The sequence below is a fragment of the Aedes albopictus genome, chromosome 1, assembly GCF_035046485.1.
Source record: "Aedes albopictus strain Foshan chromosome 1, AalbF5, whole genome shotgun sequence".
Taxonomy (NCBI): Eukaryota; Metazoa; Arthropoda; class Insecta; order Diptera; family Culicidae; genus Aedes; species Aedes albopictus.
The window spans coordinates 74,173,782-74,231,614 of NC_085136.1; the positions used below are offsets into that span (position 1 = coordinate 74,173,782).

The 57,833-nt window shown below is 43.8% G+C and overlaps 1 protein-coding gene across 1 annotated transcript; it reads left to right on the forward strand.

The window, feature by feature from the left end:
* Window positions 1-1,171: 1,171 nt before the first annotated feature.
* Window positions 1,172-36,349, forward strand: LOC115254276 (chitinase-like protein 3; the record flags this gene model as incomplete). The annotated part of the gene is given in 3 exon segments (XM_062844842.1): window positions 1,172-1,296; window positions 21,976-22,869; window positions 35,094-36,349. Coding segments are annotated over 3 exon segments (1,591 nt in total), but the record flags the coding sequence as incomplete, so codon positions are not given.
* Between the last annotated feature and the right edge of the window lie 21,484 nt (window positions 36,350-57,833).

The following is a 57,833-nucleotide window of genomic DNA, read 5'->3' on the forward strand; positions in this document are numbered from 1 at the left end:
TACATGGAAGACCACGGCAACGGAGGAAACGGCTACGCCAGTGCAGCAGAAGGCGGAAATGATACCACCCCCACGCTGAGGGCAGCTAAGAATGTCATTCACCAGCTCAAAACCAACAAAGCAGCTGGTAAGGATGGTATCGCAGCTGAACTCATCAAGATGGGCCCAGAAAACTTGGCCAACTGTCTGCACCGGTTGATAGTATTAGTCAGGACCTGGAAAACCGAACAGGTACTGGAGAAGTAATCTGTCCCATTCACAAGATAAATGGGAATGTGAGAACTTCAGAGCGATCGCCATTTTAAATACTGCCTATAAAGTGGTATCCCAGATCATCTTCCGTCTGTCTTTCGTCTGTCACCTAAAACGAATGATTTCTTGAGAAGTTATTAAGCCGGTTTCATCGACGGCAGGTCGACAACAGACCAAATCTACACCATACGATAAATCCTCCAGAAAAGCCGTTTATACCAGGTCCCAACGCATCACTGTTCGTCGGCTTCAAGTCGGCATATAGACAGTATTGTCCGCACAGAGCTTTGGAAAATCATGGACGAAACCGGCTTTCTTGGGAAGCTGACCAGACTCATCAAAGTAGCAATGGAAGGTGTGCACAACTGCATACGCGTTTCGGGTGAACTATCCAGTTCATTCGGATCTTGCCAGGGACTGCGACAAGATGACGAACTCTCATGCCTACTCTTCAACATCGCTCTGGAAGGTGTAATGCAATGAGCAGAGGTACGATTTTCACGAAATCCGGCCAATTTGTATGCTTTGCGGACGATGTTCATTTATATTTATGACATGTTAGTTTACTATTCGCCTTATATTTTTGAACGATTTTGATAACACGTGCCTTGTAATCAATCGTCCATGCAGCCAATGTACATACGAATGGGAATTCCAATACAATAACAAACATCACTATAATAGCAAAGAAATGCCAATCACCCCAGTCCATACACTCCCAAGGTGAATAATCATGGTTGAAGCACTTGATGACCGTAGCAATAGATTATATGCCACGCCACTCCTCTACCAAATATCCGGTCACTCCACAGTCAAAACCCGCATAGACCATCGAATATATCACCACGAAAAAAAAAACCTTTATTATCGTCACCCAGCACTAACGTGATTTCGTTCTACTTTCTTTGTTTTCCCATAGGAAGAAACACACCTACATCCAGGGATGCCTCCTGTTGGCCCTGTGCGCCATGTCCAGCGTGGCCGTGTACGCGACCTGGACGATGATCTACCGCCAGAATCTAATCATTCCACCGACACTAATCGGTAAGTGCACTCCATTGTATTACATACTGGCTTATAGGCTGTTTTTTGGTTTCGGTTTCGGATTCCAATGGGGGTACGACGGGTCAAGCCTCGAGCCCTGAGCCCTGATAACTTAATCAGGATTTATTGCTGACGTTGGGTGCGGGTTTGGGCATGGCCTTTCGCTTTTTTGGTGGGGTGGCTTTTTCGTTTTGGTTGATTACGGTTGGACACGGAAACGGCCAACCAAAAATTCTTCTTTGTTGTGGAATTTTCGTTCGTTGTTTCAGAACGTCTAGCAATTCATTGTTTTCCACAAAATGAACTGCGCATATTTCCCAAACCCCAAAGTTTGCTTTCTCTGATAGCGTATAAACCGCCGTCACGACATGTGAATCACAAAGGAGGATTTACTCATGGTGGCAGTCGAGTCGGCATAAGGCTGGATGTCGTTGTGGCAATTGTTGTGTGCTAGTAATGGACGTGTAAATTGGAATTAATTAGACACGTTACACGTCGTATTTTGTTTCATGTGCAACGATAAGCAGGGCCGCTTTATCTTCAAGAGATTTTATTCATCACAGAAAAAAATATTCATGTAAAATTCAGCGAGAAATCATGCACATAAAGGGACACATAAAGGGAATGCTAGAGTTAGTGCATATTTACATGAGATATCATTGGGGGTGAAAGCTCAGGTAAAATATTATCTCCTGGGCGCCCATTAAAAACACCACCCCCGGCGAAGACTGGCGCTCGAGCCTAGCTATTTAGCACTGTAGTTGGAGGAAATGCCAATGCAGAACCCGTAGCTTCCGGGAAGGTAAGCCCAGCTCCCTGGGTTAGTGGGTTGGTGTCAGGCCCTGCGAGCCAGCCGTAAAAAAGACTAGCACCGGAAAATCAACAAGAGAAGAATGCGAACCGATACCAATGGCGACGACCACAGCGACGAAAAGGGACTTGCGATTGGAAGCTCGGTACGTGGAACTGCAGATCTCTCAACTTCATCGGGAGCACCCGTATACTCGCCGATCTAATGAAGGACCGCGGGTTCGGCATCGTAGCGCTGCAGGAGGTGTGTTGGACAGGATCCATGGTGCGAACGTTTAGAGGTAATCATACCATCTACCAGAGTTGCGGCAACAGCTTTTATAGTGATGGGCGACATGCAGAGGCGCGTGATCGGTTGGTGGCCGATCGACGAAAGAATGTGCAGGTTGAGGATCAAGGGCCGATTCTTCAACATTAGCATAATAAACGTGCACAGCCCTCACTCCGGAAGCACTGATGATGACAAAGACGCATTTTACGCGCAGCTCGAACGCGAGTACGACCGCTGCCCAAACCACGACGTCAAGATCATCATAGGGGATCTAAACGCTCAGGTAGGCCAGGAGGAGGAATTCAGACCGACGATTGGAAAGTTCAGCGCCCACCAGCTGACGAACGAAAATGGCCTACGCCTCATCGATTTCGCCGCCTCCAAGAACATGGCCATTCGTAGCACCTTCTTCCAGCACAGCCTCCCGTATCGTTACACCTGGAGATCACCACAACAAACGGAATCGCAAATCGACCACGTTCTGATTGATGGACGGCACTTCTCCGACATTATCGACGTCAGGACCTATCGTGGCGCTAATATCGACTCCGATCACTACCTGGTGATGGTTAAACTGCGCCCAAAACTCTCCGTTATTAACAACGTACATTACCGGCGGCCGCCCCGGTACGATCTAGAGCGACTGAAGCAACCGGATGTCGCCACCGCATACGCGCAGAATCTCGAGGCAGCGTTGCCGGACGAGGGTGTGCTCGATGTGGCCCCTCTAGAGGACTGCTGGAGTACAATGAAAGCAGCCATCAACAACGCAGCCGAGAGCACTATCGGGTACGTAGAACGGAGTCGACGAAACGATTGGTTCGACGAGGAGTGCAGAGCGGTTCTGGAGGAGAAGGATGCAGCGCGGGCGGTAATGCTGCAGCATGGAACCCGACAGAATGTGAAGCGATACAGACAGAAGCGGAAGCAGCAGACCCGTCTCTTCCGGGAGAAAAAGCGCCGCCTGGAAGAAGCGGAGTGCGAGGAAATGGAACTGCTGTGCCGTTCACAGGAAACACGCAAGTTCTACCAGAAGCTCAACGCATCCCGCAAAGGCTACGTGCCGCAAGCCGAAATATGCAGGGATAAGGAAGGGAGCCTCCTGACGGACAAACGTGAGGTGATCGAAAGGTGGAAGCAGCACTTCGACGAGCACCTGAATGGCGAAGAGAATGTAGGCACGGAGGACCAAGGCAGCGGAGGAAATGACTATGTTGGTGCAGCAGAGGACGGGAACGAACCAACTCCCACGCTGAGGGAAGTTAAGGATGCCATCCACCAGCTCAAAAACAACAAAGTGGCTGGTAAGGACGGTATCGCAGCAGAACTCATCAAGATGGGCCCGGAAAAGTTGGCCACCTGTCTGCACCAGTTAGTAGTCAAGATCTGGGAAACCGAACAGCTACCGGAGGAGTGGAAGGAAGGGATAATCTGTCCCATCCACAAGAAAGGCGACAAGTTAATGTGTGAGAACTTTCGAGCGATCACCGTTTTGAATGCCGCCTACAAAGTGCTATCCCAGATCATCTTCCGTCGTCTTTCACCTAAAGTAAATGAGTTCGTGGGAAGTTACCAAGCCGGTTTCATCGACGGCCGGTCGACAACGGACCAGATCTTCACCGTACGGCAAATCCTCCAGAAATGCCGTGAATACCAGGTCCCAACGCATCACCTGTTCATCGACTTCAAAGTGGCATACGACAGTATCGACCGCACAGAGCTATGGAAAATTATGGACGAGAACAGCTTTCCCGGGAAGCTGACTAGACTGATAAGAGCAACGATGGACGGTGTGCAGAACAGCGTAAGGATTTCGGGTGAACTATCCAGTTCATTTGAATCTCGACGGGGACTACGACAAGGTGATGGACTTTCCTGCCTACTATTCAACATCGCCCTGGAAGGTGTTATGCGACGAGCCGGGCTCAACAGCCGGGGTACGATCTTCACGAAATCCAGCCAATTTGTCTGTTTTGCGGATGACATGGATATTATTGCCAGAACATTTGGAACGGTGGCAGAACAGTACACCCGCCTGAAACGTGAAGCAGCAAAGGTCGGACTGGTGGTGAATGCGGCTAAGACAAAGTACATGCTGGTAGGTGGGACTGAGCGAGACAGGACAAGCCTTGGCAGCAATGTTACGATAGACGGGGATACTTTCGAGGTGGTAGAAGAATTCGTCTACCTCGGTTCCTTGCTAACGGCTGACAATAACGTGAGCCGTGAAATACGAAGGCGCATCATCAGTGGAAGTCGTGCCTACTATGGGCTCCAGAAGAAACTGCGGTCAAAAAAGATTCACCCCCGCACCAAATGTACCATGTACAAGACGTTAATAAGACCGGTGGTTCTCTACGGACACGAGACATGGACGATGCTCGAGGAGGACCTGCAAGCACTCGGAGTTTTCGAGCGACGGGTGCTAAGGACGATCTTCGGCGGTGTGCAGGAGAACGGTGTGTGGCGGAGAAGGATGAACCACGAGCTCGCTGCACTTTACGGCGAACACAGTATCCAGAAAGTGGCCAAAGCTGGAAGGATACGGTGGGCAGGGCATGTTGCAAGAATGCCGGACAACAACCCTGCAAAGTTGGTGTTTGCTAACCATCCGGTTGGTACAAGAAGGCGTGGAGCGCAGAGAGCACGATGGGCGGACCAGGTGGAGCGTGATCTGGCGAGTGTTGGGCGTGACCGAGGATGGAGAGCTGCAGCTGCAAATCGAGTATTATGGCGGCAAATTGTTGATTCAGTATTATCATGAATTTGATGTGAACTAAATAAATGAATGAATCATGTAAAATTACGTTACAATCGTGTAAATTTCCGCTAATAGTCACGTAACCGGTTGGAGTCCAAGATGGTTTACGCGATGGTTGGCGGAAATTTACACGATGGTAATGTATTTTTACATTATATCTCATGTAAAAGTGCACGAACTCTAGCATTCCCTTTATGTGCATGATTTCTCGCTGAATTTTAATTACATATTTTTTTCTGTGCATTCGTTGATAAAATATATTTTTTTCTCTGCTTCTATTTTTCATTTTTGCAAACTGGAACAGATAATGCATCTCGTAGGGTATCGCGCCACTTGGGCGGTGGCTTCTATATTCGTCTGTTTTCCACTATAACTCAGTCGATTTTGAATCAATTGACTTGAAATGTTGTACACGGGTAGATACTATACTTATCTCACCACATTCCAAAAGTTTTGTCAATTGGTTCAAATTTGACTGATTTATAGTGGAAAACAGACGAATATAGAAGCCACCGCCCAAGTAGCGCGATTCCCTATTAGTATTCAAGTACTTCCACTGCATAATAGTCACAGAGCTGTAGATAGCAAGATAAAAAGGTTCACACCTAAACTATTACTTCTAGCTTTATGATGTCCTTGTGAAGGTTTTTTCCAATATCGTAAAATAAGGATGGTCCAGATAGTTCTCAAGATCACATCAGCTTCCAAATTATGAAACAAGCAACGGATTATTGTATGAAGTTTAATGACCCTTTAGAACGATATCATTGGATGACGAATTCCTATTTATATCCTTTTCATTTGCTGCAATGTTTATTTTAGAGTTTTCAATTTCAAATGAAGCTTCTCTATAAATCAGTTTTCTTCCTTCATGGTTTTCTCCAGGAAAAATTTCTTCACTGATTCCGCAGGAGGAGTTCGTCCAGAGATAGACATAGATTTCTCCATAAATTATATGAGAAAGATTTTTCTCTGAAGTTTCTCCAGAAAGAATTCAGATATTGATCCAGGAGATACATGATTGGAATTGCTCCTGCAGATTCATGATATTTTTTTGAGCTCCTGCACCGATTTCTTTAAATGGTTTATCAGTGATTCCTCTTGAGGTTCAATTCTGGAAATACACCAAGAAGTTTTTCGTTTTTTTTTTCAAAAACTTTTCCAGAGTTTCCACAGGAGTTTCCTCAAGAAATTCACCAAAAGTCCAAATAGGAATTTCTACAATTGTTGCTGCCTGGGAGAGTTTTCCTAGGATCCCGGACATCTTTTTGAGCAACTTCCGGAGAAACTCATAGAGAAAATCTCGAATGGACTGCTGAAAGAACTACTGGAAAAATCCTGGAGCAACTCTGGGAAGAACTTCTGAAGAAACTTCTGGAGGCATTATTACAGGAAATATTTGAGAATTGTTTAAGGAACTTCTGAAGAAACTCCCAGATAAACTGAAAGAGGAACTCCTGAAAAGTTTCCACCTGAGGAAACTCTTGGAGGAATTTCTAAAGAAACTATTGTTGCAATTTCTGAAGAAGTTTCTGTAGAAACTGCTGGTGAAATTTCTGGAAGAATTTCTGTTGGAAATCTCCTGGGGAAGTTGTTGGTATAAACTCATAATAATAAATATTCTGGAAGAACCCCTGCAGTGCGGAAACGTTTTTGGTAAGGCAATACTGTTGTAATTAGTGAATGTGACCATACCCACACTAGATAGACGAAAAAAAGCTCTGGATTCAGTATGAGAGCTCGGTTGTCTCTTATTTTATTTCAAAGTATTCCGGGGAAGATTTCAGAATATCAAACGATCAGATTTTAATAGAAGATTCAATTTATGCTATCTAATGGGGAATTTGACCCTTTTACTCTGAAAGAGATCCAGAAATACAGCGTAACGGGACACCATCGTAAAAAAAATACCTATTTTGACTCAACGCCAAGAAAGTTGCTACTTTCTCCAAACAGTTTGCAAAGTTTCAAGTAGTATTAGAATAATATAAGTAATCATCCTTATTTCGATGCAAAAAGAATCAAAATCGACAGCAGGAGCCCGAATATTATTCAACGAAGTTCAAAAACCGCGGTGTAGAAGTACGTGGAATGTGTCCAGAGGATTTATCCAGGGATTTCTCGTGAAATTTCTCATGGGATTTCCTCCAGGAGCTCCTATTGGCCTTCCTTTGGGAATTCGAGAAACTATTGCTGCGATTTTCCAGCAATTTCTCCTAGAATTCTTTCAGAAACTCTAACTGTGATACCTTCAGGAATTCTACTCGGTATTGCTCGAGAGTTTTCTTCTAGCATTCCTGGTGAGAATCTTCCTGGCAATCTTCCTAGTATTTTTCCGGAAATCCTTTCGGTGATTCTTCCAGAGATTTCTTCCAGGATTTATCCAGAATATTCTACTAAGATTTCATCCAGGAGTTCTACCAGAAAATTCTGATGGGATTTCTCCAGGAACTCATTTTGGTCTTTCTCTATGTATTCCAGCTGGGACTCCTCAAGAAATTCCAACTGGGGCATTTCCAGAGGCTCCACCCCATTTGGCATAAAACTGTTTGGCATAATGCCATTTCACAGAAGGACCATTTAGCATAACGACCATTTTGCATAATGCTGTTTGGCATAATATGAGGAACAGCCTTCTTGGTAAGAATGTGCATAATCCTTGTTATACCAAATGACCATCATGCCAAATGGGGTAGACTAATTTCCAGACATACTTCAAAGGATTCATCTAGGGATTTCTCCTTGTATAATTGCAACAATACTCTCGCAAAATCTTACTGTTGTTCATCCAGAAATATCATCAGGGACTGTATCTATGGAGTCCTCCAGAATACCTTTACTGATTTTTTCCAATGAGAACTGTACTGCCGTTCTACGCCCGATTGTCCCATGTTATATGGGAATCTCATATCATATATAACGGCAGTGTAGGTATTCCTCCTGGTATTTATTCAAGGAACTTCTCATAGGATTCACGGATTCACCTGAAATTCCTGATGGGGTTTCTCCAATAATTCTTTTAGTGATTCTTCTAGCAAAATCGTACTAGGATTTCTCTCGAAATTTCGTCTGTGATACATTACAGAGTTCTACGAAATTCTCCAGAAAACCCTTCAAGAATTCTTGGTAGGATCATTCAAGACAATCTTCTTGGGATTATTCCAGAAGTTCCTCCAGAAATTCCAGCTGGGATCCCTCAGTCAATTGTAAATGTGGTTCTGAAGATTCTTAGAAAAAAAGCAATTCTTAGAAGCATTCTGGGATGTATCATTGTAAACCCCATCAGGAATTCCGGAGAAAATCCAAAGAGAAACTTCTGAAAGAACCGGTTGAAGCATTCTGGAGGAATCTCAGGAAGATTTTCCGGAGGAATTCCAACAAGAATGCAAGGATGAATTCTTATATAAATTACTACGAGAACTCCTGAAGGCATAATAGTTAGAATTTCTGGAGGAAGAATTGCTGGAAGAACCGCAGAAGAAGTTATTTAAGAAATCCTTGGAGGAAGGCCACGAGGAATTTCTGGAGGAATCTTTGAATAAAATCTCTGGAAGAATTCATAGATGAGTCCTTAGAGAAATCCCTGGAAGAACATCCGCATGTATTTCTGCTAGACTTTCAGGAAGATTGCCCGGAAGGTCCCAGCAAGAAAGCTGGAAAAAGTTCAAGAATTCCTCCCTGATTTTTCTCCCAGAATCCCATCAGGAATACATAGATCCCTCCAGATTTTTTTTTCAAGTTTCCATCCTGATTTATGTATCCAAGGGTTTCTCTATTTCTTGCAAGAATTTCTTCAGGTATTTCTTCGTGTGTTATTCTTAGAATTCTTAAAAGGGTTCCTGTAGGATTCCTTCCAAGTTTTCTCTAGGTCAGAAATGGTAGATTTCTTTGCTTTTTTCAGTTTATTCCAAGAAATGCTCAGGAAATTCCGCCAGGGAATTTCCCAAAATTCTCGAAAAATTCCTGATATTTTCAGGAACTCTTTCAAGGGTTCCTCCGGGAATTATCCTTTCTTAATTTTCTATTGCAAGCTTTCTAGAAGCTAGAATTCTTGCAATTAATCGTTTAAAATTTCTTTTTTTTATACATTTGTGCAGCTTTTTTTTGAAGCGTTATTTTATTAAGATTCCAGAAAGAATTTCTGGTAAAATTCTTGAAAAATGTTCCGTCGTAATTGTGGGAGTAGAATAAGGTGGGGAGAATGTTCGAAGAGCATTTTTTGAAAGTTTTTGAGGTATCTGGGAAATTAACATAAAAGTTGTAGCTTGTTACCTTCTGCACGAACAGCATTCCGGCTTTGTTTGCTTTCGAGCAGTTCCAGTGACGATGTCGAGCGTTCATAGGGTATGTGTTCCATCATTAATCTCACGCTCCCATATTCATCCTATTCGAAAACAAACGATTACGGCACCGATTGATTTCGTTCTTTTTGTTTTCATGGGTGCTCACTTCTAACAAAAAATACAAAAATAAGAAACAAAACAAACAGCGCATCAATCCTTTGTTTTTCGTAGGATGAAAATGGGAGCCACATGCTTAAGAAGGGAACCAATACCCTATCACCCACTATATGAAACGGTTCAGCGATCCTGGTCAAAGTAAAAATGTCGCGACGAAACTGTGTTCAGGCTGCCCTCCTTCTGGCTCCTGATAAGTAGACGGCAATGATGTGTACGTTGCCGTCGTCCGTGGTATTCGTAATGCCTACACTTTCGTTGATTTTGGTTGAGATGTTAAGCTCTGCAAACTTCATACCTTTACGAAGTTGGAAGTGCGTTCAAAATGAACGCAGTTCGTATAAAAAAGACTGATAGTCAGCTTTCTACATAAAAATAGTAAAAAAAATCGAAGGGTAACGTTTTTGAGAAATTGAAACTATGTGACATTTACCATTGATCCACGATGGCTATAACTCTCAGTGTATTTTTTTCTAAAAGTCCTTCATGTATCCTTAAATATCTTCGAAGACATCAATTTAATCCAACAAACCGTTTTCAAGTTATAGTTTTTTGAAGAAGATTTTAAGGTTTTTTCATACGTCCTTTTCAAAAGTTACTCACACTCACTCATGTATCTTGAGCACCACTACCCATGAGGCCAACGTAAAAGATCTCCATCCTGGATGGCTGCTTGCTTTAGCCTTGACATATGTATGTTGATGTTGCATGTTTGTGTTTTATGCATTTGCAATGTTCCGCTTTTTCGTATCCCATTAGTTCCCAAATATGGGGCTCGATGTGGAAAATAAAATGAGCATTTGCAGGGTTCTGCTAACAGTTGTCCGTATTGTGTCGCCCAACGTGGGTCACGATGCATTTGTAGTGTTCCGCAGAATTTTTAGTCGCAATACTGGCGCCCACTGTGGGGTGACACAATACGGACAACTGTTAGCAGAACCCTACAAATGTTCATTTCATTTTTCGCATCGAGCTCCGTATTTGGGAACTACCGTCTACCCCCGTTGGTTTGAACGACACTTGATGCAAACCAGCGGGGTTCATTTTTAATTTGAACTTCTAGCAACTCTGTTTGCAACGAAAAACACACTACTGGCAACCTGATTTGGTGTTTTGTTTTGATTCTGCGTTCCGTTTCACACTGTTCCATTGGCAGAATGAAGTTTGAACGATGTGCAGATTAGAGGGGGTCATACTAAAAAGTGTTCATATCACATGCGATCAAACTAACGGGGGTAGATGGTACTGGGATACGAAAAATTCCAATTCATGGAAAATTCTTCGATTGTTGCAAGGAGTGTGTTACGTTCGTAGATTGTTATGAACATTTTGTCAGTTTATTTTGTATGTTATACTGCGGCTTGTACATCTGTCCCTAAATATTGATGTGCATTTTGTAGCGCTCCAGTAATTTCGGGAAGCGATCCAGTACAAAACACGCAAGCCGTCCCCTAACACGGACACCAAACGACAGACGGTCTTGTGTTGTTGCCCAAGTCAGGATGCTCCCTTAGCATGAGAAACAACTATGCGAACGAAACGACAATCTGCCAGAAGAAATACGATTACGATTGACTGATGGACCAAGAACAATAATGAAACCTTGCCATCCTATTTAGATAACTGGGCAAAATTTATGTTAGGTGTTGCATGTTTGTGTTTGGTGCATTTGTAATGTTCTATTTTGCTTTACGTATCCCATTAGTTCCCAAATATGGGGCTCGATGCGGAACATAAAATCTGCATTTGTAGGGTTCGGCTAACAGTTATTGCCCGTATTGTGTCGCCCAAAGTGGGGCACAATGCATTTGTGGTGTTCCGCAAAGTTTTTAGTCGCTTCAATTGTTTTTACCTACCGTTGAACAGTTATGAACATCCAAACTTTTCAGCAGTAAGTAGATTAAAAAGTATATCCAAAAATATCCCCAAATGAAGCTCCAGTGTTACAACGGCCCTGGGCATATTGCGATAGTGCTCTCGAAAAGAACAAGAGTGCTAGCACGAGTGTTTGCGTGTTGAAACATTTCGCCTTGCATTAGCGAACGACATACGTGTGCGCGAGCAGACATGGTAATGAAAGTGATTTATTCGGCAGTAAATGGTTTGCTGGAAGTGATGACTCAAGATGTTCATAGTACAGTCATGATATTGCAGAAATTTGTGATTTAGATTAAGAAAAAAATATCCGAAAATTTCAGACAGCCTCAACTTATGTTTTACTTTGATATTGACGGAGCAAATGCACTGCAGTATGAAACAACCATCATGTTTGCTGAATGCTTAACTAACAAAATAGTAATTTCAATCATAATATATGTTGTTTCTAACCTAAAAATTTGGTTTGAAAAAAAAAATGTGGCTGTTAGTTTTTTATACAGGTTTTTACTAGCGAATGTATTCCCGGAACGACACAATATGCGGCCATTTAAACTTGGTTTTTGTTTTCTACAAAAGTGGCAGTTGATTTTACTAAACATTAAATTGTTGATTCACAGACAAACAGACGTAACACTCTTCAAAACGGCTTGGCACATGCATTTAACGATCAATTCAAATTTCATTTGATTTGCGCGATCGTTCCACCAGATGCGCTAGTGTTCGATCGCTTTGACGTTTGCTAGTGTACACGTTGCTGAATGATGCAAACGAAAATTACAGGCAATTTGTGTAGTAGTGCGCGTGTCAGCAAAACGTCAAATCGAAATCCGTCATGGCCGACAGTGTCAGGCGCGGTTCTACCAACAGGTGGCAGTGTGCTCATGAAAATGACACCGGGCAGAAGTTTTTGATGAAGTTCCTCTAAGAGTTACGTCTGTTTGTCTGTGGTTGATTGATTTGTCTTTATTTCAGAGACATTAGGTTGTTTTGGTCGGGGTGGAAGCTCAGGTAAAATATTATCTCCTGGGCGCCCATTAAAAACACCACCCCCGGCGAAGACTGGCCCTTGAGCCTAGCTGTTTAGCACTGTAGTTGGAGGATATGCCAATGCCGTAGAACCCGTAGCTTCCGGAAAGGTAAGCCCAGCTCCCTGGGTTAGTGGGTTGGTGTCAGGCCCTGCGAGCCAGCCGTAAAAAGACTAACACCGAAAAATCAACAAGAGAAGAATGCGAACCGATACCAATAATGGCGACGACCGCAGTGACGAAAAGGGACATGCGATTGGATGCTCGGTACGTGGAACTGCAGATCCCTCAAATTCATCGGGAGCACCCGCAAACCCGCCGATATAGGGGAGACTGGGTAGTGGGTAGACTTGATCGCTTTTTCTTAATTTAACTGTAACTTTAAGGAACACACAAAACTAGATCTGTTTTCCGTACAGAATGGCAGGGAAATATATATTGCAAATTTACACACAACAGAAGGTCTTTAAATTTTTGGTAATGTTGTCGAATCTGTGTTTTTATGGGGGCATGTCTTATGATGTATTTTTTTTCAAAAATGGGTGACACTTGATCCCCCTTTGAACACATGATTTATTGGAAGGGGAAATAACTCTAAAGGCTTCCTATTCGTTTACTTTTCAAGTGTTCTTTTATTTTCGATGAATATGGTGTTTTTGAAATTGTAAGATTTCCTTAATTTTTTAAGGATATGTCGTATGTATTTTCTAAATGGGGAGACTTGATCCCCCTTTCATGGTTTGAACTAAAATAATAATTATCCGACACATTTTATCGTTGAATATACTAGAATTCCAAGTTAATAGAGTCTTCCGAACAGAATTTTATTTTTCACATATATAATGTGGGTGTAATCCTCGAGGGATCAAGTCTCCCCATGTCACTGTTGTGTATACTAATCTGCATATATGTTTGTAACAGCTTTATTTCGATAAATAGGTTTGATAGTATTTTATTTAAACTTTATGCTGTGAAATTTTGACACGATTTGGTTCAATTTTCACAAAGTTATTGAGATCTTTCGAAATCGCCTAAAAGATTTCTGAAAGACTGAAAACAAACCATCAGCCGTTAAAAAATAATGCAATGTTCAATCGAAATCACTTGTAGCCAAAACATAGTCATTTGTCCAAGAGTAGTTTTGGAAAAAATATGCTAGAAGAATTTTTTTTTGATTCTGAGAAAATATGGGAGGAACAAGTCTCCTCAGTCTCCCCTACTGGAAAACCGCGGGTTCGCAATCGCAGCACTGCAGGAGGTATGTTGGACAGGATCTATGGCGCGTGATCGGTTGGTGGCCGATCGACGAAAGAATGCGCAGTAAGGTGGCCCACACTTATATGAAAAACAAAAATTTCGGAAAATGTCAAGTCTTACCTCATAAATCAGTTGTTTTGGACTCCCAGAAGCTACGTTCAAAACTTGAGCAAAATCAATTGAGCCTAAGGGAGCGCTCAAAACGCTTGAAGTTTGTATGGGAAAACTTGGCCCAATGTATGCAGAAATTTTAAGTTTTCGAATTTTGCCGCTAGGGGGCGCTGTAAGCGTTCAATCATCAAACCATATCTAATGACTATGAATATGAGGAAGTATTCGAATACCATAAAGCAAACTATGACAACATAAAGCATAAATTAAATGTGGTAGACTGGCAATCAATCTTGAAAAGTGAGGATAATATTGAAAATGCGGTTGGTACCTTCTATAAAATATTATATGAAATAATCGACAAAGAAGTTCCTACTAAAATGAAAAGGCGTCATGGAAATTTTAAACATCCTGTCTGGTTCAACAAAAATATCATAAATTTAAGAAACCGGAAGCAAAAAGCTCACAAAATGTATAAGAAGAATAACACTGATGAAAATCTACAAAAATATTTGGAAATATGTGACCAATTAAATAAAGCCATCAGTATAACACTCGAAGAGTATAATGCGAAAACGGAGAACGAAATCAAGTCTTGTCCAAAAAATTTCTTCAATTATGTTAAGACTAAATCAAAATCAAGTAATTTCCCCTCAAAAATGATATTAGATGAAAAAACGGCTGAAACCTCTAAGGAGATTTGCGATCTCTTCGCTATATTTTTCCAAGATATCTATACGACTTTCTCCGAGAATGATCGTGATCTAGAATATTTTTCATTCATGCCCTCATTTTCAAGAGATGTTCATGTAAGTCATATCAATGTGGAGGACGTTTTAACATGTTTAAAAAGTTTGGACGCTTCAAAAGGATCAGGACCGGACGGAATTCCCCCAGTATTTATGAAAACTCTTGCAATTGAGCTGACATCTCCTCTATTTTGGCTATTTAACATGTCCCTTGAATTATCTGCATTTCCCAGTATTTGGAAAAACTCATTTTTAATCCCTATATATAAATCGGGAAAAAAGTCCGACATACGAAATTACCGTGGAATTGAAATTATTTCTTGTATCCCAAAACTGTTTGAATCCATTGTTAATAAAAAAAATGTTTAATCAAGTGAAGAACAGAATAACGAATTCTCAACACGGGTTTTTCAAGGGCCGCTCAACTGCAACTAACCTGCTAGAGTTTGTAAATTTCACAGTAAATGCTATGGACCACGGCAATTATGTGGAGGCTCTATATACTGATTTTAGTAAAGCTTTTGACCGCATAGATATCCCTTTATTGCTGTAACTCTCGAAAATAGGAATTGATGATAAACTGCTTTCTTGGATTCAATCATATTTAACAAATAGACAACAAACAGTACGTTTCGAAGGTAGCAAATCTCAACCCGTTAATGTAACGTCTGGTGTCCCCCAGGGTTCACATTTAGGTCCTCTTCTTTTCATTTTATATGTGAACGACGCATATTATATATTCAAGCATTCAAAGATATTAATTTATGCAGATGATATGAAGATTTTCATGGAAATCAAAAGTGAAGAAGACACTAGTATATATCTAAACGAAATACGTTTGTTCAACATATGGTGTAATAAAAGTTTGCTTCAGTTAAACGTTAAAAAATGTAATTCTATCACCTTTAGTAGAAAAAGGAACCAGCATATAACTAGTGTGACCTTAGGGGATCAAATCGTTGAACGATGTGAAAGAGTTAGAGACTTAGGTGTGATCTTAGATACTAAAATGAGTTTTATCGATCATTATAATACAATAATTCATAAAGCTACCAACATGCTGGGGTTCATAAAGCGATTTAGTATCAACTTTAACGATCCATACACTATCAAAACATTGTACATTTCTTATGTGAGATCGATTCTTGAATATTGTAGTATTGTTTGGTCCCCATTTATGAAAACTCATGAAGAACGCATAGAATCAGTGCAGAAGAAATTTTTGCTATTTGCTCTACGTAAACTGAGATGGACAACTTTTCCACTTCCTTCTTATGAATCACGTTGTATGCTAATAAACATACAAACTTTAAAGGAACGTCGTGAATATGCTATGATAACATTTGTAAATGACATTGTTTCGCAACGTGTAGATTGCAGCAATCTGCTATTCTGTTTAAATTTTTATACTCCGACTCGACAATTAAGAAATCGAAACATATTTGCGGTCAGTCATCATCGTACAAATTATGCGAAATTCAGCCCAATCAATAGAATGATGTTAATTTACAATAAGCATTACGAATCTATCGACTTGACCATGTCTCGCGTAAAGTTAAAACAATATTTCAACTCTGTACGATACAATAGAATATAGAACAAATTATGTATGTATGTAGTCTACAAACGGTTGACGAAATAAATAAATAAATAAATTTGGTGTTATTGTAGGTGACTATATACCAAACAACTTTGTCGAAGACCGCAAAGTGATTCAACGTCTGGGAAAAAAGTTATGCCCTAGGTAAAATGAGGATAAACTTTATTATTATTTTTCCAATACATGTAAAGGAATAATATCAATAATGAAATCTCAATACTTTGCCTCACTTTGCCTAGGGTATAACTTTTTTCACAGCTGTCAGATTACTTCGCGGTCTTTGACAAAGTTCTTTGGCATATAGTCACCTACAATAATACAAAAGGGTTTATTTATTGAACGCTTACAGCGCCACCTAGCGGCAAAATTCGAAAACTTAAAATTTCTGCATACATTTGGCCAAGTTTTCCCTTACAAACTTCAAGCGTTTTGAGCGCCCCCTAAAGCTCAACCGATTTTGCTCAAATTTTGAACGTAGCTTCTGGGAGTCCAAGCAACTGATTTAGGAGGTAAGACTTGGCATTTTTCGAAATTTTTCTTTTTCATATAAGTGTGGGCCACCCTAATGCGCAGGTTGAGGTTGAAGGGCCGATTTTTGAACATCAGCATAATAAACGTACACAGCCCTCACTTCGGAAGCACTGATGATGACAAGGACGAATTTTACGCGCAGTTCGAACGCGAGTACGACCGCTGCCCAACCGACGTCGTCAAGATCAACATAGGAGACCTAAACGCTCAGGTAGACCAGGAGGAGGAATTCAGACCGGCGATTGGAAAATTCAGCAGACGAACGAAAATGGCCTACGCCTCATCGATTTCGCCGCCTCCAAGAACATGGCCATTCGTAGCACCTTCTTCCAGCACAGCCTGCCGTATCGTTGCACCTGGAGATCACCACAACAAACGGAATCGCAAATCGACCACGTTCTGATTGATGGACGGCACTTCTCCGACATTATCGATGTCAGGACCTATCGTGGCACTTATATCGACTCTGATCACTACCTAGTGATGGTTAAACTGCGCCCAAAACTCTCCGTTATTAACAATGTACAGTACTGGCGGCCGCCCCGGTACGATCTAGAGCGACTGAAGCAACCGGATGTCGCCTCAGTATACGCGCAGAACCTCGAGGCAGCGTTGCCGGACAAGGGTGTGCTCGATGTGGCCCCTCTGCAGGACTGCTAGAATACAGTGACAGCAGCCATCAACAACGCAGCCGAGAGCACCGTCGGGTACGTAGAACGGAGTCGACGAAACGATTGGTTCGACGAGGAGTGCAGAGCGGTTCTGGAGGAGAAGGACGCAGCGCGGGCGGTAATGCTGCAGCATGGAACCCGACACAATGTGGAGCGATACAGACAGAAACGGAAGCAGCAGACCCGTCTTTACCGGGAGAAAAAGCGCCGCCTGGAAGAAGCGGGCTCCGAGGAAATGGAACTGCTGTGCCGTTCTTGAAAAACACGTAAGTTCTACCAGAAACTCAACGCATCCCGTAAAGGCTACGTGCCGCCAGCCGAAATCTGCAGGGATAATGACGGGAGCCTCCTGACGGATAAACTTGAGATGATCGAAAGGTGGAAGCAGCACTTCGACGAGCACCTGAATGGCGAAGAGAATGTAGACACGGGGGATCAAGGCAGCTGAGGAAATGACTATGTTGGTGCAGCAGAGGACGGGAACGAACCAACTCCCACGCTGAGGGAAGTTAAGGATGCCATCCACCAGCTCAAAAACAACAAAGCGGCTGGTAAGGACGGTATCGCAGCAGAACTCATCAAGATGGGCCCGGAAAAGTTGGCCACCTGTCTGCACCAGTTAGTAGTCAAGATCTGGGAAACCGAACAGCTACCGGAGGAGTGGAAGGAAGGGATAATCTGTCCCATCCACAAGAAAGGCGACAAGTTAAGGAGTGAGAACTTTCGAGCGATCACCATTTTGAATGCCGCCTACAAAGTGCTATCCCAGATCATCTTCCGTCGTCTGTCACCTAAAGTAAATGAGTTCGTGGGAAGTTACCAAGCCGGCTTCATCGACGGCCGGTCGATAACGGACCAGATCTTCAACGATCGGCAAATCCTCCAGAAATGCCGTGAATACCAGGTCCCAACGCACCACCTGTTCATCGACTTCAAGACGGCATACGACAGTATCGACCGCACAGAGCTATGGAAAATCATGGACGAGAACAGCTTACCCGGGAAGCTTACCAGACTGATAAGAGCAACGATGCATAACAGCGTAAGGATTTCGGGTGAACTATCCAGTTCATTCGAATCTCGACGGGGACTACGACAAGGTGATGGACTTTCCTGCCTACTGCCCTGGAAGGTGTTATGCGACGAGCCGGGCTCAACAGCCGGGATACGATCTTCACGAAATCCGGCCAATTTGTCTATTTTGCGGATGATATGGATATTATTGCTAGAACATTTGGAACGGTGGCCTGAAACGTGAAGCAGCAAAGGTCGGACTGGTGGTGAATGCGGCCAAGACAAAGTACATGCTGGTAGGTGGGACTGAGCGAGACAGGACAAACCTTGGGGGCTGTCCGTAAACCACGTGGTCATGAGAGGGGGGGGGGTGCGTCCTATGAGCATTTTGTATGGACGAATAAAAAATTTCGTATGGACGAATGACCACGGGGGGGGGGGGGGGGGGGGTGAGAAGTCCCAAAAAAATGACCACGGTGTTTATGGACAGCCCCTTGGCAGCAATGTTACGATAGACGGGGATACTTTCGAGGTGGTAGAAGAATTCGTCTACCTCGGTTCTTTGCTAACGGCTGACAATAACGTGAGCCGTGAAATACGAAGGCGCATCATCAGTGGAAGTCGTGCCTACTACGTGCTCTAGAAGAAACTGCGATCAAAAAAGATTCACCCCCGCACCAAATGTACCATGTATACAAGACGCCAATAAGACCGGTGGTTCTCTACGGACACGAGACATGGACGATGCTCGAGGCAGAGAAGTTGTTTATAGAGAAACGCGGAGAGGATTTTGGTTATGTTTATTTACATCCCTCCCAATAACAATAAGTTTTCTAGGCAAACAAAAATATATTTTAGCGTATGTGTTAGTCTGAACTGTCCAAAAGACATCGAGCAAATAAGTGACGTCACGGTTTTCACTAACACACTCTCATGTTGAGTTTTGTTCACCATGTTGTTCTCTGTTGTTCTAAACCTTTGAATTTGCTCGATTGGAACCGCGTTTGACGGTTCAATTGGAACTTTTGGTTTCAGTCTTCGCATTTCTAAACAACTTCTCTGGCTCGAGGAGGACCTGCAAGCACTCGGAGTTTTCGAGCGACGGGTGCTAAGGACGATCTTTGGTGGTGTGCAGGAGAACGGTGCGTGGCGATGAAGGATGAACCACGAGCTCGCTGCACTTTACGGCGAACCCAACATCCTGAAAGTGGCTAAAGCTGGACGGATACGGTGGGCAGGGCATGTTGCAAGAATACCGGACAACAACCCTGCAAAGTTGGTGTTTGCTAACCATCCGGTTGGTACAAGAAGGCGTGGAGCGCAGAGAGCACGATGGGCGGACCAGGTGGAGCGTGATCTGGCGAGTGTTCAACGACCTCCAGCTGCAGCTGCAAATCGAGTATTATGGCGGCAAATTGTTGATTCAGTGCTATTATGAATTTGATGTTGAACTAAATAAATAAATGAAAAGAATAGGTTGTTTTGGTCATGATCCAAAGGAAAAAAACCAATATAATTGGTTCAATCAACTACCCCAACATTTTGCCCTCCCCTGGATATTCGATCTTGACGCGATGGGAGGGCTTAACCCATTAGCACTTTAGCGCCAGTTCATTCACCACCGCTGGACTTTGAGCTAGATATATCTAGTTTACGAGTTGAGCGCAAGTGAAGGAATCGCCGTAAGTGCTAATGGGAACCAAAGGAGTATCCGTCGTGCATTTATCACAAGTCAAAAACAAATTATAATTCAGCTTGCATAGACCTAATCTTTGCATTCTTTGAATTTTCTCAAATTTAACAATAATTGTTAAATTTAACGTAACGCAAGAGTGGGTAGAGGAGGTCTCTGCGTTACACTCATCATTCGTTACTTGAATTCGTTAGTACACAGGACAGGGGACGCTAGGATAAGTTGACTTACAGCCTTACAGATTAGATTCATTACAATTAGAAAATTATGGACTGATTAGGTAAAGATAAAACTGTTGATTATAGGAGTTTATATTTGTATTTCTTATTTTTATGGGTTTTGTGAATTTATAAAAATAATCATTATCATTTTTATTTTTGACAAAAATCAGTTGACTGAACTTTTTTGTTTTTATATCTTAGACGGTATTATTTCACTGATCAAAAAAGCAGGAATTTAGTTAGGACTTAGGACGGTTGACATTGTAAAGAGTTACGATGGATATAATATTACTTTGGACTGAGATGATCACAGATATGCAGAAGACGACTAGCGAAATAAGAAACACAATTTGATACATTATAGACTATATTTTGACAAATAGGGTTTGACAAATTTCTTTACAATGTCGAATGGAAGCTCAAAAAGTGTTATCTAACACTAATATGAGAGTTATTTGGGGATGATGCTGGTGCTGTCAATGACTAACATCGGTTATTGACACTATTGGTAATCAGCTTGAAATAATTTTCAGAATGTATTATAAAATAACTGAGGATATTATCTGATTATTGTTTGGGGAAGCTGTCAGAAAAACTAGTTGCCCATATCGGCTAAAAACGCTAGCTCTGGTAGCTGTCTTCGAATAATTTTCAGAAATATCAAATCTTTAAAAATTAGCTACGACACATTTTTTTTCTTTTTGCTCTTTGTATATTTCTTAAGAATAGTACTCTGAAGGCGCTAACATAGACATAGACACCTCTTTTATCTCTGAATGTTGTCCAGTGACCTCGGAGATTTTCGATTATTGAAATATTGTTCAATTATCAAATCATCTTTGGAGCTTCCATTCGATCAAAACATTAGTGCGATGGGAAAAGTTAAAAACAGTATTTTTAAAAACTACTACGACCCAATGCTAATTACTACACACTTTGCTCAAGTTGACGACATCGTCTAGTCCATCGTGAGTATTGGTCCTAGTAGGGGGAAAGTTGGGAAAGGGTCCAGGCTTTGCTATCAGCTGTCCTGCAGCTCCACCTGGTCACTTTTCAAAAAAAAAAAAAAAAAAAAAAAAAAAAAAAAAAAAAAAAAAAAAAAAAAAAAAAAAAAAAAAAATCAACTACCCCAACATTTTGATTCAAGTAATATTTAGTTTGTAAAAAAAAAGACAAAAATATTGATTCAAAATAAACTAAATTTACTATTCGTTTCAATTAAATCGGTATTCAAACAAAGATTAAGTGGAAACTCATATTAATTTCCTTTGCATTCATTGACATAGAACGAATCATATCAGCAATGCGATTTTCCTGCAAATCAATCAACTCGAAAACAAATGTTCACTTCTCACAAATGTATACCTGTCTACAGCCACCCCGAGCGAGCCCTTGACGAGAACAAAGAACTTCCCAGCCGGATTCTTAATTACCCGGCCGCCAGCAAACTGCTCCTCCAAATCCCAATTTGCATGCATAATTCACCATATTGGGCGCCCTCTCACTATTTATGTTTCGCGTGACTCCCCCAAACGGAAACCGACACGGCAGCAAAACTTGGGCGTTATTCGCTAAATGCTTAATCACACCCATCCACTAACCTGATGTTCTTTGTCCTCCGTTTTTTCAGACATTCCATCCCTTTGGCGGGAACGGCTTCGCCAGTATGCCGAGGTCTACAGCAGCACATTCCAGCCCGCGTCACCGTCGGACGCCTTGCCGACCGCCACGAGCAGCATCGGTCTGGTGTCGGAGGACACGCTAGCCCAAATCCTGAACACGCAAACGCCCGCCAACGACACGGAGCTGGAGCAGGATGCGGAACGGCGCATCAAGGAGCTGGAGAACGAACGGATCCTGCCGTCCAAGTTCGGCAATTTCATCTACTCCAAGGAGGCGTCCCGGGGTGGCAGGGCCATTCGGAAAATCGTATGCTACTATACGACCCCGTCGATGGGGGTGATTAGGGAGGAGCGGCGCGGGAGCAGCCGGCTGCGAAGTGATTTGTTTCCCCAGGATATCGATCCGCATCTGTGTACGCACCTGAACGTGGGAATCATTGGGATTGTGAATGGGACGTTGTACATCGATGAGGATCTGAAAGTGGTGTTCAATCGGACGAAGCAGCTCAAAAAAGCTAACAAGGAGCTGAAAGTGCTGCTCTGGGTGGGGGGAGGCGGGATCGGGGGGTTCTCGGAGATGGTGGTGAACCACGCCAGCCGGAAGTTGTTCATTCAATCGCTGAAGGCAACGCTGGAGCGCTACCAGTTGGATGGTGTGGACCTGGACTGGGAGTTTCCGGGTAGTTGCTGCAAGAACAGGATGCATTTTTCGCAGCTGCTGCATGAGATACGGAGGGAATACCAGCGGGAGCATCGGACGTATATTCTGAGTGTGGCGGTAGCGGCGCCGGCAATAATTGCGTACATGTCGTACGACGTGCGGGAGATCAACAGCTACGCGGACTACGTCAACATTATGACGTACGATTATCATTTCTACTCGCCGGATACGCCGCAAACGGGTGAGTTCTTTCACATTTTTTCTTGAAAGGTTTCTATAGAACTATAAACATTTTACAAACATGCCAATTTATTTTATTATTGTTGCCAAACATTTTTGAAGCAAATCACCTAAGTATGGGTGCCCACAAAAATTAATAACCGTAAACTAACTAAAATACATCCGTGTGGTCAATTATGATTTTCAAAATAACTCAGAGAACCCAACTAACATTTTCAGCGCTATAAGCTTCAGCCATTTGCTGGTAAACAAGCACCATACAACTACTCAACTCGTTTTTTTTTTCAAATCAATCACTTGTCACTGGGGCTGGCTTTACTGCGCTCTATTCCAATTCCAAGAGATTTTTCGTTAGATGTAAAAACTTGAACTAATCGAATAGTAGTCCCCAGTAATAAAACAGCTGCTCCGCCGTTCTGATTTAAACGCCATTTTTGGTATGTTTGGTGAAATAATAAAACTGTGGTATGTCTGCTACATTAGGATGCAAAATCTAGTGGTAATCTAGCATTTATGGAAGAAATCATTGAAAACGACCAAGAGTTTTATGCATAATAACCAAAAAGGGACCAAAATTGTCAATGTCGCTTACGTCACTTTGTAGAAGAACGGCAGTGCTACTATATCGCTTACGTTTGCGACATCTACGTTCAGCCCTTGGCCCAGCCTGAGCATAGATTCGAGCAGAACTTGTTGAGAAACAACTAATCGTGTATGCATTGCCCTACTCTATAAGACGCATGCCAGCCTAGAACAGAATAAATAATTCACTCTGTTATCACTAATGGCTCTGTTAATAGATTTTGAACCCAGATCATTTCAAGTCAATTTTCATTTTGGCAGTAGTACGTAAGAGATCTTCAAGATGGAAGATGAATAAAAATTCCTGCTGTTCGGACCCTTTAATCAAAATCACCTTTGACGACAAAATTTTGTTCACATCAACACAACTCCTATTTATTTGATACGTAAAAACTGGACATTTCATTTTTGAGGCGTATAGAGTAGCGGTGACCGACCAATTCAGTAGTTTATTGTATACCAAACTAGTAAACTGAGACGCGATACAAATAGTGCTACCCATTCCTATTTTCTCTCACATTAGAGAGATGAGATATCGGAGAATTTGAGAAATTATGCTGTAGCAAAGGGGTGTCCAAACTAAACTACTGTGGTTCCCAACATGCCGGCTACCTCAATTCTGAATGAAATTTACAAATTCTAAATATTATTATTATATTTTATTAAAGACACTTTACCAAAAAAAGTTGGCATTCGTGTCCAATCAAATTCTAAATAGGAATCCAAACTACATCTAGGAAATTTTTTCCCCAGTGTTGAACTAGCGTAAGTTAAAAAAAAACACTATAATAAAGAAAAAAAAAAATCTAGGAAATTTGCCAATTTCAGGCATTTTTTTAAACTTATTGAAGAATCTACGTTGCGCTGATTCATCCTTCTGTGGAGTCCTCTCGAAAGGTAGTAAACAAACTCGTGATGCCAATCGTCTGTAGATCGCACCGTTCGGAGAGGTTCGGAGTACGTACTTTCACCACCCTGATCACTCCGTCCGGGCCCGGGTGGACTTCAATAATACGGGCAAGAGGCCATTCGATGGCTGGACTCCCGTCTAACTTGAGAATCACCATTTGGTCAATTTGGAGTAACGTTGATCTTGGAAATCGTTGATTTTGGTTGTGAAGTTGAGACATGTATTTCCGCCTCCATCGCTTCCAATGGTGTTGGATGATTTGTTGCAATCCCTGGTAATGTTGTAAACGATTCGGAGGGATCTCACGATAGTTCGGATCGGAGAGGGCCAACAACGAAGAGCCAGTTAAAAAATGCCCTGGTGTAAGCACTGTAACTCGTATGGGTTCTCAGATAGTGGGGTGAGTGGCCGCGAATTCATCGCCGCCTCGATCTGGGTTAGGATAGTCGCCATGTCCTCGAATGATAATCTACGCTGTCCCAAAACACGGACGAGTGACGTCTTAACGGATTTTACAGCGGCCTCCCACAGGCCGCCGATGTTCGGCGCTCTAGGTGGAATAAATTTCCACACGATTCCTCGTTGCGACGTCTCGTTGGAGATTTGTGAATTGTGAATGCACGTGGGGATCGTGCAGTAGCTCGTACAGCTCCGGAGGATCATTGCTGACACCCTTAAGTTGAAAAATCAAGAAATCCCATTGCCATTTTGCGTACAAACTTTAGAGGCACAAATCTGACGAACGAAGCATGGAACTAAGCCGCACTTGTTTATCCTGGCTTTGCTCACTTGCAAAAAGAGGCAGCTTTTCCAAATCGAGCGCATTTGTTTACGATTTTTTAAGATTGGTGCTCTTGAAAACGTGAGTAGGGGTCCAAGCCGGCCATTGTGGCAGCCATATTTTTTAATTCTTAATCACTTAACCTAATTTACAGCTCTATTGTCCACTTGGGCACTACGTGAGCGATTACAATTGACAGTTGCACTTACACTTTGTACAGCGCTCAATTCTATTCTATTCTTCTACATCGAACTGGTTGCCCTCGTGCTTCTTTCACTGTTCTACTCTATTCATGGCAGAATGATGAGCACGAGGATGTTGATGTGTGGCTCTTGTTCCTTTTACAGTCCGATTGGGGGTCCATTATGAGTTGCAGTTCGCCGATTTCCAGGTATCCGGGTCCGTTTGAGCTGTACGCTCAGAAGAGGGTCAGTGTCAGCCGCTCTCGGGGAGATAAGCAACTGACGAAAAATTGCAAGTGCCGGGGCTGGGAATCAAACCCATGACCATCCGCATATGAAGTGAACGTGTGACCAACTACGCCACAGGCCCCGGCAGCCAGCCATATTTGTATTCTCTGAAGTTTCTCCTTAAAGTTAAAGCCATTATCAGATTGGATCTCAGACGGCAGACCACGGCGGGCCACAAAACGCCGTAACGTAGCAAGGAACGCAGATGCTGTGAGGTCTCCAACCAGCTCCAAATGGACGGCCTTCGTGCTAAAGCACACGAAGACGGCGATATAAGCCTTTTGTGCTGCTGCGCGACGGTGAACAGATTTGAGGAAAACTGGGCCACAGTAATTTACACCAGTGCAGTGACAGTGAATGCACGAGTAGGAGTTGTACGAGGTTTTGGTAATTGGCCAGGGGGTTGGCAGACAGGGACAGGGTTGATTCGAAAACAGCGTAAGCACACGCAGAAAAATGACGCTTGTTTGAAACAATAAAACGCTTGGTTGATTTTCAAACTGAGAAATTACTTATACCAAAGTTATATTTTTCTGTTCTTACTTAGAGTTTATCGATTAAAACAACCAATCACCATTATTTCATACAACGTTAGAAACTTCATTTGTTTCTACAAAATGGGGACCACACACATGGCCTGGAAGTACTCACACATCTTTGAAAAACTTACTCCAACTTCGCCACAACGAGGAAGGTGTATCAAATCCATCACTGTAACTTCCAAGTGCAGTTTTGGCCGTGATGAATAACGCGCAGGTACTAAAGACAGCGTTCGCAAAAAGTTGGTCGGTTACGCCTTTTTGTCTCTTTTTATTTGATCTCCTTTCCATCCGCTTGCCGAGCGTCTAAAAATAGATTTCCGAGCTGCCACAGGAGCTGCCGTCACTAACACAATCACATTCCGGCTTTGTTAATAGCAAAAGTGCAGTCGTTTGAAACAAACCGTTATTTTATATTGAATCTACCAAATCTCTGTTTGTTCTAACAAACTGTCAAAAATTTCGACAAATGAAAATATTTGTATTACCAAACCATGGAACAGTTCAGTTTGATTTGAAATTAGTTTGTCGCTATAGTAAACTGAACAATCGGTCGATTTGAACTAGATTTTAATTGTTCATTCATTCATTTATTTAGTATTACATCAAATTCAAGATAAAACTGAATCAACAATATTTCTCCATAATACACGGTTCGTGGCTGCCGCTCTCCATCGTCGGTCGCGCCCGATGCTCGCCAAGTCACGCTCCACCTGGTCCGCCCATCGTGCTCTCTGCGCTCCACGCCTTTTTGTGCCAACCGGATCAGTTGCAAACACCAGCTTTGCAGGGTTGTTGTCCGGCATTCTTGCAACATGCCCTGCCCACCGTATCCTTCCGGCTTTGGCCACCTTCTGGATGCTGGGTTCGCCGTAGAGTGCAGCGAGCTCGTGGTTCATCCTTCTCCGCCACACACCGTTCTCCTGCACACCGCCGAAGATCGTCCTTAACACGCGTCGCTCGAAAACTCCGAGTGCTTTCAGGTCCTCCTCGAGCATGGTCCATGTCTCGTGCCCGTAGAGGATCACCGGTCTTATTAGCGTTTTGTACATGGTGCATTTGGTGCGTGGGTGAATCTTTTTGGACCGAAGTTTCTTCTGGAGCCCGTAGTAGGTCCGACTTCCGCTGATGATGCGCCTCCGAATTTCTCGGCTCACGTTGTTGTCAGCCGTCAGTAAGGATCCGAGGTAGACGAATTCCTCCACCACCTCGAAAGTATCCCCGTCTATCGTAACATTACTACCCAGACGGATCCGGTCGTTTTCGGTTCCGCCTACCAGCATGTACTTTGTTTTTGAGGCATTCACCACCAGTCCGACCTTTGCTGCTTCGCGTTTCAGGCGGGTGTACAGTTCTGCCACCGTTCCAAATGTTCTAGCGATAATGTCCATGTCGTCCGCAAAGCACACAAATTGACCGGATTTTGTGAAAATCGTTCCCCGGCTGTTGAGCCCGGTTCGTCGCATCACACCTTCCAGCGCGATGTTGAAGAGTAGACATGAGAGTCCGTCACCTTGTCGCAGTCCCCGGCGAGATACGAATGAACTGGATAGTTCACCCGAAACCCTTACACAGTTTTGCACACCGTCTATCGTTGCTTTAATCAGTCTAGTCAGCTTCCCAGTAAAGCCGTTTTCGTCCATGATTCTCCATAGCTCTGCGCGGTCGATACTATCGTATGCCGCTTTGAAGTCGATGAACAGGTGGTGCGTTGGGACCTGGTATTCACGGCATTTCTGGAGGATTTACCGTACGGTAAAGATCTGGTCCATTGTCGACCGGCCGTCGATGAAGCCGGCTTGATAACTTCCCACGAACTCATTTGTTTTAGGTGACAGACGACGGAAGATGATCTGGGATAGCACTTTGTAGGCAGCATTCAAAATAGTGATCGCCCTGAAGTTCTCACATTCCAAATGGTCGCCTTTCTTGTGAATGGGGCAGATTACCCCTTCCTTCCACTCCTCCGGTAGCTGTTCGGTTTCCCAGATCCTGACTATCAGCAGATGCAGACAGGTGGCCAACTTTTCTGGGCCCATCTTGATGAGTTCAGCTGCGATACCATCCTTACCAGCTGCTTTGTTGGTTTTGAGCTGGTGAATGGCATCCTTGACTTCCCTCAGCGTGGGAGTTGGTTCATTTCCGTCCTCCGCTGCACTGGCGTCGTCGTTCCTTCCGTTGCCGTGGGCTCCCGTGCCTACGTTCTCCACGCCGTTCAGGTGCTGATCGAAGTGCTGCTTCCACCTTTCGATCACCTCACGTCCGTCCGTCAAGAGGCCTCCGTCTTTATCCCTGCATATTTCGGCTCGCGGCACGAAGCCGTTGCGGGATGCGTTGAGCTTCTGATAGAACTTCCGTGTTTCTTGGGAACGGCACAGCAGTTCCATTTCTTCACACTCCGCTTCTTCCAGGCGGCGCTTTTTTTCCCGAAAGAGGTGGGTCTGCTGTTTCCGCTGTGTCCCTTGCTGCAGCATTACCGCCCTCGCTGCGTTCTTCTCCTCCAAAACCGTTCTGCACTCTTCGTCGAACCATTCGTTCCGTCGATTCCGTTCCACGTACCCGATGGTGCTCTCGGCTGCGTCGTTGATGGCTGCTTTCACTGTACTCCAGCAGTCCTCTAGAGGGGCCTCATCGAGCTCGCCCTCGTCTGGCAACGCGGCTTCGAGATTCTGCGCGTATGCTGAGGCGACATCCGGTTGCTTCAGTCGCTCTAGGTTGTACCGTGGCGGTCGCCGGTACCGTACATTGTTGATGACGGAGAGTTTTGGGCGCAGTTTGACCATCACCAGATAGTGGTCGGAGTCGATGTTGGCGCCACGATAGGTCCTGACGTCGATAATGTCGGAGAAGTGCCGTCCGTCAATCAGAACGTGGTCGATTTGAGATTCCGTCTGCTGTGGTGATCTCCAGGTGTAACGATAAGGGAGGCTGTGTTGGGAAAAGGTGCTACGTATGGCCATATTTTTGGAGGCGGCGAAATAAATGAGTCGTAGGCCGTTTTCGTTCGTTTGCTGGTGGGCACTGAACTTACCAATCGTCGGTCTGAATTCCTCCTCCTGGCCTACCTGAGCGTTCAAATCTCCTATGATGATCTTGACGTCGTGGCTTGGGCAGCGATCGTACTCGCGTTCGAGCTGCGCGTAAAATGCGTCCTTGTCATCATCAGTACTTCCGGAGTGTGGGCTGTGCACGTTTATTATGCTGAAGTTGAAGAATCGGCCCTTAATCCTCAACCTGCACATTCTTTCGTCGATCGGCCACCAACCGATCACGCGCCTCTGCATATCACCCATCACGATGAAAGCTGTTCCCAGCTCGCGTGTGTTGCCGCAGCTCTGGTAGATGGTATGATTACCTCTAAACGTTCGCACCATGGATCCTGTCCAACACACCTCCTGCAGCGCTACGATGTCGAACCCGCGGTCCTTCAGTAGATCGGCGAGTATGCGGGTGCTCCCAATGAAGTTGAGAGATCGGCAGTTCCACGTACCGAGTTTCCAATCGCAAGTCCTTTTTGTTCGCTGGGGTGGTTGCCGTTGGTCTCGGTTCGTATTATTCTGTTGCTGATTTTCCGTTACAATGGTTTTTACGGCTGGCTCGTAGGGCCTGACACCAACCCCCTACTTTCCGGAGGACCATAGCACAGTGGTTCCGCCATAGGTCATTATTTCAAAAATTTGACCTCAATGAAACTGTGATATCATAGCGGAAACATCAAGTTTAATGCTTTAATAACTAGGGACAATCATTACTTTTATCAAATGTATGCCGAAACTTTTCCACAGAGCTCATGAAAGTAGATGTTCTTGAGTAGATATTTTATTTGATTTTTTTTTCTAATTTCAGTCCTATGCATTTATCACTCTATTAAAAAGTCTCATCCATTCGACATGTATTTGGTTGATTGTGTTCGATTCTTACATAGTTGAAATCGATGTTTATCACAAATTTAGATGCCATACTTTATCATTTTGTTTGAATAAGTGTAACTGAATTAGATGCTTTTTCCACAAAGTATAAAAAATGAAAATTTTCAACAAGCCGAAAAAAATGTTTCCCCTTTCGACCCCTTCGAACGTTCTTCTATAAAACTTCCCTATAATCTTAAACAATGATTTACTGGCGAATTTAGCTGCGACCGTTTGCGACCAGATTGGTGGTAGTCACTTAAGTGTCGTACTTTCAATTTACTCAAAAACTAACAAATACCTCTCGCATTGCATTGCACGAAACACTTGTTTCCAACTTTCACCCTCTTTATCCATTACATAATGTGTGTTTCACTATTCTGGAGCAGTTTTGACTACCATGTACCGCCTAAACTAATATTAGTATACCCAAATCAGTTGGTAACCAAACTTGCAAAATAATGAATTTCGGCTCCGTAAGGCCAAAAACTCGATTGAGCCCATTTTGATTAAATAATACAAAAACGCATTTGGAATGCAAATATGCATCAAATTCAGCGGTTTCATCATAAAACTCGATAAAATCATATTTATGACCGCCCTCATATGGGGCTGGAACCACTGTGCATAGTGCACAGTTGAGCTTAGAGTCCTTCCCTGGCACTCGGACGTAGATCAGCCGCCCCTAACATGGGGATCAGACGCTGTTGTGAGCCGCTCCTCCTGGAGAACAGACGCTCAGGTTTGCCGAAGCAAACCCCCCCTTCCCTGTCAGCCTACGACCAAAGTTCCCACCGGGGTTGGTTACCCGATCTTCCCTAAGGTTGCTCATAGTTGTTCTAGGAGCTACAAACTGTCCTATAGTAAAGTCCTTCAAATCTACAAGAATGATTCTATATGCTTTCGCCACAAATATTAGCATCACATAATCTATTGTGATCCGTGAAGCTCTTGAAATCTACGATGTCATTTATAGACATTATAGGGATATTCCAGGTCAGCCAAACTACCTTGGAGTTCAGAACTTCAGGCCTACACTCGTAACAGTAGCCATATATCTGCTATACTGAGTAACGTTGCATAATCAATCGCGGTTACTGGACCAATATGAAGTCTATTTGACAGTGTTATAAACCTTTGGGACATTCAGGATCTTTCAAACTGTTATATGATGAAGTTCTTCAAATCAACAAGAATAATTTTATGTGTTTTGACCACAAATAATAGCATTACATAATCTACTGAGATCCGTGAATCTACGATGTCATTTATAGACATTATAAGGATATCCCAGGTCAGTCAAACTATCTTGGATTTCAGAGCTTCAGGTCTACACTCGTAACAGCAGCCATAGCTGATATACGGAGTAACGTTGCATAATCAACCGCCTTTACTGGACCAAACCAGAAGTCTACTATACATTATTATGAACCTTTGGGATATCAAGGGTCGTCCAAACTGTCCAGAAGTTTAGCTCTTGACAGTAACAGTAGTTACTTGTTGGGTTTAATCACCGTTAACTAGTATATATCTATTTTATTGATATTTATCGGTGAACTCGTTCACCGATAAATATCAATAAAATAGATATATAGTAACAGTAGTTTTTCTCACAATGAACTGTAATCTGTAATCCTCCTGGCATTTCATGAGTCATTCCAAAATAGTTTTGAGATATTCCAGATCAACCAAACCACTCCAGAGATCCTAGCTTTAGGTCTAAACTTGTTATTATTATTATTATTATTATTATTATTATTATTATTATTATATTTTATTAAATACACTTTACCAAATAGGTTGACATTCGTGTCCAGTCTAAATATGTGATAATAGCTTTTGCCACTTCGTTAAGTAGTGTTACATAATCCACCGTATTCTACCAAAGTAGTACGAGGAACAACGTGCAGGGATAAGGACGGAAGCATCTTGATGGACGGACGTGAGGTGATCCAAAGGTGGAAGCAACACTACGATGAACACCTGAATGGTACGGGGAGCGCAGACAAGGGAACCAAGGCCGTGGTAGAACTGACTTCGTCAGTACAGCAGGGAGCAACAACGAGCTTACGCCCACGTTGAGGGAAAATAAGGAAGCTATCCAGCACCTCAAGAACAATAAGTCAGCTGGTAAGGATGGTATCGGAGCTGAACTGATTAAGATGGGCCCAGGAAAGTTTACCTGCCAGCACCGGCTAATATTTCGAATCAGGGAAACCGAATAGCTATCGGAAGAGTGGAAGAAGAGGTGTGATGGAGTGTGAGAACTTCCGAGCGATCATAATTCTGAATGCCGCCTAAAAAGTGATATCCCAGATCATCTGTTGTCGTCTTCCACCCAAAGTTTGCGTAAATGAGTTCGTGGGAAGCTATAAAGCCCCTGGACAACGAACCAGATTTTCACTGTGCGGCAAATTCTTCAGAAAGTCCGCGAATACCAGGTCCCACTGCCCCACCTGATCATAGACTTCATAGAATTGCATGGTGTTCAAAATCGCCCTAGAAGATTCGGGACCAACCAAATTTTCCAGGAGTTCCTCTGAAATTCTCGTGCAATTGTTCCAGAATTCCTGCAGTACTTCACCGAGAATCTCCGGAGGGATTCCTGGAGGAATTTCCCGGAGGAATCCCCGAAGGAATTTCTGGAGCAATCAGCATAGGATCTTCTTGAGCAAAGCTCCAGAATGTCCTTCTGAGATTTCTCCACAAATTCCTCCGGAGATTCCTCCGGATATTCCTCCAGGAATTCTTCCGGAGATTCATCCAGAAATTCCCCCGGAGATTCCTCCAGGAATTCCTCTGGAGATTCCTCCAGGAATTCCTGTGGAGATTCCTCCAGGAATTCCTGTGAAGATTCCTCCAGGGATTCCTGTGGAGATTCCTCCAGGAATCCCTGCGGAGATTCCTCCAGGAATTCCTGCGGAGATTCCTCCGGAGATTCCTCCAAGAATTCCGCCGGAGATTCCTCCAGGAATTCCGGCGGAGATTCCTCCAGGAATTCCGGCGGAGATTCCTCCAGGAATTCCGGCGGAGATTCCTCCAGGAATTCCCCCGGAGATTCCTCCAGGAATTCCTCTGGGGATTCCTCCAGGAATTCCGGCGGAGATTCCTCCAGGAATTCCGGCGGAGATTCCTCCAGGAATTCCGGCGGAGATTCCTCCAGGAATTCCGGCGGAGATTCCTCCAGGAATTCCGGCGGAGATTCCTCCAGGAATTCCGGCGGAGATTCCTCCAGGAATTCCGGCGGAGATTCCTCCAGGAATTCCGGCGGAGATTCCTCCAGGAATTCCGGCGGAGATTCCTCCAGGAATTCCGGCGGAGATTCCTCCAGGAATTCCGGCGGAGATTCCTCCAGGAATTCCGGCGGAGTTTCCTCCAGGAATTCCGGCGGAGATTCCTCCAGGAATTCCGGCGGAGATTCCTCCAGGAATTCCGGCGGAGATTCCTCCAGGAATTCCGGCGGAGATTCCTCCAGGAATTCCGGCGGAGATTCCTCCAGGAATTCCGGCGGAGATTCCTCCAGGAATTCCGGCGGAGATTCCTCCAGGAATTCCGGCGGAGATTCCTCCAGGAATTCCGGCGGAGATTCCTCCAGGAATTCTTCCGGAGATTTCTCCAGTAATTCCTCCGGAGATTTCTCCAGGAATTCCTCCGGAGATTTTTCCAGTAATTCCTCCGGAGATTTCTCCAGGAATTCCTGCGGAGATTTCTCCAGTAATTCCTCCGGAGATTTCTCCAGGAATTCCTGCGGAGATTCCTCCAGGAATTCCGGCGGAGATTCCTCCAGGAATTCCTCCGGAGATTTCTCCAGTAATTCCTCCGGAGATTTCTCCAGGAATTCCTGCGGAGATTTCTCCAGTAATTCCTCCGGAGATTTCTCCAGGAATTCCGGCGGAGATTCCTCCAGGAATTCCGGCGGAGATTCCTCCAGGAATTCCGGCGGAGATTCCTCCAGGAATTCCTCCGGAGATTTCTCCAGTAATTCCTCCGGAGATTTCTCCAGTAATTCCTCCGGAGATTTCTCCAGGAATTCCTGCGGAGATTCCTCCAGGAATTCCGGCGGAGATTCCTCCAGGAATTCCGGCGGAGATTCCTCCAGGAATTCCGGCGGAGATTCCTCCAGGAATTCCGGCGGAGATTCCTCCAGGAATTCCGGCGGAGATTCCTCGAGGAATTCCGGCGGAGATTCCTCCAGGAACTCCTCCGGAGATTCCTCCAGGAACTCCTCCGGAGATTCCTCCAGGAACTCCTCCGGAGATTCCTCCAGGAACTCCTCCGGAGATTCCTCCAGGAACTCCTCCGGAGATTCCTCCAGGAACTCCTCCGGAGATTCCTCCAGGAACTCCTCCGGAGATTCCTCCAGGAACTCCTCCGGAGATTCCTCCAGGAACTCCTCCGGAGATTCCTCCAGGAACTCCTCCGGAGATTCCTCCGGAGATTCCTCCAGGAATTCCTCCGGAGATTCCTCCAGGAATTCCTCCGGAGATTCCTCCAGGAATTCCTCCGGAGATTCCTCCAGGAATTCCTCCAGGAATTCCTCCGGAGATTCCTCCAGGAATTCCTCCGGAGATTCCTCCAGGAATTCCTCCGGAGATTCCTCCAGGAATTCCTCCGGAGATTCCTCCAGGAATTCCTCCGGAGATTCCTCCAGGAATTCCTCCAGGAATTCCTCCGGAGATTCCTCCAGGAATTCCTCCGGAGATTCCTCCAGGAATTCCTCCGGAGATTCCTCCAGGAATTCCGGCGGAGATTCCTCCAGGAATTCCTCCGGAGATTCCTCCAGGAATTCCTCCGGAGATTCCTCCAGGAATTCCTCCGGAGATTCCTCCAGGAATTCCTCCGGAGATTCCTCCAAGAATTCCTCCGGAGATTCCTCCAGGAATTCCTCCGGAGATTCCTCCAGGAATTCCTCCGGAGAATCCTACTGGAATCCCCTATCTTCACCACCGTTTCGCTCTTTCAGGTTCTCTTTAGCCACTTTCTATGTATTTTGCAGTGATATCCTACTAACATTGTGCTATCTTATCCCTTGCAGGTCTCAATGCGCCGCTCTTCCGGCGGCAGGGCGAGCTCTCGCTCTTCGGCACCCTGAACATCAACGCTTCCGTCCACTACTGGATGTCTCAGGGGCTGGAGAAGAGCAAGATCGTCATCGGGCTGCCCACGTACGGGCACAGCTACCAGCTGGTGAACTCGTTCAACACTCGGATCGGGGCACCCGCTTCCAGCTACGGCCGCACCGGCATGATTGGGTACGCGTCCTACTCGGAGATCTGCTGGTTCCGGCGGCACAACATCTACGTCCATCAGGTGTACGACGTGGAAAGCTGTTCGCCGTATCTGTACGCCGGAACGGAGTGGATCTCGTACGAGGACGAGCGCAGTTTGGAGTGCAAGGCCAACTGGATCAAGGAGAACGGGTTCGGCGGGGCGATGATATTCTCGCTCAATACGGACGATTTCGGGCAGTACTGTGCCGACAGTGCCATATACAGTGACGAGGACGGGGCTGGGTTGATGGGAGCGAACGCTCCGCGGGAGTCCAGCAGTTTTCCACTGCTGAGGAAGATTCATTCCATACTGGCGGATAAGCAGGGGGTTGATTAGGGGCGGCGGGAATCAGGTTGGGAGGGGTCGGTAGAATTATGACGGCACTAATTATGAAACAATAACTGAAAATACGACTTATAATGTGTAAGAGTAATATTTATGAATTTGTATTAGCGATTGAAATAGGGAGGGAAGGCGGCAAGTGAGATTTTTAAAGTTATCTAAGGAAATGTGTTGTATGATCTGCGGATAAAATGAAATTTAGGACATGTAACCATTCGGTCATAATGGCAAAAATCTCACAATGCAAAAAGACGTGATAGTGTGAGCTGAGCATTTGTATATTTAGACGAGAATAAATTTTGAAACATAAAAGAAAAACGAAAAAATAAACCATGTAGTTAGTTGTTAGGAATGTCCAAATCAAAGAAAACAAATTGATATTAATTTCGTTAGCAGTATTGCATAGTGTGCAACTTGGACAAGCAAGAGAACCGTACTCGAATTATTTGTGGACATTAGCTACGTATTTCTAGTCATCATTGTTTCGATCCCGGTACGATTTCAACCTTGTGTGTCTTAGTAGTGGCGAATAGTAGTTTTTTTGGTTTCGTATGCCAATAAAATGCAGCAAGATTTCTTATGTGAATTGTTATCAACAGGTTTGAATAAATTAGGAATGGATTACGTTCTGATACAATTGTCTTCCAAAGCTGAAAATTAAAGATGTTTTTGAGTTTAGCATTGTCGAGTGTTATCGTTTGTATTATTTATTCAGAGAACTCTCCATCGTCTGAACTGTCTTTTTGCCTTTCTCGTACACCAAAGTTAGTACGATCTGGGGCTTTTCTCTGCCGCGGTGAGATGAAGTGTTTGCCTAAAGATATGCATTGTCGTTAACCAAAAAGGAACCGGAAGGATCGTGTACTAGCACTGATTGAGTCGGGAGTGTAGAGTTAGCATTGAAATGGATGCAGTCGATACTTTCCGGCCTTCATTGACGATGCTAGTCGGAAAAGCGTGGTGTACAATCTGAAGCCGAAGACAAAGGTGCTAGAGGCGTTCCAGGATTACGAGGCTTTTGTGGAGAATCAAACGGGAGAACGGATCAAGGGAATACGGATGGACAACGACAAGGAGGAGTACGTAAACCGTAACTATTTTCATAAGAAAGGAATTCAGCACGAAACATCTGCTCCCTACAATCCGAAGCAAAACGGATTGGCCAAAAGGATAAACAGGACATCGGTCGAAAGAGCGAGGAGTGTGCTGGCGCATACGCGAATCCACCCCTGATGAGAGAAACAACAAAAACATAATGTACCTTTGACAGTAGAATAAAACACGTTGTAGTTGTACGCGGTCGCACGTTTTTATTTCGCTCCGGATTTTCTCGTTTTCCCCTAGTCTGGTTCCGTCGGTCGATTGTCCGCCCACAGGTAATGGGCACCAGCTAGTCCGCGGTTGTGGAAACCGGTTCGTTTACGCGAAAAAGTTACGGTACGGTTAGTTTTCGGTCGGTTGTTTGTGGCGTCGAGCATCGGTCGGCAGATTCTCGCAAGAAGCAAAATGGCGGAGTCGCAGAGATTTGCCTTGCAGAAATTAAACAGCCACAACTACCAGTCGTGGCGGTTTAAAATGGAGATGCTCCTGATCCGAGAGGAGACTTGGCATGTGATCTCCCAGCCCCCGGTGAACCCAGTAACGGATGCGTGGTCGAAAGCGGATGCCAAAGCTCGGGCGACAATCGGGCTCTGCATCGAGGACGACCAGACCAGCATGGTGCGGAATTGTGCGACGGCGAAGGAGGCCTGGGACGCCTTGAAAAATTACCACGACAAGGGGTCGGAGGTATACCTCTTGAAAAAGTTGACACACCTGGAGCTGAAGGAAAGCGACGATATGGAGCACCACTTGCAATCTTTTTCGGATCTGGTGCAACGGATCGCGGATGTCGGCGACCCAATCCCGAAAAAACTGCAAGTAGCAATGCTGCTGTGTTCCTTGCCAGACTCCTACGACTACCTGGCGACGGCGCTGGAACAACGGCTCTAGTGAAATTCACTAGAGTGTTTTCACCCGGGTGAAAATCTCTTTGCGCGCTCCGTGTGGCTCTGCGGTGCGGTATTTTGACAGTTCGAAATGACATTTACAATATTTCAACATCCTTCTATCCGATAAGATGAAAAGGTGGATTATTTATGATGTGCTTGATGGTGTAAATCCAAAGAGCAGAATTTTCATGCGCTCAGTGCGGACAAGCCTGCTCTGCTGGAAGTAAACAAACGGAAACGCGCTCCTGCTTCCAGTGCAAACAGCCGGGACACCTGAAGAAAGATTGCCCGAATGTTGGAGCTGCCGAATCAGCATCGAAGCCCACGAAGAAGAAACCGGATGAACTGAAAGCCAAGCAAGCGCAAGCAGTTTCCGAGGGACCGCTGGCGTGGATGGTGTAGGATATTCGGATATCACACTTATTCTTTAATAATGCCCAAACTTCCTGAATAATACTTTCACTATATTTCCACCACTTTACTCTAGAGCTCTAATTCACACGTCTACACTCTGTCGGTCGCTGACCATGAATCCTCTCTCTTCCCAACTGTGCCTACTGCGATGCTGTCTCTTAATGCTATAGGGTAGACCCTACAACCCCCCTTAGCTTCTATTCCGTTAATGTGGGATGAAATCTTTGAATCTTGCAGGTTCTACCCTAACACGTTTTTCACGGATTCCTTCGCGCTCATGCGGCCCTGTGTTATTTTCGATCCTTTTCAAATGAGCTACATTTCGTCTGTATTCCTTTCCTGTTTCCAACGACTAAACTGTTACATCCCCTCCTACCTTTTTAATAACTTCAAATTCCTCTGCAGAAAAATCTGCTTCTAACTTGTTATTCTTCTTCATCCTTTTGCTTACAACGCGGTCTCCTATGCTAATATCACTTTCCTTTGCTCTCCGTTTTGAATCTGCATAAACTCTTCTTTTTCCTTTGATACTGCATCTCGGTCACGTACTTCTCCGTCATTTAAGTTGGCAGATTCAACTTGGGGTAGCTTGCTACGAAGTTTTCTGCCAAACATCAATTCAGCAGGAGACTTTCCGGTGGTACTATGACTCGTTGCGTGATATGTGAGCAGATACTTCCGCATTTCTGCTCTCCAGTCCTTTCCCAATTCTTGAGCAATTCGCATCCTTTTCAGTAACGATCTGTTTTGGCGTTCCACTTCGCCGTTCATGGCAGGCCAAAACGGTATTGTATTTACTAATGCAATCCCGTTACTTTCACAAAACTCCTTGAATTCTTCACATTTTGAGCTGAATTGTGGGCCATTGTCAACACGCAAAGTTGAAGGAAGCCCATAGCGACTGCATATGATGACAAGTTCTTTGATGGTCTCAGCAGCTGTTATCACATTCATCTCGCAAACTTCTATAAAGCGACTGTAATAGTCTACTACAACCAACAAATATTGCCCCTCCGGTAATGGACCAAGGAAATCAGCTGCAATATCTCTCCATGGCTGATCTGGGAGTTCCCGTCGAATCACAGGTTCTGGTGGGTTTGGAGCCGATACTAACGTACATCCTTTACACTGTTTCACGAAATTCTCGACGTCTTGATCCATTCGAGGCCACCACACGTTCGTTCTCAGATGGCTCTTCATCATTCTTACTCCTGGATGACCTTCATGAGCTATTTGCAATACCCTGGATCTCAGACTTCTGGGAATGATGATACGGTCCACCCGTAGCAATACAGTATCAATGATGCATAGTTCACTCGCAATGACCTTGTAAGCAATCGGCATGTCCTTTTCATTTCCGCTTTGGATGATTTGTATGACCTCTGAAATTTCAGCATCATTGTCACTTTCTGTTCGTATTTCATTCCATTTTAGGGCCACTGACGAGCCAGCCGAAACTGCTATCTCTCTTATGATCAACTCTTCATCTGCATCAAACGGACTGGGTTTCACTATAGCTAGTCGAGAAAGACTATCGGCTATATTCTGGCTTCCGGGAATATGTACTATTTGATAATCAAACGATTGAAGCCGTAATACCCAGCGTTCTATTCGGGCACAAGGCTTAGAGCGAGGAGTGAACAGATATTCCAAAGCCTTGCAGTCTGTCATTAGTTCAAATGGTCTTCCATATAGATACATGTGAAAACGTTCCACACTCCACACTAGTGCCAAAGCCTCCTTTTCCGTTTGGCAATAGCGCCGCTCGGTATCCGTGAGTGATTTTGATGCATAACAAATCACTCGAGAAACATCCAAGCTGTTAGTTTGAATCAACACTGCACCAAGTCCGGTGGGGCTAGCATCCGCCATGACTGTGGTTTTATCTCTGACGTCAAAAAATCCAAGTTTAGTGGCTGCAGCTAGCTTATTTTTGATTTGCTGAAAAGCTCGGTCATGTTCGTCGCTCCAAACAAATTTCACTGCCTTTTTCGTCAGATCTCTCAACGGTTCAGCTATAGTGGCGAGATCTGTGATGAATTTGTTTAGATAGTTTGCCAATCCTAGAAAACTTCGTACTTCTGATTCAGATGTAGGAGGGCGAAAGGATAATACAGCTTTGACTTTGGTACTAGATGGACTTATACCTTCTTTCGAAACGTCATAACCGAGAAACTCCAGCCGTGATACCCCAAACTCACACTTCTCCCAGTTAAGCTCTACGCCACGTTATTTGAACCTATCGAGCACCTAAAAATTTTACATAACTAATTTTATTATTCCATTCAAGTTTATTACATTATGTTTGCTGTTATCTCTTAACAGTACCTTCTTCAAGTTTTTTTATCGTGGATTTCCTTCGTCTCACCTTCTACCATCACATCATCTAGGTACCAGTATGTACCTTCACAACCTGACAAAATCTCCTCCATTATTCTTTGAAATATTTCAGGGGCAGTCACGATTCCGAACGGAAGCCGTTTGAACCGGAACAATCCTTTATTCGTGATGAATGTTGTCACGTCCCTCGAATCATCGTCCAGCTCAATCTGATGAAATGCTTCACGAATATCTAGCTTGCTCCAGATTTTTCCTCTTCCGAGTCTTGCTAGATACTCATCCACTACCGGCATAGGAAAATGTTCTCGGACTACCGCTTCATTCACTCGTCGTAGATCTAAACAAATTCGTGGTTCGCCTGAAGTTTTCCCAACGATCACCAGCGGAGAAACCCATGTTGCCGGTCCTTGTTTCACTTCAATGATATATCGTTGCAATAATTGATCCAGCTTCCGGTTTACTGCATCCTCCATTGGAATCGGCACTCGACGAACTGGCTGAAAGACAGGCCGAGCATCTGCCATCATTCTTATCTGCACCTTCACACCCTTGATTTTACTGAACGGTTTCATTTTTTTGTCGACGTTGTTAACTTCGATTCCAACTTTCAGCACACCCAGCTTCTTAGCAGTTGCGTCTCCCAAAATGTCTTTCTGTCCGCCATTGACAACGAAGAATTCCGCCACTGTAGTCCTACGCCCGATAGAAACTTCGGCCTCGAATGTGCCTACCACGTCAAACGGTGTATCGCTTCCATATCCTTTCAAAACTCGTGATGACCCTTTCGTCGACGTTACTACAATGACCTTCCTCTCTTTCATCATTTTCCACGTTTCCAGCCGAATCAAATTTGCATCTGCTCCCGAATCAATCAAAACCTTCACCGCGATTCCTCCAATAACTCCGTCCAAAAGATTTGTTTGGTTTCCTCCATAGAACGCATAATACACCTTTTTCGGCTCCGGAGAATCATCTCGCTTATCCTTATCTTCCTCCTCTTGCTCTGCTGCTGACGATTTATCGATGTTGTAGATCTTCCTTGGTCTCCTTACAGCTTCTGATCTCTGTTTTTGCTTCCTGCAAACAGTTTCGAAGTGACCCAATTCACGACAACGACGACATATACGACCACGTGCTGGACAATCAGGTGGTGCCCGAACTGCCCACATGCAAAACAAGATGATTTCGAGCCTTTGAACGCCGTCAGTTTGGTAGCAACTTCACGCTTGGATGTAACCCCGAACAGCTGCCCACGGTGTGTTCTACGATCTGCTGTTGAGTTTCTGCGCACCGCAGGTCGTGCCTGATTTGGTCGGTTGACTTCATAAACTGCTACTTCTCGGGACGTATTGGCGGGCTCATTCAACTCCTTCATTTGCTGATCCGTATCCTCAATTGTCGCTGCTATTTCCTCAATTTCTCTGATCGATCGATCGCGTTTGAGAATGGCCTTGCGAAGATCATCTGAACGGCAATTCTCCACTATGACATCGACCAGATAAATTTCCTTCAAGATTTCGGTGACTTCTGTTCCATACTTCTCGAAACCACAGTTCAGTGCCTGTTGTCTCAACCGGATGACATAGTGAGAAAACTTTTCATTTGACTCTTGCTTCAATTTACGGAGCTTACGGCGTTCAATCACATCTTGTCTGCCAGCTTGGAAGTACGTATCAAGTAACTCAATGGCAAAATCATACAACTTGGGCTCCAATGCTACCAGAGGTGTTTTATCATGTTCGGGCAGACTTCGAAAAATTCTCTGCAGTTCTATTCCTCCCAAGTGGAGCAGTTTGGCTCGCTTTATTTTCTGATCACTAATGCTATACGCTTCGAAATAGCACTCCAAAGACCACTTCCACGTTTCCCACTCTCGAGAGAGTTTGCCCTTCTCGATTGATTCACAACGAAATGGGGGAATTTGACGTGATTCTTCCATCTGGAACAGTAGTATATACAAGAATTTCTACCACATTATTCATGTGTAGATATTTTTTTTTCATTCTAAAATACATATGTTTGATGGTATCGGATGATGGCTATGAAAACTTCAAATAATTTTCAGGTATTAACATATCCCCAATATTTCAAAAACCCATAGCTGGAAAGCATATCATCAGCATTTATTAAACCGTTTTATGCTTTTACTCTTCATACATAAACATATGTTTATGTTTATGTTAATGTAGTAAATGTGAATAAATTATTCAACGCAAAAACACTTCATGTCAACTTTATTTATTTATTTTCAATTTTATTTATTTATTATTATTTTTTTTTTATATTTATGAAATTATCTTTCGCATTTACCAGTCCTTAGTCGTCTACTGATTCATTCAACTTTCATCCGTTCTTAGAAAACTACTGGTTCAGTTTCAGTAACTCTCAGAACGCTACTAATTGAAAAAAAATCAGAACGGTCCTAGTTCAATCAACTTCTCTGAACATTACTAGTTCAGTAATCCTCTGAACGCTACTGGATCAGTAAACATTTCTTTGAACGCTACTGGTTCAATGGACATTCCCCTGAACGCTACTGGTTCAGTAATCCTACGAACGCTACTAGTTCAACCAATATTCCTCTGAACGCTACTGGTTCAGTAATCCTCCGAACGCTACTGGTTCAATAAACATTCCTCCGAACGCTACTGGTTCAGTAATCCTCCGAACGCTACTGGCTCAATAAACATTCCTATGGACGCTACTGGTTCAATAGACATGCTTCTGAACGCTACTGGTTCAGTAATCCTCTGAACGCTACTGGTTCAATATACATTCCTCTGAACGCTACTGGTTCAGTAATCCTACGAACGCTACTGGTTCGAACAATATTCCTCTGAACGCTACTGGTTCAGTAATCCTATGAACGCTACTGGTTCAATCACAACTACTCTGAACGCTACTGGTTCAGTAATCCTCTACTTCATCAATGGCTGAAAATAACGGTATCAACAGTAGATATTGGACAAGACCCATCTTTGAAACATTATACTTCAATCGTTTAGAGACACACATATAATAAGAAATTAAAAAAAAATATTTTGTTTCGCATCATTATTTATTTTTCATCAATAAGCAGGAAAATATAAACATTTAAATTAATTACAACCAACGGAAACATCTTTCATGACTTTCTTTATTTTAATTTGCCCATTATTTAATATAGGTAATATCAAATATAATAAATTAAGAATATATCCAACTCTTGCTCTGAGCAGGCGAACGCATTTTACCGACCGCAGCGACATGACTCGCGGTCGAACTAATTTTCTGCACCAGAGCTGCAGGTAACTATGATTGAGTAACTATGATTGAAAAAAAAAATAAAGGTAAACAACGGACGTTTTGAACGAGCTTCAGACGTCATTCGAGTGGTGCCCCAAGGTTTCTCGTTCGAGTGGGTGATTCTGTGGATGCATTTATTGAAGTCAATGTCGATGAATTGTATTTATGTGTGGTTTGCTTTTTCTAGGCTGGGCATATCCAGGTCCCAACTCGGCTTAGGACACGCAGGACAGCACAGATAACGTTAAAACCAACCCAAGTGCCACGACGGATTTTTTTCCGCGTAAGTAGGTTTCTTGTAGGGATATTTCTACAACGCCAAGTTGTACGTGGGACTAGTTCCAACCGCCTTATTTTCCGATGCATCTCTCTAAGATGTAACGCAACCAGAACAAATGCTAGACATAACGGAAACCTACAATTGGTTCTAAACCATCCCATTCGAAGCCCGTAACGGCCCTACTCCACATTTGGCAAGTGTGGCACAAATAGCTAGTAAACTTTTTCGATTAAAAATGATCCCTAAGCCCGATCGTGGCACGGCCTGAAGCAAGCCTTAGTCAAGACGTTAGAAAAATTGTCAGTTTATATTCATTGGCCCATCTGATGAGCCTTGTGGTTCGGAATCAGTCCGCGTTTCGCCCCCTGCATTGACCGTTAAAACCTGAGGTGATTTCCAAACACACAAAGTGAAAGATGAGTTCAAACACTTTTTCAATGAATGATTGGGCTTCGAGATGGTAGATATGAACTACAGCAATCAGCGAACCGTCACTCTCGAAGGACATTAACAGCGAAGTGAAAAATCAATGCTACCTAGATTATTCTCGTTCAAATGTTTCGATTTCCCGCCGCTGGTAGGCGTTCTTGTTGGATGAATCTGTTCGCCGTTCGAGAGTATGGAAAATCCAAGAGTTGGATATCTTGTACTTTAAAATCTTTGGTAATATACTTGGAAAATATAATAATGTATTTTTTTTTTACCGTATACATTTACTGAAGTAACTATGCCATGTGGTTTAATTTCTCAATTTTGTATATAATTCCCATTAAAATAAAAGAAAAATGAATTCAAATGAAGAGCGAATTCCCCTTTTTTTTCATTTTGTTACTTCGGGATACTCGGGAACAACAAACAAACAGCTAATGAAACTGGATCGCATAAACAAACATAACCAAATTTTCTTCACGTTAGTTTTCCCAATTCTTTGCAATAGAACAACACGGCACAATGATGATGTACTGCAATATTTCCTTCATTCCTGATATGAACAATCAGTTTATGCATAAGAAAACAAAACAAGTAATGCTGATTAATTTTTTTGGCTGTCATTTTTGCATCCTTCCATTTTTAAACTCGGTCGATGGATTTCAAACTTACATTTGAAGAATTAAACAGTGATTTAGTGAATTAAAGTAGCGCAACATGTATCCACAGGATCTAAACGGAGTTTTAAAACAGCTGGAAAAACATCGGTCTCAGACGGTTAAAATAAGCTTTGAAATCCAGTGAAGCGGTTTGAAATCTTAGAAATCCGTTCCAAAGAGGGCCAAAATTATTGCCACCTGTCGTGGAAACCGGTGGCGAATCGTTGGTGCAAGTGTATTGTTTTGTAAAGAAAAATTTTTACGGTGGAAAGTTGTCACATTATTATGGTGCTGGAGCCCAATGCAGTAGAACTTGATTAAGGGTTCCGCCGTTCGTCGCCTCATTTTTCGCGTCGGCAGATGATGCAAAAAAAAAGGCTCGGGACAGATCAGATTGTTTTTTTTTCCGTCGCGTTCACCAGAGTGATTCAATTCTTCCTTATTCCATTTTAAGTGAGTAAGTGATTTATTTCGTTTTCCGTCGCTCTCTTCGTGAGATGTTTAGAAGTTCTATGCTGTCAATTTTTGTTTTCCTGTCCGGCTTTGCATATAATGAATGCAATCAAAAATGGAACTTGGGCTAATGAAAGGCTAATCGATTGTAAAGCAAGGACTGTTTGAAGAGTTGTTACACTGAAACGTTCCGGAACCTGGCATGTGTGCCGAAGATGGTGTTGTTAGCGAGTGGCTGTAACATTATCATGTGAAAAAACCCAGTTTGGCTGATCAGACAGAAAGGGCATCCGTTTCTGTTCCTGGCGAATGATACACTCAAAGTGCTGAATTTGGTGAGTTCGTTCTGATTTGTATTGTGTAGTTGTGTAAATCACAATCCCGATTATTGTGCGCATTCCTTTTGAGATATTTGCTATATTATATACATTTTATAAGTTTGTGTTTGGGGAAGGGATCACTCTACCTTTTTTCTCGTTTCAGAGGGCGAGTAATGGCGCCTAAGCCTAGGCTTTCGAGCCTGGACATGAGGGTTAAATTCCTTTGTCCCATCCCAGGAAAATCATCAACGGAGTGACATTAACTTTCTTAGCAAAGTCACTCCCAACGTATTTACTTGTCATTTATACTTACTATGCTGAGCGGTTGGTACGAGATGTCCCCGTTCTATAGCAATATCCACAACAAAACGCTGCACAGTAGGCCTGGCCGCTTCAATTCTTGTACTGCATCTCCGATGTGCTGCAAGCATTGATAATGACAAGAAAAATGATAGAAGTAGTCGATTCTATCATTTTCCAGGATTCTTTCAATGAATGGCTGTGTATGTGTAGACTAGACTAGACTAGACTAGAAGAAAACAAAACAAGTAATGCTGTACTCCTGGGTTCACCAAATACCGTTAATCGTTCTGAACTGAGGTTCTCAGGTTCCGAATACCGTTCAACCACCGTCCAATATTAGCTAGACGACAAACATCTCTCTCGTTTCCACCAATGACACAATTCATTGATTTCGTTTTCCATCACTCTCTTACCCTTCGCCGCACGCATGCGCGCATGCGCGCATCGCATGTACGCATCGCATCGTACGTCTTCATCGTCATCATTATCATCATCACCATCATCATTCAAACAAAGCAGAGCGCTAGCAGAAGCAGTGCAGAAGCCCAACCAATGAGTGACGTAACCCAAGGTATTTACATATTCTAAGGTAGTCTTAGATGTCAAAACTGGCTGAGCGGCCATTATTTTTTCACCGTGAAAAAATCTGAAAACAAACACCCCCCCTCAGCAAATTCTTTTGAAATTTGGCTTCCTCTGCTTTTCTCCACAAACTAAACGTCCTGCTTAACCTTCCATTATATAAAAACCTTGACGTAACCAACACGCTAGAGTGAGAAAGCAAAATTTTGAATTTTTGGAATCGTCGCAAGTGGACAGCGTGTATCGCAGCATGCGTAGCCCGCGCACCGTGTTACTATAGCAACATGTTTTTTTTTTCACCAACGACGACGGTGGTACTCCCTTCACTTCCCATTACAAGTCAGCACAGCAGAAAATGCATAATCGAAATCGAAACATTTTCATTTATCAAAGAATTCTCACTCAACCCAACAATTCCGTACACGTAGAGACGAACCAGCCAAGGGCTGAAAGTCTCTGAAATAAAAACAAATCAATCAATTCCGTATCCCAAAGTGTCGATATTTAATTTCGAATCACATTCTATAGAAGCACACCATCCGATACATCCATCAACACATATTATTTCCAAACCGAGCCAAAGAGCGGCATTCTTATCACTTTCACATTTATTAGTTTTAAAATCGAAATAAAAACTCTTACCGTTATCCTCGTCGCCAGTTGTAGGATATTCGGATATCACACTTATTCTTTAATAATGCCCAAACTTCCTGAATAATACTTTCACTATATTTCCACCACTTTACTCTAGAGCTCTAATTCACACGTCTACACTCTGTCGGTCGCTGACCATGAATCCTCTCTCTTCCCAACTGTGCCTACTGCGATGCTGTCTCTTAATGCTATAGTCCATTTTACGAGGCGATTTTATGAATGAAATTTGACAGGAGGTAGCGTCCAATAACCTGTGAAAATCAATATCATCATCAACATTGTTGTCACTTCGTAAAATGGCTCATAGGGTAGACCCTACATATGGTGGGGCAAGCTGAGCCATCGAGTTGATTCATCGACAGTGGAGCTTCTCGGCACATGACCGGGAACCGAAAGTTTTTTGCTAATCTGGACAAAACTGGAGGGACGAGCGTGATGTTGGCCGACGGCGAGCGAGCCGAAGTGGTCGGAACCGGCCACGGAACCATCGTTGGTGTGAACGATCGTGGTGATGCGGTCCCCATCGAGTTCAGCGAGGTGCTATATGTCCCTAACCTTACTGTTGTATCCAGTCGCGCAATAAGAGCATACCAGCCCTGCGACTTACGATCTGTCGATCGGTTCAAAGAGATGAACAGAATAAAGAATAGCTCAGTCTACGTTTGAGCGTGCATAACTAAACATCTCGGTTTTAGTTAATCCCTCAGTACCGAAACCTCATAACTCTAATCTTCGGTTAGATCAGTGGCGAACGAGGTGAAAATTTTCTTTTCAAAACGGGTTTCACTAGATATTATCCGCGTTGAAATCCGCGAAAGCGAGTGATATCGTTTATTTCGATCCCCGTGGTGTGTAGTGAGCAGTAAAGTGTCTCGAGTATACCAAAGTGGCGAATCCTGTTCGTTTTGACAGGTCTCCTGCTCGATTGGAACTATGGGGATGACAGCAAATCGGCTGTTCCAATTTTGACGTTTCTCCTCTTTGTTATTCCAGACTCGTTAGTGAGCAGTTGGCTGGCGCAAGGAATTTGCCGCCATAGTGCAATTCGCATATCGCCTAGATCACCTCAAGTGTGGTTGATCACCTGTAGTGCGGTACCTGTTTATTGCCTACAATTGCTCTGCAGAAAGTTTTGAAATTATTGAAAAGCGAAGTGTTAACGAAATCGCTATTTCCAGCAAGTTTAAGTCAGCACTCATCACTCGTTTAAAAAGTTTAGTGATTCATTGGTTTGTGCTGGGTGTGATATAATTATCCACCATTGTTTTATTATCTCCAAAAGGCTTTGTGAGTTTGTGACCTGTGTAAACGACCGCCAACAAAAGCAACAGGAGGTCAATAGTGTGCACTGGAGAGCTAATAGATAGTGCGAAAACGTTTTTGATCTGCTTCAGCGTGGTAAGTGGATAGGGTAGATTCGGTAATTGTTGCCTCTGCCCATTTGGACAAGTTTGTGAATCGTCTGGAGTATCGTCGTGCAGCTATCAGGTACGTGGTTTGTTTTATTTGTTTTTTGGTTTGTTTGTTTGTTTCGATAATTTAAAGCCATTTATGAATTTGAAAGTTGTTTTTGGTTGATTGTTTAAGTGTTTTTAAATTGACAAAATTCTTTGAATAAGTTGTAAATTTGGCTAAAAGTTTGAACTGTTTCTGATTTTGATTCACGTTTTATTATCCAAAGTTGATTGTTTAGATTTATTGTTTTGTATCCTTTGTTTTAATTTGTATAAAGCAATATGCCATTGGTGAACAGCATTGACCCATACGTTCCGGGCGCCATTCCGTTCTCGCAGTACTTGGAACAATTGAATTGGGTACTACTTCATCAGAAAATTCCTGCTGATGAGCACAAGGCTACTTTTTTAGCTTCTTGTGGGACAGAGGTCTACTCTGAGCTTAAACTGTTGTTCCCAGGTAAAGATCTTGCTGATATTGAGCTCAAAGAACTGACGGATTCGCTTAAAAAGCGGTATGACCGTAGCGAGAGTGATCTTGTACAGCGTGTGAAGTTCTATGCTCGATCCCAAAAGCCGGGTGAAAGAGCCGTTGATTTTGTGCTTTCAGTCAAGCAATTGGCTGAGTATTGTAACTTTGGTACTTTCAAAGACATGGCTATTAGGGACAGGTTAGTCTGTGGTGTTGCTAGCAAGCAGCTTCAGGAGCGATTGCTTGATGAGGAGGAGTTAACTCTTGCGAAAGCGGAGAAAATTATCGTTAACCGCGAGCAGGCCGCTGAGCGATTGACGTCCATCAATGGAGAAACAGCTAGGTTCAGCGTAGTAGAACGTCTAGGAACCAAAAGGGTTGGATTTCAGCGTGAGCCAACACCTACTTCATTCCGTGGTCGTCGTAGGAGCCGTGACAGCTACAGCAAGCGCAACAGCAACGGTAGCCGCAGTCGCAGCAGAAGCGTTTCTACCCCGAGGAAGGGCGGAAAGAAGACCTACTTCTGCAATTACTGCCGCAGGAAGGGGCACACCCGTAAATACTGTTACGACCTGAAACACCAGAAACCATCTGTAAAGTCAGTCGCCGTGGTGCCAAAGAAGCCGGATTTGTCGGAGCGATTAAGAAGAGCAGCTAAGTCGTCGGAATCGGAAGAAGAAATGGACGTTTTGATGATTTCCGCGTCGCAACGTTCCAGCACTAGCGCACCGTGCCTAGTCGAAGCATGTGTGGAAGGTGAGATCCTGCGGATGGAGATCGACAGTGGATCTGCTGTCTCCGTTGTCAGCAAGCAGACATACAATTAACGCTTCAAATACAAACCGTTGGACAGGTGCAACCTTAAACTGGCAGTTGTTGATGGCGCGCGTCTGTTAGTTGCGGGTCAGATCATAGTGTCCGCGAAGGTCAACGGACGGAGCGAGAAGCTTGCGTTGGTGGTGTTGGAGAGTGCAAAGGAGATCATTCCACTGTTAGGCAGGGATTGGCTTGACATTTTCTTCCCAGCTTGGCGAGATGCATTCCGAGGACCGATGCTAGTGAACCATACCAGCGTTTCAAAGGAGGACAGGGTTGTTGAAGATATCAAAAGTAAGTACTCGAAGGTTTTTGACAGCGACTTCTCTGTTCCCATATCAAGTTTTGAAGCAGATTTGGTACTCAAGGAAGATAAACCTATTTTTAAACGGGCCTATGATGTTCCTTATCGTTTGCGTGATCAGGTTGTTGAGCATATAGAAACTTTGGAACGGGATGGAGTGATAACTCCAATTGAAGCAAGTGAGTGGGCTTCACCTGTTGTCATCGTAGTTAAGAAGGATAAGGGAATCCGTATGGTGGTTGATTGTAAAGTTTCTATCAATAAGCTCATAGTACCAAACACCTATCCGTTGCCTGTGCCTCAAGACTTGTTTGCTTCGTTGTCTGGTTCAAAAGTGTTTTGCTCTCTTGATCTGGCAGGAGCATATACCCAATTACGTCTTTCCAAGAAATCCAGAAAGTTTATGGTGATCAATACGATCAAGGGTTTGTATTCGTACAATCGTTTGCCTCAAGGAGCGTCTAGCAGTGCTTCTATTTTTCAAAAAGTGATGGATCAAGTTTTAAAAGGTTTGGAAGGTGTATTTTGCTACTTAGACGATGTTCTAATAGCCGGGAAGGATTTTGAGGAATGTGAGAGGAAACTTTATTTGGTCTTGGACCGTTTGGCTAAGTTCAATATAAAAGTTCATTTTAAGAAATGCAAATTCTTTGTTTCCAGTTTGCCTTATTTGGGACATGTGTTGACAGAACAAGGTTTGTTACCTTGTCCTGAAAAAAATGAGACAATTCGTAGAGCCAAGTCTCCGAATAACGTCACAGAGTTGAAGGCATTTTTGGGTTTGATCAACTATTACGGTCGATTCATTCCCAATCTATCCTCCCGCCTTAGTCCGCTTTACAGTTTACTAAGAAAAAATACAAAATATGTTTGGAATGATAATTGTAAAAAAGTTTTTGAAGATTCCAAAAGGCTTCTCTTGAATCCAAACTTTTTGGAATTTTACGATCCTGACAAACCAATTGTAGTTGTTTCGGATGCCTGTGGATACGGTTTAGGTGGCGTTATTGCGCATATTGTTGGTAAAGAAGAAAGACCAATAAGTTTTACTTCGTTTTCACTAAATGATGCGCAAAAATCGTATCCAATTTTGCACTTAGAGGCACTTGCAGTGGTCAGTACGATAAAAAAGTTCCATAAATTTTTATATGGAAAGAAATTTACAGTTTATACAGACCATAAACCCTTGATTGGAATTTTTGGAAAAGACGGCAAAAACTCCATTTTTGTAACTCGTTTGCAACGCTATATTTTAGAGTTATCGATTTACGATTTTGAAATCGTTTATCGACCGTCAGCAAGAATGGGTAATGCTGATTACTGCTCCAGGTTTCCGTTGCCAGAAGAAGTTCCACGCGCTTTGCAGAGAGAATACATTAAGTCAATCAATATTTCCGGTGATATACCCTTGGATTACAAGATGATAGCCAGAGAGACACAACACGATGAGTTTCTTCAGCAAATTTTATCTTTCTTGAAGACTGGTTGGCCGAAGAAACTTGGTCGAACATTCAGGGATATTTACTCCAATCACCAGGATTTGGAAGAAATAGATGGTTGCTTAATGTTTCAAGATCGCATAGTAATTCCGGCAAAGTTGCAACACTGTGTTTTGAAACTTCTTCACAGAAATCATTCAGGATTCACTAAGTTTAAACAGTTAGCTAGAAGGTCGGTTTACTGGTTTGGAATCAATAGCGATATTGAAAAATTTGTAAACCATTGCAGAGTTTGCAGTCAAATGTCTGTTGTTTCAAAGAACTCGACACAAACCAGCTGGATTCCAACAAGTCGTCCTTTTAGTAGGATCCATGCAGATTTTTTTTACTTTCCTTGTTGTAGTCGACAGCCATTCGAAATGGCTGGAGGTGGATTACATGAGATACGGTACGGATGCTACTAAGGTAAAAAGCAAATTCATGGCTTTGTTTGCAAGGTTTGGTCTTCCTGACGTCATTGTGACCGATGGAGGCCCTCCGTTCAACTCCAAATATCTAGTTGACTTCTGGAGTCAACAAGGTATACAGGTTTTAAAAAGTCCACCGTATCATCCCTCCAGTAATGGCCAGGCCGAACGGATGGTCCGTGTCGCCAAGGAAGTTTTGAAGAAATTTCTGCTTGATCCTGATATGAGAGGTTTGGATATTGAAGATCAGATTTCATACTTTTTGTTTAATTATCGAAACATTTGCTCAGAGGACAATCAATTTCCTTCTGAAAAATTGCTTAAGTTTACACCGAAAACGACACTGGATTTAGTCAATCCAAAGAGCTGTTTTAAGAAACAATTGACAACTCACACTGGCGAGGAACCTCTTATCAATCGGAGTGACAAACCGGTTGTACCGGATAAGTTTTCTCAGCTGCGACATGGAGAACCAATCTACTTCAAAAACTTTAGGACTACCGAAGTTAAGAGGTGGTTGGATGCCAAGTTTTTGAAAAGGCTGTCTCCAAACGTATTTCAGGTTTCAGTCGGAGGTCGAATCTATTCGGCTCATCGCGACCAGCTAAAGTTAAAGCCACGGCCTCCCAAGACACTTGTTTGTGGGTGGAAGCCTAGTAGGAAACGGCCGAGAGAAGACGACGAAGAATACAGCGACGAGTCAGACAGTAGCGATTATTACGGATTTTTGGCAGACTCTTTCATCAACGATTCACAACAGCAACAAACAGTGGAGGTCGGCAATAGTTTGTCGATTCCTTCAACTAGCGGCAATAGTTTGTCCAAGCATGTAACAGGCAATAGTTTGTCTAGAGACGAGATGGCGTCGAGTGGCAGTAGTTTGCTACCTTCATCAGGCGATCAGATGCCTATGAGCGCAAGTTCTTGTACACCAACAAGTTCGAGACAGGATGACGCGTTCGGAGTGTCGTCCAGCGATAATGGACCGTTAAATCATGGCTCAAGTGTGCCGTTCGATTATCAGAATCCCGTTAGTCATCAGAAACCATCGAATTCTCGAAACGTCGTGCAGCCAAGGCGATCTCGTCGATCGAAGCGTCAGAAGCGGAACAGTGAATTTTATTATTATTAGAGTTTAAGTATATTATTTGAATTTGTTAAGCCTGCAATATCGAATTTTAATTACAATGTTTAAGTCAAATCTTAAGAGGAGAGAACTGTTGTATCCAGTCGCAATAAGAGCATACCAGCCCTGCGACTTACGATCTGTCGATCGGTTCAAAGAGATGAACAGAATAAAGAATAGCTCAGTCTACGTTTGAGCGTGCATAACTAAACATCTCGGTTTTAGTTAATCCCTCAGTACCGAAACCTCATAACTCTAATCTTCGGTTAGATCACTTACCAGCGGACTGGTTTCGGTGAGTATTTTGGCGAAGTCTGGGAGGCGTCCTAAAGAAGTGTTTGGCTGTGAATGATGTATTCCTTGTTCGCATAATCCTACGTTTCTTCATTGTTTAAAATATGAAAAAAAAAAACACTACACCTTGTTAAGAAGAACTTTGACGTTTTGTTCAGTGAGGATCGATGCGAGATTCGAAAGCGCAATGGTGAGGTATGTGCGGTAGGCGAACAGCACGGAACAAGCGCTGATTAGTGTCCAGACGGCGCACACGTCCCATTGCCTGCATACGTGGCACCGGCGGCTAGGACACCGAGATCCGGACATGGTTCGAGCGATCCACACAGGCAAGCGAGCAGACGGGATGAAGCTAGTGGACTGCGGTGTGCGCACCGTGTGCCAATGTTGTCTGGAGGGGAAAATGGCACGCGCGCCCTTTCGATAGAGGCACGCGCGCCCTGTGGATAGAGGTTCGAAAGAGAAGTTGAACATCGTACACGCCGACCTCAGTGGCCCGATGACACGCACGCCGAGCGGAAATCAGTACTTCCTTTGTTTGGTTGATGACCATACACGGATGGCGTTCGTGTACCTTCTGAAGAAGAAGTCGGAGGCCGCAGCGAAGATTAAGGACTTCATCAGCTTCTGTCGGACGCAGATTGGAAAAACACCCAAGGTGCTGCAGTCAGACGGCGGTGGAGAATTCATCGGTAAGGATTTGCAGAACTGCTTGCGGGCAGAAGGCATAGTGAGTCAATTCAGCGCGCCCTACTCACCACAGCAGAATGGTGTTGTAGAATTGGCGAAACCGGTATTTGAAGGACTCCAACTCTGTATGCTGGAAGCTGGAACCTGGACCAAAAATATTGGGGTGAGGCGATTCTGACCGCAACCTACATCCAGAATCAAGTACCATCCAGATCCATCGATATGAGCCCATATGAGAAGTGGTATGGAAAACTTCCGTCGTATGAGCACTTTCGAATTTTCGGCTGTGACGCGTAGGAAGATGGAGCCCAATGCGCGTAAGTTGGTGTTCGTAGGCTCACGGTGTGTCTGGTAGAAGAAATTTATTACAAAAAAATAGGCATCGCTAATTTTTACGTTACGTGAAAGTTGACGCTTCTAGCTTTCATTCAAGCCCAACATCGAAATATTTCATCGGGGGAACTTTTTCATACAAAAATTGGGTATGTTTGTTAAGTAGAAATAGGGATTAATTTGGAACCGTTCATTTTGTATGGGGAAAAACAGTATTCTGAAAAAGTTGTTCGTGATCCCTCGGTGGATTTTTTTGAGGGACCGTGCAAATGAAAGCTGAAAGCCTCTATTTTTGAATAGCGAAAAATTTGACGATGCCTATTTTTTTGTTATAAACCTTTCCCATACACACGCCGTGAGGCTACTCCAACGAGCACAAGGCCTATCGGCTGTTGGATACGGCCTCGGGACGAATCACCATCAGTCGCGATGTGAAGTTCCTCGAAGACTGGCGAATGGACAGTGAACCAGTAACCGAGCAGGAGCTGGAAGCAACAGAATCGATCGTCGAGTTGGAGCCACTGTCAGTTCCAGTAGCGCCGCTTGGAGCGGCACCTGCAGTTGATCCGGAAGAAGCTGACGAAGAAGAAGAGCTAAACGGATATGAATCAGCTGAGGAGTTGTACTACGGTGAAGAGAATGTTCCTGTTCCGGAGGATGGAACCCGGCGAGAGGTTTTACGTCGCTCCACGAGAGGTGTACTACCAGCGCGGTTCAGTGACTATTTCGTTGGCATGGCAATGGTGGATGACGAGCCAACTTCGTACGAACAAGCGGTCAGTTGTGCGGAGAAAGACGAGTGGCAAGCAGCCATGGATGCCGAGTACGATTCATTGGTGTCGAATGATACTTGGGAGCTTGTGGACCCATCGCCTGCTACGAACATCGTTGGAAGCAAGTGGGTGTACAAACGGAAACTGGATGCAGACGGGAAGGTTGAACGGATGAAGGCGAGACTCGTGGCGCAAGGCTGTTGTCAGCGATTCGGGTCTGACTTTGAAGAAGTGTTTGCTCCAGTGTCGATGTGCTCTACCTTCCGAGTGTTGTTGACAGTCGCGGGCCATCGGCGGATGTTCGTAAAGCACGTGGACATAAAATTCGCGTACCTGTACGGCAAGCTGGACGAGGTGGTGTATATGCACCAACCGCAGGGGTACGCGTCGCACAGTGGTCCAGATTTGAAAATACCTGGCAAAAATTTCCAAATCATAGTAGTCTGCTAGTTTTAGCCTATATGCGTGTATTGGAACATGATTTAGCGCTCAATTTCATTTTAAAGGCATTTTCATTTTTTGTCGATTTCTTCGAACAAAATCCGAACAAAATTGATGTTTTCCATACTATTTTACTGTACACATATCATCGTGGCGCTATTGTTTTGGCACCTCTTGGCAGTTGCATTTTTCTTTAACCGATTATGCATACATAAACAAGCATTTGAACGGAATCTCCCCGCGGGGAGTAGCGGGGAGCGATTTGTAAGACACTTTCAAGTCGAACTGTAAGATTTTTTCGTACTAATGACATGTAATGTCAATTTTGAATCCAAAAGCGTTATTTTCATCTCTTGCTCCACTGCAGATGCCTGATATACACAAGGACTTACAAATAAACTTTTGAAAGCAATTGTATTACTTATATCAATAGACTTTAGTAGTGGTTGAACTTGTTTGTGTTCTTTGTAAAAAAAATCAGCACTTTTTCCATCAGCAGCTATTCAGTGCTGTAACAAGATACAAAATCAATATTTCAATTTTTTTAAAATGCCAGTTAGTGCTCCTGGTATTATGAATGAATGCTCAATATACTGTATAAAATTGTGTTTCTGCCAGCTTTTCTCAAAATTGGACCTCTGTGCGTCGCCCGGATATGAGAAGAAAGTGTGCAGACTAAAGCGGAGCATTTACGGCTTGAAGCAGGCCGCACGCGTGTGGCACAGGACGCCCACGGACATCTTGAAACAGCTGGGATTCGAACAGTATAGTTCCGATTCGTGCCTGTACCGGAAGCGTGATGCAAAGAATGGTTGGATGTTTCTACTCGTCTACGTGGACGATTTGCTACTGTTCTGCGCACAGGAGGAGGAAATTCGACAGGTCAAGCAAGCTTCGCAGGAGCGACTGAAGATTACATGGCTCGGGGACATCAGGAGTTTTCTGGGAATCCGTGTGCGGAAGAACGCGGATGGATTCTTCGTGATTTCTCAGAGTGCCTACATCAGACGAGTAGTGACCCGATTTGGCTTGGAGAATGCAAAGGGGTCGACGTATCCCATGGACCCGGGGTACTTCAAGGTGACTGAGAATAGCCCGAAGCTGGATAACAACGAAGAGTATCACAAGTTAATCGGTTGCCTGCTGTACCTGTCCGTCAATAGTCGTCCGGATATCGCAGCGGCAGTCGGAATCCTGAGCCGGAAAGTTAGTTGCCCGTCGGTGACCGACTGGACCGAGGCGCGACGGATCGTTCGCTATTTGATCAACACGATTGACTACGGATGGACGCTTGGGAGGAGAGATTCTGATGATCTACTGCTATCAGCATATTCCGATGCCGATTGGGCGGGCGATAGTAGTGATCGCAAGTCGTGTACCGGCTACATGTTCAGTTTTGGAGGAGCAACAGTGACTTGGGTCAGCCGGAAGCAGAGTTGTGTGGCCATGTCGACCATGGAAGTCGAGTATGTGGCCCTTTCAGAGGTTACGCAAGAGGCTGTTTGGCTACGCCGCTTACTAACGGAGCTCAACGAAGGCCAACAACAACCGACAATCATCTTTGAAGACAACAGGAGCTGCCTGGATTTCGTTGCGTTGGACCAACAGAAGAAGAGGTCTAAACATATAGACACACGGTTCCACTACACCAGGAGCCGCTGCACATCTGGTGACATCGAGCTGCAGTATTGTGTTTCGGAGAGTATGATTGCAGATATCTTGACCAAGCCGCTTGGGTCAACCAAGGTCAAGAAGTTCGCAACCGCGATGGGATTGGCAGCCCTGCCGATCATGGACGAGGAGAGAGACAGATGAATTCGCGAGGAGTGTTGCGCCCTTTTCG